This window comes from Solanum lycopersicum, chromosome 2 (genome assembly GCF_036512215.1).
Source record: "Solanum lycopersicum chromosome 2, SLM_r2.1".
In the NCBI taxonomy this organism is placed as follows: domain Eukaryota; kingdom Viridiplantae; phylum Streptophyta; class Magnoliopsida; order Solanales; family Solanaceae; genus Solanum; species Solanum lycopersicum.
The window spans coordinates 43,927,731-43,999,819 of record NC_090801.1 but is presented as its reverse complement, the minus strand read 5'-3'; the positions used below and the strand labels follow the sequence as shown (position 1 = coordinate 43,999,819).

General features: G+C 35.4%; 2 protein-coding genes across 3 annotated transcripts in view; both read right to left on the bottom strand.

The window, feature by feature from the left end:
- Positions 1-24,499: 24,499 nt before the first annotated feature.
- On the bottom strand, positions 24,500-33,604 carry LOC101252937 (ninja-family protein AFP1-like). The gene is made up of 3 exons (XM_026029752.2): positions 33,529-33,604; positions 33,005-33,242; positions 24,500-25,014 (listed from the first exon to the last, which is right to left on the bottom strand). Exons 2-3 carry the CDS (start codon positions 33,234-33,236, stop codon positions 24,650-24,652), a joined length of 597 nt encoding a protein of 198 aa, XP_025885537.2. The 5' UTR covers positions 33,237-33,242; positions 33,529-33,604; the 3' UTR covers positions 24,500-24,649.
- A 29,970-nt stretch (positions 33,605-63,574) lies between these two features.
- LOC101252640 (protein SUPPRESSOR OF FRI 4) overlaps positions 63,575-72,089 on the bottom strand; it is a 12,124-nt gene continuing 3,609 nt past the window's right edge. Inside the window, exons 3-7 of one of the 2 annotated variants that reach the window (XR_003245186.2) lie at positions 71,240-71,366; positions 65,657-66,060; positions 64,647-64,789; positions 63,941-64,565; positions 63,575-63,813 (exon numbers count right to left, since the gene is read on the bottom strand). Coding sequence is in view for 1 of the 2 variants with exons in the window: in XM_004231553.5 (XP_004231601.1) it covers positions 63,742-63,813; positions 64,512-64,565; positions 64,647-64,789; positions 65,657-66,060; positions 71,240-71,366 (800 nt within the window). In the remaining variant the exon portion in view is untranslated. The remainder of the gene's footprint in view (positions 63,814-63,940; positions 64,566-64,646; positions 64,790-65,656; positions 66,061-71,239; positions 71,367-72,089) is intronic. The other variant, XM_004231553.5, reaches the window with a different exon arrangement.

Here is a 72,089-nt window from a genome sequence, read left to right as displayed (position 1 = left end):
GAAGGTTTATATGTCCTCTTTCTAACGACAACATGTTTGCTTCATTTCGAGTTTAGAGTAATAGAATATCACCAGTTTACTAGCTAGACATTACCACAATACAGTTTTGTGAGTCATGAAAAATGAATCCCTTCTACGGGTCATAGATTGAACTACGACCCATAATGTCAACTTGTGGAAAAAATTCAAATAGTGAAATTTCGGGATCCAATTCATACGTGTCGTGGAAACTTTTATGGTCATAGTTTGGACTTGTAGAATGAACTTTTGAACCTTAAAATTCAATATGAATTCTACATATTGGATCTACGATCCATAACAACTTTTATTGGTTATAGTTTGGACATGTAGAATGAAATTTTGAGCATTCAAATTTAATATGAATATGGTACATCTACAATCCATAGATCAAACAAGGAATTTTAGATAGCCCCGTGGAAGGTTTTCAAAAACTTTTAAGAAAGGTAGTTCAGTTTTTTCCCACCCTTTCTAAGCCTAAGCTCCAACATTTTAACATCTTAATAATGTTGTAAATCGTATAAATCGATCCTATGACTCTCATTAATGCTTCCAAGTCTAAGAGAAAGGTGTAGGAAATATGAAACGAAAAATAATATCTTTAGAAAATGCTCAAGTTTATTATAGGCTACTTAAGGCCACTTGAGATGATTACAATCATCAACTACATCACTATTTATACTACTCAAAATAGAAAACAAAAAGTCTTGCACAAATAACTAAATACATGTATCACAATTTACTAGATACATGTACTACGAAATTCTAAAAAGACTTCTTGAAAAACTAAGAGACAATTTTGGAAGACTAAACATTGATGCATTAATTCCAATACTCCCCCTTAATGCATTTGCTTGATAACTCCAATGCGTTCTCCAAGATAGCAAAAATTTTCTCTATGAAGTGCTTTGGTGAAGATGTCAGCAAGTTGTTCTCCTGTCTGACAATAATGCAACTGAATTTCGCCTTTCTCTTGTGCTTCTCGGATTAAATCATATTTGATGGAAATATGCTTTGATCTTTCATTGCTGACTGGATTCTTGGCAATTGCAATTGATGATTTGTTATCACAATACAGAACAATCCTTTTTTTTTGTTTTTCACCAATGTCTTCAAACATTCTCCTAAACCAAATAGCTTGAGAAATAGCCTTGGATGTTGAAACATATTCTGCTTCGGCAGTGGATTGAGCAACAACACTTTGCTTTTTTGATAACCAAGAATAAATGTTTGATCCAAATAAGAAAGCATAACCAGAAGTACTCTTCATGTCATCTATACTTCCAGCCCAATCACTATCAGAATAACCAATTAAGTTCAAATTTCTACATTATCCCATAATCCATTGTTCCTTGCAAGTAGCATAGAACACACTTTGCAACTTCAAAATGCACTTGGCTTAGTTCTTGGATGAATCTGGATAATAAACTAGCAGCAAACATAATATCTAGCCTTGTTGAAGTAAGATATAGCAAACTTTCAATCAAACACCTAAAAAGTGAGCTATTAGTTTTCTTTTGTCCATCATCTTTTCTAAACTTCTTATTTGCTGCTAATGGTATGGCCACAGACCTGAAATCCATCATTTTGAATATTTGAAAAATAATTTTAGTATACTTCTTTTGAGAAATGAAAATTCCTTCTTTCACTTGAGAAACTTCGATGCCCAAGAAATAATTTAGCAATCCAAGATCACTCATTTCATAAGCTTGCATCATATCTTGTTTGTAATTTTGCATCATCTTTACATCATTTCCTGTAAAGAGCAAATCATCCACATCGAGACAAACAATGATAATGCTGTCATGTTCTTTCTTCACATACAAAGTGGCTTCACTTTTACTTCTCTGAAAATTATTTTTCAGAAAGTATGTATAAATTTCATTGTACCAGGCTCTTGGAGCTTGCTTCAGCCCGTAAAGAGCTTTTTTAAGTTTATACACCTTTTCTTCTCCCACTTGAACAAAAAATCCTTGAGGTTGATCAACATAAATCTCTTCATCAAGTTTTTCATACAGAAATGCTGATTTAACATCAAGTTGAAATATCTTCCATTTCTTTTGTGCAGCAACAACAATTACAGTTCTAATTGTCTCAAGACGAGCAACTGGAGAGAAAGTTTCATAAAAATCAGTACCTGGTTTTTGCGTGAAGCCTCTAGCAACCAACCTTGCTTTGTCTTTTTGAATATCTCCTTCCTGATTGAGTTTGATTTTGTAAATTCATTTTAGACTTACAAGTTCTCTTTCTCTAGGAATAGACACAAGCTCCCAAGTATTATTTTTTTCGATCATTAGAATTTCTTCTTTCATGGATTTCTTCCAAACATCATGCTTTATTGCTTCTTCATAATTTTCCGACTCAACACCGGCAAAATTACATCTTTGATACACTCAACATTTTTGTTCCTATTGGAGGCGATTCTTCATTATCTGAATCTCGAATTTCTCCCCCTTGAGAAACATCTTCATCTTTTTCATCCTCTTCTTGATTTGAAGATATCATAGCAGTATTCTCTATCTTTTTATCCTCCCAACTCCATGTTGTTTTTTCATCAAAAATGACATCTCTACTAACAAGTTTGTTAGTTTTGACATCGAGAAGCCTATATCCTTTTGTAACATCACTATAACCAAGAAAGACACATTTTTTACTTTTTTATCAAATTTTGTTCTTTTCTCAGCAGGTACATGAGCATAACAAATACACCCAAAAATTTTAAAATGACTTACAGAAGGTTTAACTCCACTCCAAGCTTCAACTGGTGTCTTTTCCTTTAGTGCCTTTGTTGGACACCTATTAAGGATGTGAACTGCTGTATGCACTTCTTCTGCCCAAAAATATTTTGGCAGCCCTTTCTCATTCATTATAATTCAGGCCATTTCAATAATTGTTCTATTTCTTCTTTCAGATATACCATTTTGCTGAGGAGTATACCCTGCTGTAAGTTGCTTCTGAATGCCTTAATTTTTGCAATAGTCTTCAAATTCTCGACTTGTGTACTCACCTTCTCGATCACTGCGAATGGTTTTGATGCTACAACCTTTTTGTTTCTCAACAAGGGCTTTAAATTTCTTGAATGTAGCAAATGCTTCTGACTTTTCTTTTAAGAAATAAACCCAAGTCATTCTTGAGAAATCATAATAAAGATTAGAAAATACCTTTGACTTCCAAGAGATGGAGTCTTCATTGGTACACAAATGTCGGTATGAATTAGTTCCAAAAATACACTTGATCTCCAAGACACCCCTTTTGGAAAAGACTTACTGTGTTATTTTCCCATTATACAACTTTCACATGTATCCACCTAAGTATGTATCTCAGGAAGGCCTTGCACCATGTCCTTTTGCTTGAGAAGCTTTAAACCATGAAAATTCAAGTGACAAAATCTTTGTGTCAATGTCATGAATCATCTACAATTTCATTTTTTAATGCATTGAATGAAATTGCAAAGAGAAGTTTCTTTTTATCATCTTTACTTCAACAATGACTTGATTTGGCTCAATTTTATCATAAATCTTGTAATAATTATCTCTAAACACAAGAGAATAACCATTTTCCATGAGTTGACCAACACTAAGCAAATTTTCTTCCAAGTCAGGAGCATAAAGAACATCATGAATTTGCTTACCGCATCCTTTCATGTTGATCGAAATAGTACCTTTACCTTTCGCATCAACTAAGGCTCCATTCCACATCTTCACTTTAGTAGTGATGCTATTATTAATTGAGAGGAAAGCCTTTTCATCTCCAGTCATGTGATTACTACAACCACTATCAACATAGCATTCATTGTTTTTTTGGTGAAACATCAGATTTAGAAGCAAATAAAAGATTTTCTTCCCTTTCTTCCTCATGTTTTTCACAAAAATTTGCTTGCTCCCGTTTCCTGTGCCAACAATACTTTTCAACGTGGCCAAACTTTTTACAAAAGTTACATTGGGGCTTGCCTTTGTGCCAACATTTTTCTGCATTGTGATTAATCTGTTTACAAACCTTACAAGAATGACTAGAGTTTCTTGTGCTTCAACCTTCTTGGAAGAACCATCATGATCCTGCTTCTTTTTTGGCTTGTGATTTTTTTCTGATGATTTTTGAGAAATTTTGAGAATTCTCATTTATGAGTATGAGTACATCGTTCGCTTCTCTGTGGCACTAATTAGAATCTTTTCCACAACTTGTTGGTTAGAAATTGTATCACTATGATTTCTCATTTCATTAACAATATTCTTGACTCTTGTGCAATATTCATCAAGTTTTTCAGATTCTATCATCTTTGAATTTTGAAACTCTCTTCTAAGAGTTTGAAGATTTATAGTGCGTACATTTTCATCACCATACACCTCAGTTTCCCGGAAATCCAAGCTTCCTTTCCAGTCTTACAAGTAGCAATTTTTGCAAAATATGCTCTTGAGACTCCCATTTGGATTTTGCTCAAGGCTTTTGCATCTTGACGATACTTAGCCTCAAGATTTTTCATCTCTGCTGTTGTAAGATCACCATCGTTTTCTGGCTCTTCAAAGCCATTTGCAACAATAGTCCACAAACCTTCAGCTTTCAAATGTGTTCTCATTCTTATATTCCATAGTCCACAAACCTTCAGCTTTCAAATGTGTTCTCATTCTTATATTCCAGTATTCAAAATCAGTTCCATCAAAAAATGGAGTAAGAACAACTGAAGAATCAACATCTTCATTTGTTTTGGATGCCATATTTTTTTCTTCACCTAACCCCAGATTAAGAACAAAAACCTACTCTGATACCAATTTGTAGGAAATATGAAAGGAAAAATAATATCTTTAGAAAATGCTCAAGTTTATTATAGGCTTCTTAAGGCCACTTAAGATGATTACAATCATCAACTACATATTTATACCACTCAAAATAGAAAACAAAAAGTCTTGCACAAATAACTAAATACATGTATCACAATTTACTAGATACATGTACTACGAAATTCTAAAAAGACTTCTTGAAAAACTAAGAGACAATTTTGGAAGACTAAACATTGATGCATTAATTCCAACAAAAGGATCCAAGAGGAGAAAACTATGGTTTACAAGAATTCTAGTATTGCCAAGAACTTTGTTCTTCTAGTTATGTAAGACTCATAATATTGTTGGACTAGTTATCTTCATGCTCTACATCTTAATTCAGTCTGTATAAGTTAATCTACAGTTATACCCTTAGTTTCAAGGATTCATGATCTTGAGTTATTATATATTATATATTGATATCCTTAAGGTGTTAATGTTTATATTTTCCACATGAACCCTAATTTTTGAGTTTTGATTGAGAGTCTTTTGAAGAAGCATCTTTTGTCATAAATGAATTTTGAGAAGCTAAAATTATGTTCAAGAGTAAAGTTTAAGCCTAATTTTGAGAAGAGTTGAAGGAAACTTTATGATTCCCAAATTGTATCGTTTTTACATAGAGGAGTGTTGTTTTTAGAAAAATATAAGAGTTTTTAGAAAAACATAAGAGTTTTCAGAAAGATTGAGTATTGAACAACTACCTATTAGAGATGTCCTTTTTGAGAACTTATCTCAACCATAGAGTGTACCAGCATTCCGGTGATTCCACACTACCTCTAAGAAGATCCATGAGTTAAGTATGTTGTATACCGCGACAAGATATATGATAGTTCTGACAGCATACACGAGTCAGTATATCATCGCGATGCTCATCGCAATTATTGTCGGTAAGAGAATATCCTAGATAAAGTCGAGAATATTTCATTATCATATTTATATATGTACAGTTCATTGAGGTATCATATTTATTTTTAAAGCTTTTAAATGTTTTAATCTCTAATTATGTTTTATATTCAGTTGAGTATTCGACTTGTAATTTTTCATGATACAGATACAAGTGTTCAGGATCATCAACAAGATTGAGATCACTTTGCACTTTTTGTTAGATTTCGTGAGCCTTCCTTGCATTCCAAAGGACTTCACTTTTTTCTTTTAGTTTAGTAGTTTTAAGGTGTCATGGGTCTTGTCCCGACATTCATGTTGAACTATAGAGGCTTCATATAGGTAGTTAGTGTTGAGTTTCTTCTGGTATTTCCTTTGAACTATTGACATACTATTATTGTTTACAAAGTATCCTCAGAAAGTTGAGTTTACTATTTTGAGATATTTTGAGTTTATAGAAGTTTGGATACTTCTAAAGTTAAATTCCATTTTAAAGCTTAAATCTGCTTGAGTTAGGCTTTCGCTAAGTAGTCAACCATGCTAAGAGTTCTTTCGGGTATCAACAATGGTTCTCGAGTGTCAGCCACATTCAAGGTGTAGGCTTGGGGCTTGACATAATCCTCATCATACAATGGTCCAATTGTCTTTAATTAGTCATCAACAATGGTTCAGAAGCATTCCGAGTTACTAAATTTAGGATCAACACACAACTGAAAGTTTCCACTATCACCCTTTTCATGTTCTGCGGAATTACTTTGACTAGTAGGGGAACATATATGACAACCAATTGAATTTTTATATGCAATCAGTTTCCAACTTCTAGCTTGCAAATCATTGTATTTATCAGTTTTAGCCAACCTTGTTCAACATTTTCCCATCCATAAAAGTTGGCCTTACACAACTCAAAACTTTTAGCAACTTCTCCATCACCTGTATTATTAGTTTCTGCCAAAATCAGCTATTAATGTCTCTTTCACCGCTAGAATATACCAGCCGCTGATTTTAACATTACATTAGTAGCTAAGTTGGGTTTCACTTGTAACACCTCTGTTTTGAGATAGTTTTTGTCCTAATACGACAATCAACTCATTGATCAAATTAGTAGCATTATTCTTAATTTCAGATGTATGACATTTAAATTAGCTAAACCAATTCCTTTGTGGATGATACTTCAGCCATTTGGTTTCCGTTCCTCTTTGCATTCAAAAAAGCTCTTGCATCCTCTTTTCAGTTGCCAAGTGGCTTGGGTATTAGGGTTTGAATATTATTCAAATTAGGATAACCGTAGGCAAATATGAAAACTATCTCCTGGTGTAATCCTTCTTCCCTTGTGAATTCAGAAATCTCATCCAGAGTAAATTTGATCGTAGGCCCGCCATGGTGCAAGTCAACTGAATTTGAAATTGTTTTGGTTTCAAATTTAGAAGATGAATTAGCATGAAGGAGAAGTCCTATTTTTTTCAGCTTTGTCCTAGTCTTTAGGAGAGTAGTTTACCATGGATTTGGTTCCTATTTTTGGTATTAGTATTAGTTAGTGTTTCCAGATTTATTGCTTTACGTTATTAACTATTTATGCTTGTAAAAATCTGCAAACAGAGTACTAAAAAAGTTAGAAAAGAGTTCTGAAAATTTCAGCATATGGACTCTCTTCAGTTCCTTTTGCTTTCTGAATCTGCTTGTTGTACATCTTTTTACAGTGATATCAGAGCGAGCGTGAGATTCTGCAGTAATATGAAAGAAGCAGCGAAACTAGAGTGAAAAGAAAATAGCAGCAGCTAAACCTTTTTTTCCTCTTCGTTTTAACTCATGGCATCAGATAGTACTTTTGTACAAGCAACAATTTCACGCTTTGCTTGTTATTATGTCCAATGGAGCATGATAATGGAGAATTTCCTACAGTCAAAGGAGTATTGGCAAATTTTCGAGGATGGGATCAACACTCCGGCGGAAGGCGAAACTTTGGCGAATGCTCAAAAGGCGGAATTGGAAGAAAAAAAAATTGAAAGATCTGAAAGGGAAGAACTATCTCTTTTAGGCTATTGAAAACTATTCTTTGGAAAGCAACTTCTAAAGATATTTGAGATTCTATGAAGAAAAAAAATATCAAGGCACTGCCAGAGTGAAGCGTGCACAACTTCAAGCCTTGAGAAGGGATTTTGAGACCTTACAGATGAAGGAAGGACAGTCAGTAATGAGTTATTGGCTAACCAATGGAGATCAGCAACAAAATGTGATTCCATAGCCAGAAGATGAATGATGTCACAATTTTTGAGATGATACTACGCTCTTTTTGGGATGAGTTTTCTCTTGACGAACTGCAAAGTTCCTTACTAGTGCATAAAAAGAAGATGAATTACAATTCAATTTCTAAAGACCAGGCCCTAAAAGCTTTTACTTTTATTTCTTCCAATTATAAAGGAAGAGGTAGAGGGAGAGGAAGAGGAAGAGGGAGAGGAGATCAGGAAAACAGAGATGGTGGCAGAAATTTTAGGGTCAATGATGACTACGGCAATGGCTGAGGAAAGAATTTTGACAAATCAAAGGTAGAATGTTATCAATTTCATAAATGTAATTATTATCAATCCGAATGTTATACTAGGATGTCTAATAAGAAGGGTGAAAAGTCAAATTTTGTTGAAAGCAAGCAAAGAGAGACTTTGTTGATGGCAATACAAGCACAAGAACTCGTGTCAGAAGTTTGGTATCTGGACACCGCCTGCAATAATCACATGAGTTGAAGTACCACTACAAAAAAATATCTAAGCTGTGGGAGTTTCAAAGTGGAGGTTAGTTGCAACCCCCACAAATTACTTTAAGTACCGGAGGTTTTAGAGGTGACAGAAAATAAGAGTAAATAGCAAGGGTTCAGAACCACCGCCATCTGAAAAGAGAAAAAAACAAAATAAATAGGGGGAGTTTAAACCCCGTCTTCTGAAAATAAGAATTTTTATTTCAAAAAATATAAAAGTTTATTAGTATTTACTTGAAAAAGAAAACTATTATAATGAAAATGTGTGCCGGGGTTTAACTTTCCATCATTCTTTTTCCTCCCAAAATTTTAGGGTTGCAGGAAAAATGCTCTGAGAATTTTCTCGCTCCCTGCCACTCCAAAGCATCAATTTGATGAAGAGAGAAGAGAAGTCTGGTGATTTATGTTCGCAGAAGAGAAGAGGAACTCTAGTTAGGTGTTGATTTTCCATTAAAGAATAGAGGATTGATTGGATTCTCTCTAATCTTGCAAATTTGCTCTTCCGTCGATGAATATTCTCAAAATCGTCACATGTGAGAATATTTTCTCCCTCATGTCTAGTATTAGGAGCTATGAATAGTGTATTTGATCCAGATAGAGCTAAAGTTAGTTGTTCGTTCGATTTATTTCTGATTTTTGATTCTAGAATTAATGTGTTTTCTTTGAGTATATTGATGAGGTAAGTTGTACTTTATAAGGAATCAGCCACATTTCTGAATTGTTAACACTGATTCTAACTCCTAAGCCCTTAGATGTTTCAACATATGATGCAATGTGTGAAAAATTATTATTTGGTGCAAATCGCAACTCAATGAGTCAAAGTTTCTATTACCATTTCTAGACTAAATTTTCCAGTCCTAGTATCCATTGTAGTACCATCATATTATCTATACTAGATATTATAGATATACATTTGTTCTATTAGAGTGGTTTTCAATAGATCTTCGACTTGAATTTTTCAATCCTATTCTATATGCTTATTTGAGATTTCTACAATTATTTGGGGTTTATCTAATTGTTTGAGATTTTGTATTGGATTTGAGTTTCAGCTAATTACTCAAGCAGATATTGAATATATGAGCTTTTTCCTAGTATTAGGCACAGGAAGTGGTGATGTTCTAGCTCTAGATGTATCTGCAGGTCATCTGAAATAGAGATTTAGTGATTGCCTGGGTGAGTTGAAGAATGAATGGTATATTTCCTGTAAAACTCTCTTTTATGTGTTCTCTTGCATATTATGTGTTGGACATAAGATTAGTCACTACAAAAAATATATGAAGTCATAAGTTGCTTTGAATTATGCTCAATGTTTTATTTGGTTAACGTTAGTCTTAATTGTTTTGGTAGGTTCAATTTTGGATTCTCACTGAAAGATGTATGACTCATGAAATAAAAGTTGTTCAGAGAGTACGTCTGTAGAGTACTGATAATTTTGGAGCTCGAGTTGTTGATTTTGGTGAGATAAAGACGGTTGATGTCAGTGACAAGGAAAACAAGTCTACGTATATCATTGCAGAGTATTGCTCTAGGTTAGTGTATGTAACGACCTGTTTAGTCGTTTTGAGCAGCAGATTTTATTTCAAGAAAAACTGGCTGAGACGACGGATCCCACGACGGTCCGTCATGGGCAAGACGGACCGTCGAGGGGGTCTCGTTCCAAAACACTTAGATTTCTGAAATTTGGGTACTGAAATCAACTCTCTGAACTTCGTGATGGAATGGCAGGACGGACCGTCACAGGCGTGACGGGCCGTCACGGATCCTTTAGTGAAATTTAGTCTCTGAACTTTGTGACGGAAGCAGCAGGATGGACCGTCGCAGGCACAACGGACCGTCACAGTCCGCGTAACCCTGACTGGGTCGGATTTCTGTTTAATATTTTAAGGGGCGTTTTGGACTATTCCTGCTTATAATTATAAAGTTAGTGGTTGAATATTAATAATCCAATTTCTTGAGAGTTAAAGGAGATAACCTTAACTTAATTAATTGGGTTACTTTTGTCATCTTTTATACTTAATTATATGCTAATTAGGGTAAAATAAAAAGGGTTTGAATAAGAAAGATAGAAAAAATAGATAGAAGAGGGAGAAACGATCGAGAGGGAAAGAGAACGATCGAGAGAAGAGGGAAACGATGAGGAAACAAAGCTTTGGGAAATTGCTTGCTTGATCACGAAACTTCGGTGGAGGTAGGTTATGGTTTTTATGCTATTTCATAGTAAACTCTAAATAGCGATTGATATGTATTGGGTGGTGTTGTAAAGTCTTCTATATGCTTAGTTGTGTTGTTGCATGTTGTGATTATGTAAATGGTGATGGATTATAATGATGATACTATGGAATCTTAAAAACCTTTAATCCACTCTATTAATGATGATGCCTTGATATAAAAGAAAGCTTGATGAACTAAAAGAATGAGGTTAATGGATCGGGTGTCACGAACCGACACATAGTATTAGGGGATCGGGTGTCACGAACTGACACATAGTATTAGGGGATCGGGTGTCACGAACCGACAAATAGTATTAGGGGATCGGGTGTCATGAACCGACACATAATATTAGGGGATCGGTTGTCACGAACCGACACGTAGTATTAGGGGATCGGAGTGTCACGTTCCGACACAAGAGGAATAAAGAGAATGAATCTTGAATTATCTTAATGGACTCAATTTAATGAACCTATTTCCCAAATGAGTATGGTATGGAGGCTTGAGTCCTCATGGGTGTACTTGGCATTATTATCAATGATTCTTGTACTTGTTGCTGCTACCTGTTGAGTATTGTAGTTGATTCTATGATATTATCTGATATATATTGTTTTCTATTTTGAGTTGGCCGATGATATCTACTCAGTACTCGTATTTGTACTGACCCCTACTTGTATTTTCTTCTCTTTGTTAATTGTGGAGTGCAGCAAACGTGCCATCGACTTCGACTCGTCCGCAACTCTAGCCAGTCTCCAGCATATCAGAATTCAGGGTGAGCTACTGTTCCTAGCTCGTGCTGGATTCTCTCCTTCAAGTCTTGATGTCTTGAAGTTCGGACATGGACATCCTTTTACTTATTTTAGTTTCTTAAATACTCTTAGACTTAGAATTTGAGAATAGATGTTCTTGGTGTGATGACTTCCAGATTTTGGGGATAATACGTTGATAAACTTTAGAATGTTTATTTATTAGTTATAGTAATAAGATTTTGAGTCTTCCGCATTATATTCTGTTTATTATGGTTGAAATGTTGGGGTTTAGATTTGTTGGTTCGCTCACATAGTAGGATAAGTGTGGGTGCCACTCGCGACTCGTTTTGGGTCGTGACAAACTTGGTATCAGAGCATTAGGTTCGTTGGTCTCATCACACAAGAACGAGTCTAGTAGAGTCTTGAGGAACGGTAGGGGGACGCCTTTACTTTTCTTTGAGAGGCTACAAGACTTTAGGAAAATTCCATTCTTTCTTTCTTTCGTGCTACTACTTGAATCCAATTTGTATCTAGGTGATACAAATTTGTATCTGAACTTCTTCACTCTATTTCAAATATGGGTACTACTAGAGTATTTGAAGTTAAAATAGCAACAACAGAAAGAAAAAAAAATGTGTCCTTAGAAATAGATATATTTTCTCGATCGCAAAATGTGGTGGTAGTCTCATGTCGAGTGTCGGTTAATAAAGACACTACTATGACTTCATCGAGTGAGGGTATATTAGAGAAAGTCATCGATGCTTACTTGGTTAGAGTTAGGAAGTATGTTATTTTTTTTGTTATTGAATTGATCTAAGAAGTAAAACAAATTGTTTGGTCTAGAGAGAGAACATATTTGATAATGTTTTGCAATTATTCAATGGTTAGAAATATGTGTGCTATTTGGGTACGATAATAGGTACAGGTATCATGTGTTCTAGTGAGGTATTTAACGGACTTTCACGGTGTGGCAGTACTAGGGTTATGTGGAAACAGGTACGTCGATTGTCAAGTATGAATACTAATTACTAAAGGAGTACAAGTTGTACGACATGGTCAGATAATAAGATTTAGTGTTGCATTCACATCTGAGAAACCAACTAGTTTATTACTACAAGAACTTAGATTGAACATTATTTTGAAGGAAAATTTTAGTGGTTGAGCATTATTTTAAAGGAAAATTTTAGTGGTGGATCTTTGGTACAATATTAATACATTTAGGTTGTGAAATGTATCTTGAGGGTTCTGAATGAGTACTGACGGTTTATTCTTAAGCTTCAAAAGGTAGATTGATACTAAAATGACAAACTTGGCATCAGAGCATAAGGTTCGTTGGTCTCATCACACAAGAATGAGTCTAGTAGAGTCTTAAGGAACGGTAGGGGGACGCCTTTACTTTTCTTTGAGAGGCTATAAGACTTTAGGAAAATTCCATTCTTTCTTTCTTTCGTGCTATTACTTGGATCCAATTGGTATCTAGGTGATACAAATTGGTATCTGACCATCTTCACTCTATTTCGCAGATGGTTAGAACTAGAGCAACAACCGCGCCAACACCAGCACCGGCAAGACAAGAGGCGTCTGTGCCAACCACTGAGACTGTAGCTCGAAGAGGAACAGTGGAAAGAGGCCGTGGTAGAGGTCGTAGGAGGACATCCTCTAGAGGAAGAGGACAAACACCTGGCCCATCTAATACTAGGGCGGTGACTCCTCCACCGACTGAGGAAGTAGTAAGAGAGGGTGAGGAAGGGGAAAGTGATCAAGTGCAGAATGAGGAATTACCACCCCAACCTACCCCAGAGATGATTAAGCAGGTTCTTGCTTATCTTAGCGGGTTAACTGATCAAGGCCAGAAACCTCTAGTGTTTTCTGCACCAGCGCCTCAGGTTCCGGGAGTACAACATGTAGCTACTGTGGCTCCCCGCATGGATGCCTTATTGGAAATAGGCACGTTTCCTCGGTTGACTACAGGGCCTATAATGACAAGTGATCAGCATGAACTTTTCAGTAAGTTCTTGAAATTGAAACCCCCAGTCTTCAAGGGTGCTGAATCTGAGGATGCCTATGATTTTCTAGTTGATTGTCATGAGCTACTACACAAGATGGGTATAGTAGAACGATTTGGTGTTGAGTTTGTGACTTATCAGTTTCAAGGGAACGCCAAAATATGGTGGCGGTCACATGTTGAGTGTCAACCAACAGAGACACCACCTATGACTTGGGCATCATTCTCTAGCTTATTTATGGAGAAGTATATCCCCCGGACCTTGAGGGATAGGAGGAGAGATGAGTTCTTGAGCCTAGAGCAAGGCAAGATGTCGGTGACTGCGTATGAGGCTAAGTTCGGTGCATTATCCAGGTATGCCACCCAGCTTTGCTTCAGTCCACAAGAGCGGATTCACCGTTTTGTGAAGGGGTTGAGGTCAGATTTGCAGATTTCAGCCTTACAGGTAGCGACTACAGCGAAATCCTTTCAGGAAGTGGTAGACTTCGTGATAGAGGTGGAGGGAGTGAAGCCAGATGAATTCACCTTGGCATCGACATCTAAAAGGTTTCGTAAGGGAGGTGAGTTTAATGGTTCTTACTCCAGAGGGCAGGGTTCAGGAGGTTACCCAGCCCGACCTATCCAGTCTTCACTACAGAATGTAGTTGGGGGTCCACCGCAGACCGGCCAACATTTCTCTGAGTTTGGTGGTTATCCCCAGACTTCGTCATTCTCATAGGGACCTATGCTTGAATCCAAAGAATGTTATGGATGTGGAGAGACTGGACATATTAGGAGGAATTGTCCAAAACCGAGTTACAGACCCCCAATAATCAGAGGTAGAGGTGGTCATGGAAGAGGCCGTTATTCGGGAGGACGTCGTGGCCGAGGTGATGGTGGTCACCAAAACGGCCGGGGTAACGGGCAAACTGGAACTACGGCAGCGCAACATGGTAGGGGTAACGGGAACACAAGTGATAGGGCCCATTGTTATGCTTTCCCTGGGAGATCCGAAGCGGAGACATCTGATGTTGTCATCACAGGTAATCTTTTGGTTTGTGATTGCATGGCTTCTGTATTGTTTGATCCTGGATCCACATTTTCTTATGTATCTTCCTCATTTGCTAATGGTCTTAATTTACATTGTGAATTGCTTGACATGCCTATTCGTGTTTCTACTCCGGTGGGTGAGTCTGTGATAGTTGAAAAGGTGTATAGGTCTTGTCTTGTGACTTTTGTGGGGAGCAATACTCATGTAGACTTGGTTATCTTAGAAATGGTTGACTTCGATGTAATTTTGGGTATGACTTGGCTTTCTCCAAATTTTGCAATCTTAGATTGTAATGCTAAAATTGTGACGTTAGCCAAGCCTGGGACAGATCCGTTAGTGTGGGAGGGTGACTACACTTCCAATCTGGTTCGTATCATCTCCTTTCTTCGTGCTAAGAGAATGGTTAGTAAGGGTTGTTTAGCTTTCTTGGCACACCTCAGGGATGATACCACCCAAGTACCTTCAATTGAGTCGGTTTTGATAGTCCGCGAGTTTCTAGATATGTTTCCTGCAGACCTTCCTGGTATGCCACCGGATAGAGATATTGACTCCTGCATCGATCTTGAACCGGGTACTCGCCCCATTTCTATACCCCCTTATAGAATGGCTCCTGCTGAGTTAAGGGATTTAAAGGCTCAACTTCAAGAGTTGTTGAGCAAAGGCTTCATTAGACCAAGTGCATCCCCTTGGGGTGCTCCTGTTTTGTTTGTGAAGAAGAAGGATGGAAGCTTTCGGATGTGCATAGACTACAGACAACTGAATAAGGTAACAGTTAAGAACAAGTATCCTCTTCCTCGCATTGATGATTTGTTCGATCAGTTACAAGGCGCTTGTACCTTTTCAAAAATCGACTTGAGATCTGGTTATCATCAATTAAAAATACGGGCAGCAGATGTGCCCAAGACTGCTTTTCGGACAAGGTATGGGCATTATGAGTTCTTAGTAATGTCTTTTGGGCTTACGAATGCCCCTGCAGCTATCATGAGCTTGATGAATGGCATTTTTAAGCCATATCTAGACCTCTTTGTCATTGTATTCATTGATGATATACTGGTATACTCAAAGAGCAAGAAAGAACATGAAGAGCACTTGAGAATTGTGTTGGAAATGTTGAGGGAGAGAAAGCTTTATGCCAAATTCTCTAAGTGTGAGTTTTGGCTAGATTCAGTGTCCTTCTTGGGGCATGTGGTTTCTAAGGATGGGGTGATGGTGGATCCTTCTAAGATTGAGACAGTGAAGAATTGGGTAAGACCTACTAATGTGTCAGAAATAAGGAGCTTTGTTGGTTTAGCTAGCTGTTACCGTCGATTTGTCAAGGGATTCTCTTCCATTGCTTCCCAAGTGACGAACTTGACTAAACACAATGTTCCATTTGTATGGTCGGACGATTGTGAAGAAAGCTTTCACAAGCTCAAGACTTTATTGACTACTGCACCAATCCTCACCTTGCAAATGGAAGGAAAGAACTTCGTTGTTTATTGTGATGCATCCTATTCTGGTTTGGGTGCAGTGCTAATGCAAGAGAAGAGTGTAATTGCTTATGCTTCGAGGCAATTAAAGGTGCATGAACGTAATTATCCTACCCATGATTTGGAGTTGGCTGCGGTAGTGTTTGCATTAAAGCAATGGAGACATTACCCATATGGGGTGAAGTGTGAAGTCTATATAGATCATCGTAGCTTACAGTATGTCTTTACTCAGAAAGATTTGAACTTGAGACAGAGGAGATGGATGGAACTACTGAAGGATTATGATGTTACCATCTTGTATCACCCAGGAAAGGCTAATGTTGTGGCAGACGCCTTAAGTAGAAAAGCAGGGAGCATGGGTAGTTTAGCCCACTTACAAGCTTCTAGACGCCTATTGGCTAGAGAGGTTGAGACTCTGGCTAACGACTTTATGAGGTTGGAAGTAAATGAGAAGGGAGGATTTTTGGTCAGTGTGGAGGCGAGATCTTCTTTTCTTGACAAGATCAAGGGAAAACAGTTTGATGATGAGAAACAAAGCCGAATTCGGGATATGGTGTTGCGAGGAGAGGCTAAAGAAGCAATAATGGATGAGGAAGGTGTTTTGAGGATTAAGGGAAGGGTATGTGTACCCCGCGTCGAAGATTTGATCAACACTATTCTGATAGAGGCTCATAGTTCAAGGTACTCTATACATCCTGGTGCAACCAAGATGTATCGTGACCTAAAGCAACATTTTTGGTGGAGTAGAATGAAGCGTGACATTGTTGATTTTATTGCCAAATGTCCAAATTGTCAGCAAGTAAAATATGAACACTAGAGGCCCGGAGGAACACTTCAGAGAATGCCCATTCCCGAATGGAAGTGGGAAAGGATTGCAATGGACTTCGTGGTTGGTCTTCCAAAGACAATGAGTAAGTATGACTTCATTTGGGTAATCGTTGATAGGTTAACTAAGTCTGCTCACTTCATTCCGGTCAAGGTGACCTACAATGCAGAGAAGTTAGCCAAAATCTACATCTCAGAGATTGTTCGATTGCATGGAGTTCCACTGTCTATCACATCAGATAGAGGTACGCAGTTTACTTCTAAGTTTTGGAAAACATTGAATGCTGAATTGGGTACTAGGTTGGATCTTAGTACCTCATTTCACCCTCAGACCGATGGTCAGTCTCAGCGAACGATCCAAGTGTTGGAGGATATGCTTCGTGCATGTGTGATAGAATTTGGTGGTCATTGGGATAACTTCTTACCCTTAGCAGAGTTCTCATACAACAATAGCTATCACTCAAGTATTGATATGGCCCCATTTGAGGCACTGTATGAGAGAAGATGTAGGTCTCCCATTGGGTGGTTTGATGCATTTAAAGTTAGACCGTGGGGTACTGATCTTCTGAGAGAATCGTTAGATAAAGGGAAATGCATTCAAGAAAAGCTTTTAGCGGCTCAAAGTAGACAAAAAGAATATGCAGATCGAAAGGTTAGGGACTTGGAGTTTATGGGGGGTGAGCAAGTCTTGCTGAAGGTTTCGCCCATGAAAGGGGTGATGCGGTTTGGTAAGCTAGGTAAGCTAAGCCCAAGGTATATTGGTCCATTTGAAGTTCTGAAGCGCTTGGGGGAGGTTGCTTATGAATTAGCCTTGCCCCCAGGACTGTCCGTAGTGCACCCAGTATTTCATGTGTCTATGTTGAAAAGATACCATGGGGATGGAAACTATATCATTCGTTGGGATTCAGTTCTGCTTGATGAGAATTTGTCTTATGAGGAGGAGCCTGTTGATATTCTAGATAGAGAAGTTCGCAAGTTGAGGTCAAGAGAGATTGCATCCATGAAGGTTCAATGGGAGAATCGACCAGTTGAAGAATCCACTTGGGAGAAGGATGCTGATATGCAAGCAAGATACCCACACCTGTTTACAGATTAAGGTACTCCTTTTCGCCCTTGTTTCTTTTCTTGTGATTGTTCGAGGACGAACGATGGGTAAATTGGTATCTATTGTAACGACCTGTTTAGTCGTTTTGAGCAGCAGATTTTATTTCTGGAAAAACTGGCTGAGACGACGGATCCCACGACGGACCGGCATGGGCACGACGGACCGTCGAGGGGGTCTCGTTCCAAAACACTTAGATTTCTGAAATTTGGGTACTGAAATTGACTCTCTGAACTTCATGACGGAATGGCAGGACGGACCGTCACAGGCGTGACGGGCCGTCACAGATCCTTTAGTGAAATTTAGTCGCTGAACTTTGTGACGGAAGCAGCAGGACGGACCGTCGCAGGCACGACGGACCGTCACAGTCTGCGTAACCCTGACTGGGTCGGATTTCTATTTAATATTTTAAGGGGCGTTTTGGACTATTCCTGCTTATAATTATAAAGTTAGTGGTTGAATATTAATAATCCAATTTCTTGAGGGTTAAAGGAGATAACCTTAACTTAATTAGTGGGTTACTTTTGTCATCTTTTATACTTAATTATATGCTAATTAGGGTAAAACAAAAAGGGTTTGAATAAGAAAGATAGAAAGAATAGAGAGAAGAGGGAGAAACGATCGAGAGGGAAAGAGAACGATCGAGAGAAGAGGGAACCGAAGAGGAAACAAAGCTTTGGGAAATTGCTTGCTTGATCACGAATCTTCGATGGAGGTAGGTTATGGTTTTTATGCTATTTCATAGTAAACTCTAAATAGCGATTGATATGCATTGGGTGGTGTTGTAAAGTCTTCTATATGCTTAATTGTGTTGTTGCATGTTGTGATTATGTAAATGGTGATGGATTATAATGATGATACTGTGGAATCTTAAAAACCTTTAATCCACTCTATTAATGATGATGTCTTGATATAAAAGAAGGCTTGATGAACTAAAAGAATGAGGTTAATGGATCGGGTGTCACCAACCAACACATAGTATTAGGGGATCGGGTGTCACGAACCGACACAGAGTATTAGGGGATCGGGTGTCACGAACCGACACATAGTATTAGGGGATCGGGTGTCACAAACCAACACGTAGTATTAGGGGATGGGAGTGTCACGTTCCGACACAAGAGGAATAAAGAGAATGAATCTTGAATTATATTAATGGACTCAATTTAATGAACCTATTTCCCAAATGAGTATGGTATGGAGACTTGAGTCCTCATGGGTGTACTTGGCGTTATTATCAATGATTCTTGTACTTGTTGGATCTACCTGTTGAGTATTGTAGTTGATTCTAGGATATTATCTGATATATATTGTTTTCTATTTTGAGTTGGCCGATGATATCTACTTAGTACTCGTGTTTTGTACTGACCCCTACTTGTATTTTCTTCTCTTTGTTAATTGTGGAGTGCAGCAAACGTGCCATCGACTTCGACTCGTCCGCAACTCTAGCCAGTCTGCAGCATATCAGAATTCAGGGTGAGCTACTGTTCCTATCTCGTGCTGGATTTTCTCCTTCAAGTCTTGATGTCTTGAAGTTCGGACATGGACATCCTTTTACTTATTTTAGTTTCTTAAATACTCTTAGACTTAGAATTTGAGGATAGATGTTCTTGGTGTGATGACTTCCATATTTTGGGGATAATAAGTTGATAAACTTTAGAATGTTTATTTATTAGTTATAGTAATAAGATTTTGAGTCTTCCGCATTATATTCTGTTTATTATGGTTGAAATGTTGGGGTTTAGTTTTGTTGGTTCGCTCACATAGTAGGATAAGTGTGGGTGCCACTCGCGACTCGTTGGATCGTGACAGTGTATTAATTTTTTCACTTTCACTTTTAACTTATCTAAAATCAGTCGTTTTTGATTGTCCACACTTTATTGGAGAACAGTCTACACGCTAAAGGGAATTATCAAGGCTAAGTACATATAAGATGCTTGTGAGGTTGGTGATGAAGGTGGATTCATTCAAAATGTCCACGGTAACAGGGAAGGGCTAGTTACAATGGCAAGGTCGCTTTCTTTTTGGAGTTAATATTCTGTCATATTGTTTTTGAAAGTGATGGCTTTCTCATTGAAAAATTGGTGCAGATTGAAATTGGCATGGTTGTAGTAACATCTAAGTTTTTTATCTCAAGTTCAAGAGAACCAAATAATGGTGCACATATATGCATTGCTTATGTTTTAGATTTTTTTTAATCATTTGTTATTGTTTCACTCTTCTTACGAATTTGGTGTAATTTGCCCTTCTAACTTACATTTTTCTTTTCTTTTGAAGCTTAGATGTTGATTTTGTGCCAAGATAAGTAACAGATAGTGGCAATTGATAAGTAGAGAGTTACGATCTCTTGTTGTTGCCTTTCAGGTAATGATTTTCCTTGTTTATTTGTTGTATTGTTTATGTGAGTTGTGACAAGAATTTTATGAATTCGACACTACTGTGGATTGTGACTTACACTGGATTTGATACTGTTGTATATTTTTTGCTTGGTGGACTGCAAATAGAGATTGTTACGAGTGAATTAGGTATCGTTGTAGATTGCAGAAGTGAAATATGTATCATTGTATATTTTGGTACCACTGTAGATTGCAATTCTTTGTTGTTTTTTCCTTTAATGCCTTGCCACTTTCAAATAACATTAGTTGTATTTGCAACTACCATATTAATGTCAACTTCAGTCATGTTGTATTTGGGTGGACATATAGTAAAAATTATACTTTAGGACAGGTACTCATTCAGGAGCATCCTTGAGAAAGGCTAGTCTTATGTGGGATTGCCATCCTAGAGAAGGAAAAGGAGATGGTCAAACTGTTAGGAAGTGACTATTAAAAATTAAAGCTTTTCCGAACCTCTTGTATCTCTGATGGATACAGAAACTGAAATAGCAATATGAATAGTAATAGATAGTAATGCCACTAATGTCAATTAGAAATAATTTGTTGTATTTGAGCCTCATGCCTTCATGTGTTGTTTTCTTATTCTCCCTTCAGATCTTACTATCTTTCTAGTGACTGTGCTCTTAGAGATGGCACATATAGTTGCATGCATGACTATTATTTGACTTATAACATTCCATTGGATATTCAAGTGAAGGGAATCCTGAAGGACAAGAAATATGAAACATTAGTTGATGAAGATCTTCAAGGTAATTACAATGAAGAAGAGGTGGACTAGCTTATTCTGGTAGCTCTACTTTGCACACGAAGTATGCCTATGGAATGTCCAATGAGATCAGAAGTTGTAAGAATGCTTGAAGGTAATGGCCTTGCTGAGAAATTGGAGGACATCATTGCATATGAATGATAGTGAATCTTTTCATCAATAAAAGCAAGATTAGCAAATGACTGTTCTAATAGAGATTTGAAGTTTCTAGTAATTTTAATGGTTGAAGTGAATGATATTTTTTCAATTTAGTTTGTAAAACTAACAGTACATTTTATAATATATTTTTTTGTGTTAAAATATTATGTTATTTATTAATGCTAATAAGCCTCTTTTAGGTTTTACTATGATGCACATGTTAATTAGTCATTAATATTTAAAATAAAAATTTTGTTACAGACTACATGTTCATAAATTATAGGAGTTAGAACTCCCATTATTCTTAATGTAAAATTCATGATTTGTGGGGGATTTGACTCCCAAAGTTCACAAATTGTTGGAGAGTATTGCTCAAAATTGATAAAAGATTTTTGTGAATCTAATGGAATTCGAAGAGAGCTCATCACTGCTAATTATACACCATAACAAGACGGTGTATCGGAAAGAAGGAATAGAACCATTCTTAATATGGTGTGGAGTTTGCTAGCAAGAGGAAGAATAGAAAAGATTTTCTGGCCGGAAGCGATAAATTGGAGCATTCATGTATTGAATAGAAGTGCAACATATGTTTTTCAAAAAATGACTGCAGAAGAGACTTGGAGTGGAAGAAATTTATCCATGTGTCGATCACTTTCGAATTTTCGGTTGCATTGCCTATGCACATGTTTCAGATGAGAAGGGAAGAAACTTGATAACAGAAGCGAAAAGTGTATCTTTCTCAGTGTTAATGAAGCATCAAAGGCATATAAATTGCTTAATCCACAGAGGAAGAAGATTGTAATCATTAGAGATGTTATTTTTAATGAAGAAAACACTTGGGACTGGAGTGTGCAGCAGTCTAATCCAATTGTATTAACAGTGAAGTCGATGAAGTGGCAGAAATGCCTGAAAGTGCAGAGAATTTAACTCCAATAGTTGATGAAACTCTATAAACTTTTGATGAAATTTCACCAACTTCTGAAACATTACCACCTACTTTAGAAGAAAATGATGCAGCAACTTAGTCTGTTCGTCGTGCTCGCAGAAAGCCCATGTCGATGGGGGACTATAATGTAAAAGGAATTAATGTAAATGATGATGCAATTACTCATTTTGCATTGTTTGCAGATTGTGACCTGATAACTTTTGAGTGCACTGTTAGAGAAGAAAAATAAAGAAATGCTACGGATGCTGAAATTGAATTTATTGAAAGAAATGATACTTGGGAGCTTGTTGATCTTCTTGAGAAAAAAAATCATTGGTGTCAAATGGGTCTATAAGACGAAGCTGAAAGTAAATGGTGAAAATAATAAGTATAAGACGTGATTGGTGGCTAAGGGATACAAGCAGGAGTACGTGTTGATTATACTTAAGTTTTTGCTCCAGTTGCAAGGTATGACACTATCAGAATGCTAATTGCCTTGGAGGCACAAAATGTGTGGTCTATCTTCCAGTTGGATGTCAAATCCGCTTTCCGACATGAATACTCGGTGGAAGAGGTATTTATCGAACCATCCCCTAGTTATGTTAAGATTGATAATGAACAGAAGGTTTATCGATTAAAGAAAACTCGTTATGGACTAAACAAGCCCCGGGGGCTTGGTATAGCCGTATGGAGGCTTATCTTCAGAAAATGGTTTCAAAGGCGTACATACGAGCACACACTTTTTGTGAAAATTGGGGAGAATGGAAAATGCTCATCGTGTGCTTATATGTTGATGATCTTATATTCATGGGGAATAGAAGTGTCATGTTTGCTGAATTTTGAGAAGTGTATGATGAATGAATTCGAGATGTCTGATCTTGGAAAGATGCATTATTTTCTTGGTTTAGAAGTGGTGCAATCTGATGATGAGATATTTGTTTCTTAAAAGAAGTATGTGAAGAAATTTTAAACACTTTAAGATGCAGATTTGCAATTGAACCAACATTCCAGCTGAGTTTGGCTTAAAACTAAACAAAGTTGGGAGCGAAAAGAAGGTAGACAGCACATTTTACAAACAAATTGTGGGTAGTTTAATGCATCCAACTTCTACAAGACCAGACATTATATATGTACGTTGTTAGTCTTGTAAGTAGATATATGGGCTGTCCAACTGAAATGCACCTCTTAGCTGCAAAGAGAATTCTTGTTACTTGCAAGGAACCAAGGATTTTGGAATTTTCTATAGGAAGGGAGAAATTTCAGATTTGACTGGCTTTTACTGACAGCCACTATGCAGGAAATCAAGACGATGGAAAGAGTACTTCAGGTTATGCCTTTCTGCTAGGGAAAGGGTTGTATCGTGGTCCCCAAAAAGCAAAAAATTGTCACATTATCAAGTATAAAAGCAGAATTTATTGATGCTATAGTTTTTGCACGTCAAGCTTTTTAGCTTAGGAGAGTCCTTGAATAGTTGCAGTTCAAGAGGGGAAGAGCCACTACAATATTTTGCGATAATTATTCTACCATCAATCTGTCCAAGAATCATGTGAACCATGGAAGAATCAACCATATTGATGTGAATATTATTTCCTACAAGATCTCAATAACGAAGGGACAATAGAGCTCATGCACTACTGCCGAAGTGAAGATCAGTTGGCGGACATTTTTACCAAACCTCTCAGATTTGTCCCTTTCCAAAAGTTGAGGAGGTTGATGGGTATTGACATAATGGAAGAGTTCAAGTAGCTAACATTAACCTGAAGCCTGTGAGCTTTCAGTTTAAGGAAGAATGTTAGTAAATAAAGTCCTATTTTCCAGCTTTGTCCTAGTCGTTAGGAGAGTACTTTATCATGGATTTGGTTCCTATATTTAGGGTTAATATAAATTACTGCTTCCAGTTTTTTTGCTTAATGTTGTTAACTATTTGTGCTTATAAAAATTTGCAGCCACAGAGTACTAAAATAATCAGAAAAGAGCTCTGAAAATTTGAGCGTATTGACTCTCTTCAGTTCCTTATGCTTTCTGTATATACTTCATTGTTGTGCATCTGTTTCCAGTCTCTCCCACCGCTTGAGGTTGGGGAGAGGAGGGTAACACCAAGGTAGTACTCATGAAATGGAAAATAGTTTCTAGATTTGTTATATTAAAGAAAATCAATCTCCTACCAACTTTTTAATAAACAATCGACTGCGTTGAAAAAAAATACCTCTTTTGCTCAGTATAACTAAATATGTTTTGTTTTTTAAACAATATCGAACTCAGGAGGTCATTATTTCTAAGTTATTATACTTTAAATACATTAACGAAAGTTAGGGGATGCTAAGCTAAACTAATTAATGTATATATTGATGTAAGGTTCTATATTTTCCCATTTTATGTATCAACATTTGCTAAAATCATAAGCGACTAGAAGGATACTTGTGCATCAATGATGATTATATCTATAATAATTCCTTGCAATGTCAAACCTCATTTGCAAGTTCAGTTTGAAAAACCGAAGAATTGTCTACCACATGAAACGGAAAAAAAAACTAAAGTTTGAAGTTGCATTTCAACAATTTATAACATATAAGAAGTCAAGCATTGCCAATTGATGCATCATCAACTATGTTAATAAATTCCATCGGGTTATCAACCTCTTTTCCACTGCCATGCTTCACAAATTCAGCTGGTGAGAAGAACTGCCCATGGCAAATGCAAACTATTGAAGTTTTCTTTCCTTTTCCATTCTTGTAAAGGAACCCTTCTGTCAGTTCTCCATTTATGATTCCACCAGAAGTTGTCACAGAAGGCATAATCCTCAGCAGTTCGCTTGTATCCATTGATGTAACAGCATAATGAGAATTCTTAACTTTCTTCAATGGTTTTTCACCATTACTTTCTGGAAATACAATTGACTTGCCTTTTTCCGTATTGGATTTGGTAGCAGATTCCTTTTTTACTGATAAATTCGAACAAAAGAGAGATTTGTTAATTGAAATAACATTTTAAGGGCATGTAAGCACAATTACCTTACTTTTAGTCATGGTTGAGGGGATAGGAACAAAAGATAGAGTAGTTGGTTTTTTTTCTCTCTATAGTTTTTGAAGGAACAACTATTGAGTTAATACAGCAAGAAAATTGAAAAAGAAATTAAATAAAGTTAGTAACTATTTGAAATTAATTATCATTATTATAAGATGTCATAAATACTTGAAAAATCATTCTAGTTTGATTGTTCATCTTTAGTGGATCGACATATTTCTTTCTTACCTAAGAGAGATCACACATATGAAAAAGTACTATTTTTTTTAGGAAAAAAGTACTATTTTTTTAATCTTTGTGGGGTCAAATCAACTGGAAGAACATTTCATGTTCCAAATTACTTGGCTTAAAATTAAACTTGGAGAACAAGCTGAAATATGTGGACAAATTTTGTATTTCTTTTCTTGCTTGGAGCCAGAGTTTGGCCACCTATAAAACGGTGGTCATTGTCCATTGTTAAAATTCATCAAGAAACTAACATTCAAATGCATTAGGAGAGTAGAGAATAAAGAGAGCAATTCTCTTAGATGTATTTGGCATCTCTCTCCTTTCTTTATTAAAATATAAGCAATTGTTCTCTAGTGGTTGTAGAATCACATTGATTCGAACCACGTCAAATAGTGTTTTTCTTTCTTCATTTTTTATCCTTCACATTTCTATTAACAATTAGCATTAGAACCAAGGTTCTGTCTGTTTATGCTCTACGGTTGCAGCACAATCTCAACTTTCACATTAGAAAAGAATTATTTTGATTTCTATATTTCCAAATAATTTGTGGTACAAAAGGAAGAAAAAGTAAGGATGAGTTCCATGAAATTTTAAATTGGTAAATTTAGTGGGCCCAACAACTTCCATACCTGGATGATGGTGTTACTGTGGAGGGAAGGTTCAACCATACTATTTGCAGAAAGTATTTGAATGACACATTAAATTTCTAAAAGGAAAAGATTGAAGGAGATACAGTGAGTGCAATCCAACCGTTCCTTGCACCTAACGTTCTTTGTGAAGTGAGTACGAGTATCAAGGAGACAATCAAACAATTTTAAGAAAAATTGGAAGGGATTAACCAAGACCATTCGGCGACAACAAGGATGTTATTTTAATGGCATCATACACTTAAGATGGAGCCAGGTACTTTGTTAAAAGACCATGTATATGTGTTTAATAATCTTGTGATGGACTTACTGCTAAAATTAAAAAGAATGAGGAGGCGCTTGTATGTACTTTTCTACTTTCATTGAATTTAAAATATCATGATATTTAAAATTCAATTATGTATAGAAAAGATCCTATTAATCTTGAGCAAGTGTTAGAAGTACTTAACTCTTGTGATTTGCACATGCATTTTGAAGGAGACAAACGTGACGATATTAGTGGACTCTTTGTGTGAGGCCATGCTAGCCAATAGAGAAGGAACAAATCAAAATACATATCAACTTCTTGTGTGAACAAGAAGAATGCAAAGTGTTGGGTGGTCAAAAGAAGGGGTGTTTTTAAAAATATTGCTCTATTTCAAAGTCTAAATAAAAGACATAGATCATGAATATATACTAACATATCATCAGAACTCTGGTTGTACTCTGCGTATGACATTTGGAAGAGATTGGTTCATTAGCTATGGGACTAGTGGAGAAACCGCATTAATGGGCAATAATGCAACTTGTAGAATATTTGGCATTATTTCAGTTCGGGTTCGCTGCGATGATGGAATCATGAGAACTATTACAAAAGTCCATTATGTTCCTAATCTGATGAAGAAATTAATCTCCGTAGGGTATTCTAGATAATCATGGCTACAACTACATGAGTGAAGGGGGAACTCTGAAAGTTACTACGGGTCTTTAGTCATGCTGAAAGCCAAGCTGGAGGATGGCCTCTACACACTAGAAGGAAGTACAATTGTTGGCTATGTAAATGCATATATAGTACAGTTGTATGACCATGACAAGTCAATATTATGGCATGCGAGAGAAATAATTGGCTTGGAGTTTTACAGTGCAGAATTCAATGATTTCTACAAGGTCTGGATCGCAAGACATAAGACGGCAAGGCACACACCATTAAAAATGAAGTTGTCGAGAGTATGAGTAGAGCTCTTCTTAAGAAGGCTCATTGTATGCTTTTACAAGACAAAATATCCAAAGTGTATTGGGCTAAAGTAGTTCACATTGCTTCTTATATTGTCAATAAATCTCCTGTCTCATGATTGACTTTAAGGCTCCTTATAAGGTATGTCCAGAAGAACCCTCGAACTATTTATTCTTATGAATATTTTGGTATCAAGCTTATTGTCATGTTTATGAAGGAAATCTTGAACCAAGGCAAAGAAGGCCATATTGGTAAGGTATATAGATGGAGTAAAAGGGTACAATTTTGGGTGTTTATCTAAACTCAAATTTTTTGTCAGTAGAGATTTACCTTTAATGAATCCTCTAAACTTGATCCTCATAATTTTTTTTATGGATTTATCAAGAAACAAGAACATCGAGGAGGTGAACATATAACTGGAGGTTACCTGTAATGAACCTCCAGGTCATTTATGTGGTACTGACTTATGTTCATCTTTTGAAGTGTTCCTATATCTACTTCAAGTAATTTATGACATATTGGGAATGATAGTTCGTTCACCTAGTCGTTTGTTTGGTTTTTATGTGAATTTCTATGTTTTAGATCTTTTGAACCTTAAACACTCATTTTGGATCAAAGATTCAGGAAGATGATCAGGGAATCTAATTGTAATAATTCCATCATCTTTAAAAGGGTCATTTTAGGCTAGTCACATGGTCGGCATGGCTCTCGAAGCTTTCGACACGAGTTTGTGAAATTTATCAATTTGACTTTCAAGTTATGGCCTAAGTTTGAACTTGATAAAATTCTTGGTAAACATACATAGATGATAATTGTGTTAGCATGATTTATTTTGATCTAAAACGACCCTTCATATGGATCCCAATGCTCTCAGGCAAATTCCAAACCCATTATGGATTTTAATTTATAATAGAGTTTGGTGTGGGATCCACTTTCAATCGAGATAGCCTCGTATGGAAGATTACACTTGTCTATTGAGTCCAGAATGTCAAATTTGATTAGGTTGCATATCTTTTTATCATGCACAGGGTTCCTAACTAATCTTGAGCCCCTGGGAAGAGCCCAAGGGACTTAGCTAAAAATTTCTGAAGTCTGATGTTGGTGTTGTCACTTTAGTAAACCCTGGTCTCACTTAAGCGACCTCCACTAAAGTGAACAGGGTTTATCTTTAGTGAGCTAGTCAATTTAGGCGACAATCCCTTTAGTGGCCATGGATCTGCTTAAGCGATAGGGGCTCACACTAGCAAGCTTAACCAGCCCAGGCCTAGTCGTTTTTGCAACCGTGGTGCTACTTTATCAAGTCTATCTTTACTGAACAAGGTATCATCGAAGAGAGGCATGCCTCTTATTGTTTGGTTGTGTAAATGATGTAAGTACTTGCATAAGCGACCCTCATCCAATCTCTTAAAGACTTAGACAAATTTAAGCTTTTTGTTCAAAGTTTTTTTGGTGATTCCTCTCTTATTTTAGCTTTAAATAGGGTGATTCAAAACATGGGTGATCAAGAAGCGTAGGTCTATGTTTGCGTGCGATCGGGGAAATCTTGTTAAAGGTATTATCATTGGCTTATGTACTATTGGTGTCCCTTGTTGTTCTATAAATGTGAATTGTTTTTTTATGTGGTTTTTATTTATATTTTAAAACCTGAATTATGCATACAGGTCGCATGATCCCATTTTGACTCCAAAATTGGTTCGTCTTCATTGATGTGTGTTTTGTGTTGAAATGACCTTATTAATGTTATTATCCTTTTTACATATCTAAAGTGGTAGCTTTTTGAGATCGTTTGGAAAGGAAACCCTCTAAAAAGTTTTTTGGAGTGCATGTAGTAAGCCTAAAATAGGTTACGACCTTCCATCGTTAGATTGATCTCGAATATGTAAATTCATCTTGAATTGAACTAATTAGACTTGTTTCAATATTATTTTTATATTAGTACCACGCTAGTTGGGGTTGTGTGATCATATTTATGTCATGGTGAGACTTTATGTTGTTGATTGTTCTGTAATTGAGAATCTTTGACCTTAATATAGGATTAGACTAGTGTTAGCCATAGATTTGCGATACTTGTTTCCTTTAGGCCTTATTTCTTCTACGATGTGGTTTCGAACGAACTAGTTCCCTATAGACTGGTGTAAATACTTGTGCCTCATAAAATGAGCATTAGTTTCAACATTTTCTCATCTTTGTCGAGCTTCTATTTACTCTCCCTATTTCTATGGACATTGTGATATCAGAGGTTTTTGTGTTTCACTAGATGAATTGCGATTGAAGTGGTTCCGGCCAGTAGTCTCATATTTATTTTTTGGGAATGGACGTCATTCCACAACAATATTAATAGTTCACAATACCCGGTTCTTTGATTTTCTTTTTTAGACCTCCGAGTTTACTCTTGCTTGTTGGGTTAGTACCCCATATGAGTTTACTGGCTAGCTTGGCAGGTAGTCATATTAATGCCTCTGGGTTACTTTTGTTAGCTGGGCTAATTCCCTTAGGAATTATTGTATGGTTAGGCAGCCTCGAGTTTACTCTTGTTATATAGGGTGGTGGCCCTCGGGAGTCTAATGTCTAGCTAGGTGGACCCTTTATTAAGTGCTTATGGTTTGAGGTTGTTACTTGGGGTTCGAGACTCGGGTTACACTTGTGGTATCTTGATTCACAATTACTTCACTATTGCACTTCAGCTATTTTGTGTACCTGTCAGGCATATAGGGGTCTATTTGGATTTTGCTTAAAGTTATGCACGATTATACCTTTTGGGATTATGAGGTCAGTTAGGATTAGTTTAGTTGAACTTAATTTTTACTTCTGTTACAACCATGTGCTTTCTTTAAATTCCGCTTTGACCTTTGTCCGTGTCTAGATTCTATATTTTCTTATTGTCTTTAGCTTTCTTACTTGGTCACCATATGATGCCTACTGAGTACCCATTGTTTTGGTACTCATGCTGCACTTTACATCTGTTTTGTGATGCAAAACCTTGTAGAGCCTATCACAGGTGATTGTTTGAGCTTGCAGTTTTGTCGATTGGAGGAGAGAGATAGTACTTGGCGTTCTGAATTGCATGTCTCCTTCAATATATTGTATAGCTAGTGTTTTGTATTTTTGTGACAAGATTTGCTCTAGGTAAACTTTTTGAAGTTGTACTTTTTTTAGAGCAACTTTGAACTTGTAACTTTAAGGTTCTCGAAGGGATCTTTTATGTATATAGCTTTGGTTTGCTTCCGCTTATTAGTTTTGTTGCTTAAAGCATTGAATCGTGTTTGTTTCTTCCCTTATACTTATTACTTGTTCTTCTAGGTTATGAGTTTACTTATCTACTAGTGGGTAATAGTAGGTGCTATCATGATTTGAGGAATTGGGTCATGCCATTACAAAGTAAATGCATCGAGAGACTAAAGTTGATGTGTCAAACGATGTAGATCTTGATGAACTTGTTGTCAATGAACCAAAAAAATTGCGTAGAAAAGATTAAGGATCTTGAATTTGAACTGAATTTGATTAAACTGGAACGTATTATAGAGAAACCGAATTTGATTGTACATGTATTCATAGTTGTAGAAGAAGAGATAAAGAATCTTGAGCCCTCCTCATATGTTGAAGAAACTTCTTGCAAGGATGTTGCAAAATCAGGACTCGACATGATGGAAGATATGGGTCTTAGTTGAAAGGCCAAAGAGGAATAGGACAATTTGATGCAAATAGGTCTATATAAAAAAAAGGGTATTCCAGAAGTGGAAGATTCTAACTTCAAGGCGAGATTTGTTGCACAATATTTCATTCAAAAGGAGGAAATTGTCTATAATGAGATCTTTTCTCCAGTCATGAAACATAGTCCAATCCACGTGCTACTAGAATGGGTTGCACGATTTAATTTGGAATTTGAAAACATTGGTGTCAAAACATCTTTTTTACATGGTGATCTAGAAGAGACAATTTGTCTGGACCAGCCTAAAGGTTTCCTAGCTGATGGAAATAAAGATCATATATGTCAACTGATGAATTTCTTGTATGGTTTGAGAAATCCCATAGATAGTGGTACACGAAGTTTGATGTATCCATGAATACACATACATTTTTTAGGTGTGCAGTCTGGTAACTATATGATTTATCATTGTTGTAGGTTGATGATATTCTTATTACTGCTAACAACATCATAGAGATAAATATTTTTAAGAAACTGTTAAGCAAGGAATTTGACATGAAGGATTTGGGAGCTGCAAAGAATTTTTTTGGAATGGATATTTCAAGAGAAGATGGTATTGTACATTTTTTTAGAAGAGGTACATCAGAAGGGTTCTTGAGAGATTCAATATGCAAATGAGCAAGCCTGTAAGTACATTGTTAGTTTCTAATTTCAAGCTTTCACAGTTACAAATTCCTTAGTCTATGGATGGGGTGGAGCATATATCAAATGTTCCTTATGCTAGCGCAGATAGTAGCATTATGTATGAAACGGTATGCACACATCCTATTAGTGCTCAATGTGTAAGTGTGGTAAGACGATACATGGAAAATCTAAGGAAAAGGCATTGGGAAGTTGCCAATGGGATATTGAGATATCTCAAAGGAGCTTCTTATCTTGGACCAACCTTTTGGAAAAGTGAACGTATGTTAGTTCTCGATTTGGTAGATTATGTCTATGCAAGTGATCGAAGAAGGTACACTACTTGATATATCCTAACTCTCACTGACAGTATCATTAGTTGGAAATCAAACATACAGTCGATTGTCGCTTTGTCTACAACATAGGTAGAATATATGGCAACAACTGAGGTAATGAAAGAAGCTATTTGGTTAAAAGTTTTGGTGGCAGAATTGAGTTTGGTTCAACTGGAATCAGCTCTATGATGTGATAGTCAAAGTTATATTGATTTTTTTAAAAAATCAAAGATTTAATGAACACACCAAACACATTGATGTCAAACTTCATTTCATTCGATATTCTCATTGAAGTGGGAACTATCAAGGCTGAAAAGGTCATCATAGACGATAACTCTGTAGACATGTTAACCAAGATAGTCTGGCTTGACAAGTTTGCACACTGCAAGGACTTGGCGGGAGTATGCATCAACTGATGTAACTCTGGGAAAACAACTGCAAGGTGGAGCTAATTTGTTCAACAAAGGTTAAATTCTTCTTGTTTCATACAATGGGATTTCCAAGTAATCTTAGAAGTTTTGGCAAGAGTTGTTCATACAAAATATCTAAATGCACCAAGGTGGAGATTAGAAGAGTTGTTTGGTCTTTGTGGGGTCAAACTCAATGGAATAAAATTTCATGTACCAATTTACTTGGCTAGGAATTGAACTTGGAGAGCAATCCAAAAATTGTGGAGGAAAAATTTAGTACTTCTTTTCTTGCTTAGAGCTCAAGCTTGGCCTCTTATAAAAGGATGGTCATTATCCGTTGTAAAAATCCATCCAGAAACTCCTAGAGAAATACATCATAAGAGTAAAAAATTAACAAAGCAATTCTCTTAGATGTATTTGGGATCTCGTCCCTTTGTTTGTTAATATACAAGCAGTTGTCCTCTGGTGGAAGTAGGATCATTCTGATCTTAATCACATTAAATTTTGTTGTTCTTCCTTGTTCTTTGTTTTTTATGAATCCTCTAACAAACTAAATTACATTCACTATGTTCAAGATAAAAGCATTGAAAAAATAAGATTAAAGGGATTAAGACAAGAAGAGTAACTATAGGGAAAGTTTTTTTAAAAATGGAAAGAACATAAGAAGGCGTAAACAAGATGAAAGCAATGTGGCAACCTAAATCATCTAACATCAACAAAACAGAGAAAATGGGATATACAACATACCACGAATTTTAGACGTCTCTTCTAACTTGTTGTGCAGATCAGATCTTATAACCTCAATAGCCCGCTGAAAAGCAGGATTGCTGGCAGCTGATGCCATAATCTGTGAAAACGGTTGGGGCATTGAAATTTCTTTAGGCTTTTCACAATTATAAGAGCCACCAGGTGATAGATTTAGATCCATTTCTTGTTTAGCACTTCTATAGGTAGAAAGTTTACCCTTTGGTTCAGCCATAGATCACTGCAAGATAGAAATAGATATATAAGATGCGATTACATCAAATCTGTAAGTTTAATCTTAGGCAAACAAAAAATAGAATCCATATATATGCACCATATCAACTAGAAAATAATTACACATAAATACATTGTAATTTTATTGATTGAAGAACTCAAGCCATGAAATTAGTATACCAATCAAACTCATCGTATGTCTAAATCCCTAGTTACAAGAGGAAAATAATTGAACATCATACTTACACATCAAAGTAAGTTTTAATTTAAAGAAGAAACTGAAAAATACTTACTAATTAGAATTGCTCGAATGTGAAAATGAAGAAGCACCTAGGCGGAAGAAACTAAGAAAAATATAGACCTCTTGCGGAGTTTCCGAGGAAGAAAGAAGGATTATATACTTGAAGTAAAGAAAACAATTTGAAATAATTTACCATTTACAATCTTTATTATTTTATCACATATACAAGTACATCCTTGTAATTAACAAATAACAAAGGGGTAAAATGGGCATCTGATGTTAAATGCTCGTTGATATGTTACGGTGAAAGTTTCGACTATCTATCATTAAATTTAATGCACAATTTGACCATGAAATTTTGTAAATATAAGCTAAATTTGAAAAATCTATACATTTAAGGACTAATGGCGTTGTTGGTTCTATTCTGTAGGTTTTCGGGATGAGTTTGAACTTGCTGCATCCTGCTTTACCCCTAGATGTACTGGTGTCGTCGTCCTCTTTGAGGACTAAGACTAGCCTCTTAGCTTACATCATCACATTCATAAGTCAAATTTAGGTAAATTTTAAAACTTTTTATTTCTTCTACTTGGAGGTTTACATAGACCTCTACATACACATAGTATATATATCGTGTACACATAGACCTTTTGTATAGGAAGATTACATAGCCTTCTACTTTTATTGCACATTCACACACAAACACACACACACACACACACACATATATATATATGTATATATATATATGTGTGTGTGTGTGTGTGTGTGTGTGTATACATATATATATGTGTGTGTGTGTGTATGTATGTATATATAAGATAGAACATAGTCTTAAAGATTGTCTCATCTCATAAAATCTAAACGATCATAGCAATTTGGGCATAGCCCTATATCAACGTAAAGAAGCCACATATAGGCTCATATAAATCATACTCAAATGAAAACAGAGTGAACATAAGAGTCTTAGAAAACAAAGTAACTCCATAAGCTAGATATTGGCATCGCCCTCGGAAAGTGAGGACCTACCCACTTGGATGGTAGAGAATATCCAAGTCTTCTTCAAGTCATCTCGAATGAGCCTTCAACAACCGGATCCTAAAATGTTTGGGCAAAAAGAAGAAATGGGTTTAGTACGCCACTTGTACTCAGTATGAGACCATATGCACATATACTTGTAAAACATGCTAAGAAAAGGACATTTCAATAAGTATGCATTTTTCATTTAAACCCTTCATTCATATACAACAACACCATATCAATCAATATTTCACATTTATTAACTCATAGGCATGTTCATCATAATACTACAACATCAATGTCTAGTCAAATCAACCATTCATATCATGTAAGTAGATTCATACCCAAATAACTCTACATTCAAGTCATGTTAACAATAAGCATGAATAAGAGTACATTTTATTATAACAAAGCAAAAAAATTACCCATGAACCCTATCAAGTCAACAAGTGCAATGACCAAGCAAAGCCCCATAACCTTACTCAATCAAGTAACCCAACAAGAATCATGACTAACACCCTACTTCACATAACATGACATTTAGATATACATTTCAGCTTACTTTTACAATATAGACCAACACATATTTATAAGTGAGATAATCAACATATAGTATCAACAATATGCAAGTTCATCATATACATATCATATATCATTAAAAGCATAAACATACATAAGAACATCATCCTAAGACTCCCCTCAAGGCTAAGCTAGACCCTTAGGTTATCCTAATTAGAATTCAATCCTTTAATTCATTTTACCTTTTTAGGATTATCTTATTCTAACTGACATAGACCACATGAGCTAGTGTGGAATTCGGTGTTATAAAATCCTACATCGAAGGATTGCGGACTACTTGCCAAGGTAGTACAAAAACATAAAACATAGCAACTACGTGGATCCACTAGCTAGTATTCCTATTGGGGCAACACAGTTCAAGAAATAGGAGATATAGTTGGGACCCTCTTTATGTTACATGCATTTTAGTCTCCAATCTCAAGAGTACTTTAGTGCTCCTACCTTCCCTATGTGGGAAGGGACACTCTTCAATCTAGTTCACTCGGTGCTAAGCTAGATTCCCTTTTTGAAATGTCTTTAAGCCTTTAATTATCAATCATAGCTTAGTTTAGGTCATAGGGTCTAACCCTTGTATAATAATCATCATCAATATCTCAATAATAATTGCATGAGTATAAGTCCTTTCACTACAATTCATATAAGTGAGGTTAGCACATTAGCATTTCATATCATAATAAGGCACATTGTTAGTAATCATCATCCTTATAACACATACACCTTAATCAACCTCACAACATAGTCAAGACATTTTAATTCAAAATCATACCACCCTATCAATCCTAATACAAGTCTTACTCCAATATAACATCATTAATTAATCACAACTAACCACAATGAAAGTAAAGGATAGAGATCATAAGACTTACCAAGTCTTCTTCATAGTTCATCATCAAGGCCTTACCATAAACCCTCAATTCAATCCAATATAGGGTATACAACATCATAATTCCATAATCAACATGATAACAAGGCTAGGTAAATCACTACATTACAATTCAATACTAGATCATAGCTTAAGACAAGATACTTAGGTCAATCTACTTCCTAACCTAGATCTCATCTCAAGAATTAGCATGAAAGACCACAATTCACTCAAGTTTGTTCATCATCAATGTAAAAACATCAATTAATATCAATTCAACTAATAACCAAGTCAATTGAACCAATTTCAACCTAATTCATGTCAATATCCAACCTAAGGTTAAGGGTTAAGGATCATCATCTACAAACTATACCAAATTATCAATATATACCACAATTAAGATAGAATACATTTTAATATATTTATATTATCCAATATAAAACATAAACAATTCAATTCATAACCTAATTTTTGAGATGGAGAAGAACGCACATGAAAACCCAACTTTTGAAAATATTTTGAAGGAACCCTTTGAGAAAATAGGTCTCAAAGGTGAATTAGGTCTCATAAATCAACATTTGATGAAGATTTAATGGTGAATTTTTCCCTTTAAAGACCCCAAATCCTTCCCCTAGCTAGTCTTCAATAGTGTCTTCCAATATAGAGAGAAAGAAGAGAGAAGGAAGAGAATTTGTTTCGAGAGTTGTGTTTAATATAATGAGGGTTGGGGTCTTTACATGGGGGGTTAATTAACTTAATTAGAATACCTTAAACCCCTAATTTACCACCTAACCCCTTAAATAATTAAATGAGTCTAACTTAAATGTGCATGAAAACTGCAAGCCCATCGACGAGACCACGATTGACGAATCGTTGGTCCATCGACGGCCAGGTCTCTCTCCGTGCTACACAACCGTAGTTTCGGTCAGAGACTTGTGTAGGCGAGAGATTCAGTATTTTTGCTAATTGTTGGATGACAGTTGGCATCGATGCTTCGTCAATCCATACACGAGCCGTCCTTTGAATCTCGTGGTGCACACTGCCCAGGCAGTGTTGCCTCCTACGTGCTAGGGTTCTCCTCAAGGGACCTTGGTTGGTCATTGGGGAGTCTTACCCAGACGTTTTGACCACGAATTATTTTAAACACCTATTAACTACCCTTCCACCAATTTTCATGGATTTTTGACTTCTAAACGCTCGTGAAATAGGCTTAGGCACACTAGTACCTCCTACAACTAGTTTCCGAACGTCATGGACGTTCTTGGACGTTTTGATTTCTTAACTTCCTAAATGACCTATATTTATTAAATTAGGTCTTAAAACAGTGTTTAGACCTCATAGAACCTATGTTAAGCTTTAAGACTGGTCTTGAATTTTTGAAGTGTTACCGAACCGCTAGGCGATATGTTTCCAAAAGTTTATAAAATGATTGGCTTTGGTTAACATTCTAGGTAAGTATGATCAAATGAAAATTCCGTCATAATGCTTAGATCTAAATGTCGAGTTTGTGAGAGAAAGACCTTTGGTTTAGACCCCAAGGTGATTGGAATGTTTTTGTGTTGTTTTGTGTTATGCTTATTTGATTGCATTTGTAAGTGTTGATTTTGGTAAACATTCTATTGAGGAAACATTGTTGGTTGTTTATTTGTACCAATTTAGTTTGCAATGTCGTTTCTAGTGGGGTAGCATAGTACATTTACGTTCTAGGGGTTCCAAACGATTCATGAGCTATTGAGATGGGACACATGAATGTGAAGACCACATTTATTAGTCAACATAGTTGTGCTCATTGACCATCTAATTGCAATGTGAGGGCAATGGACCCACTCAAAAATTTAATAAGTCGCAATCGCGATGAAGAACTTTGTTACAATTATATCAGTTCCTCGCGTTTTTAACATGGATATTCCCCAAGTGAATTTTCATTGTTGTGGATATTTGGAGAGAAACTGAAGGAGAAATCTGCTGGGAGTTTCTGGATTTTGATTATGGATGACGTGGGAACATACTGTGGCTCATTATTATTGGGCTTAATCAGTGCTCGAAATGTGCCCATTTTTAGGGAACAAGTTTCTTGAGCTAGTTGAGATCCTGCGAAAAAATAAATTTTTGAATTTCATATGCAAGTCTCGTGGTCATATTTTGATCTGAAATCTATTATTGCAAATTTTGTATTATAACACCTCGAACTTCAAACAGCTAAATGGAGTTTGTGCAAGTCACCCATCGGTTCTTAGTTTTGGATAAACACCAAAAAACATATCTTTTAGAACATAAATTTAGGTGTCTCATGATCCATAAATTGAAGGTCTTTGAGTCTTCTTTCCAACGCCCACCAAGTTTGCCCAATTTTGAGCTCGCAGTAAAAAGTTATACCCATTTGAGTGAAGCCTCTAAGGCATTTCATCTGTTTTAAGAAACAGTACTTTGGCCTTTGACTTTTCCCACTAGGACTAAAATGGATTTTCACCCCCAAATAAGGGTTTAAGATAAGTTAGACCACTTTTTCACGTTCCTAAATACTTAGGGATTTAGAGTGAGGTTTCGAGAGGAGAAAAAGGGCTAAGTTCAAGCTTTCTTCAAGAATTGTGGAAATTCACCAAGATAATTGTTCTTTACATGCATGTAAGGCTTTCCATAGTTTTGTACTTGTTTTTCCTCACCTCATAAATCTATATTTGTCCATGAAAATTGTTATATTAAGAGATTACTGAGTAGTTCTTGATTGTTGTTTCATTCTTTAACAGTGGAGGTTTTGAGATTCTTGGATGGAGGATACAGAGTTGTGATTTTTTGTCGAGATTGTATGAGATTTCGATAAATTTGTTTTGGGTTTATAAAATATTTTAGAAGAAATCACTCTATTCTATAAGAGTTATGACCTAAAATTGAGTAGACAAATTCGTGGGAATTTTGGATATAGGGGTGAGGCGGATCGCCACCGTAGTCGTGGAAATATTGGTAAGTATTTTGGTGCTTGGTGTACCACACTAGTAGTGCGCCTGAAACTTCTGTCTATAATTTGGGGTGTGGCGCCCTATGTACACCAAGGTTTCTTGGTCCTTTTCTTTCTGTGTTTCATTTTCATCGTGACTATCTTATCTACTTTGTATTAACTCTTAAAGGTTCTATTAATACTTAAGAGATCCTACATGTCCTAATCATGTGTCTTAATTTTCGTTTCACTTAAAGTCAAAGTAAATTAAAAAGGGAAGTTTTAAAGCTCTATTTTTTATTAAAACTAATTAAGGGTGACGCGTCTAAATTTTCATTTCACTTAGAGTCTTTTATAACTCGGAAGTCCCATAGAACTACATATCTAGTGTAGGATAGTATAGCATTGATTCTTCATGTGACTCCTCATTGCGTCTGAGAAGGCTTATTAGATGGGTCCACAGTCACAATATCATCCTATGCCCTGACAAGGTATAAGATTGCCCTTGCAACATGCGTGAAACATTATATCGTTGTTAGGCTGGTTGTCGATTAGAGAAACTCCCCACAAGTATGGTAATTTCATATTGTTTTTATTGCATATATTATTGTAAATCTTAAAGGGGTTTGCTTGTATTATTCCTGTATTGATTTAGTTGAGTTTCAGTTCAGCTTCTACTTTACTCAGCTATATTACATATTCATACATTCAAATATACTGACTTCATGCAACCTGCATATTCTATGATGCAACTACAGTATAGGAGTTCAGGATCATCAATAGGTGCTTCATTGAGATCATATCACATTTGTAGTCAATATTAATGAGGTATCCTTGCTTTCGTGAGACTCCATTCCCATTATGCTTTAGTGTCGTGGGTCTTGGGGCGGGGGACATAAAAATGACACTTCAGAAAAACCATTGGGGTTCCCACATCTATCATAAAATGTTTTCCAAATCAATCATTTTCCTAAAAAATTAAGGAAAATGAATTCCCTTCAAAAATTAAGGAACACATTTGTCAAAACTCTTTTCCAATTTCAAATTATATTTTTTTTTTTTTGGGGGGGGGGGGGGGGGGGGGGGGACATCAATTTTTAAAAAATATGTTCAATTTCAAAATTTTATTTTTTCACTCGATCCCTGACATCCCAGCCACCCACCACCGGCCAGCCCCCCCCCCCCAACCCCAGCCCCTCCCCATAATATTAATTTTGCTTTATTAAAATATTTTCAACTTAAAATTTTTTATTTTTAAACTCCTACCCCCCACCCCAGCTAGCCCCCCTCCCTCCCCCAACCCCCCAAAAAATTAATTTTGTTTTTTTAGAAATACTATCAACTTCAAATTTTTATTTTTTCACTCCTACCCCCTCCCCCCACCACCACCTCAAAAAAATAATATTTTGTTTTTAAAAAATATTTTTAATTTCATAAATTATTTTTTACTCTAGTAAAAATAAATGATGTCTCTCAAAAACATTTTTCATTCATAAATCAAACACTAAAAATTATTTCTGGAAAATATTTTCAACTCACCAACCAAACATGAGAAATAAGTCCAAAATTTACTTGTTTTTCAGGAAAACATTTTCCTCCATACCAAACACACCCTAGATATCCCATTGTTTTCTCAAGATGTTTATTTAAATTATGACTTTTGTTTCGTTTTCAAGACAATATTTAAAGGCCTTCTTGAGTGTCTTAATGTTAATCCATTTTAAGCTTCTTCATATTATTTAGATTTATGTAAGTCATGCAGCCAGACCAAGGGTTCGCTTGGGTATCATAAATGGTTCTCGGGTGTCGGTCACGCCCAAGGCGTAGGATCGGATCGTGTATAACACCTCAAAAATCTAGTAGTCTAAGTTAGATCTAAATGAGGGCACGAGTTAAGGAAGGGAAGTGTCAATAAGCTTTCACCAAGCACTGTCCAACCTTCCAAGGCCACTATGATGCATCATGGTTGGGACCATGGGTCGTAATGAAGCTCGTGGTAGTCTAGGCAGTATCTAGGCTACACTACCCAAAACAGCATCGTCCATACGAGCCACTTCACGGCTTTTAAAAGCCTTGATGGGATGTGGGAGGGGTTGTGAAGGTGACTTGGTTTTCAGGGGTTAAGGGAGTGTTTCCAAGCCACTAGTATGTGACCAAGAGAGGGACCACGGCTCGTGGAGCCAATTATTAAGATTGGGCAAGTCCTCGAAGTTAAGGGCTTAAGGGTCTTTTTTGTTTTAATTAGATTAATATTATATCATTTTATCCATGCCTAGGACACTCATATATGTCATTTTAACCCTACAATTCACCCACTTGAATCATTGTTTCCGAAATCCAAAAGAAATCTCAAAGTCTTCCTCTCAAATATTTCTCTCTCTAGAAGAAGAAGAAGAAGAAGAAGAAGAAGAAGAAGAAGAAGAAGAAGAAGAAGAAGAAGAAGAAGAAGAAGAAGAAGAAGAAGAAGAAGAAGAAGAAGAATAAAAAGAAGAAGAACAAGAAAAAGTTGGAGTTAGGAATAAAGTTAAGACTCTGATACTCAAGCATTTGTGGGTTTTGTAATCAAGGTATGATAGACTTTTCATCCATGGAGCCCCCAAATTAAATTCCTCAATCTAAGTTAGGGTTTTCTTATAATGTTATGGGTCTTGATGAATGATATTCCAAATGATTGATTTATTATTGTTTATGCTTGAATTGATAGGAGTGCATGTTTTTAGTATGAACATACATGTACCCATGTTTAACTCATGTTTCTAGGTTGAATTGATATAAATGGGTTTTATATCATGAAAAGAAAATTTGTGGGTTTAGATGTATTCAATATAGGATTGATGAGATACATTAGAATTGAAGCTTATATAATGAATTACAATTAGGATTACTTTGATATTGAAGTTTATGATATGATTATGATATTGAATTGCTTTCGATTTAGCATAGAGAATGACTATGAGGATTAGTGCTTCGAGAGTAAAGCCTATGTTGTCAATTGTTGATTATTGATGTGATTGTTATGGAAAAGATAGTTCCCACGTGAATTGCTTATGTTATGGATGTGAAAGTCTTTCTCAGATTCAATGATTATAGGTTGAAAGGATTGATCACCTAAAATGAATCTAACGTTGAAGAATAAGAAAGTGATGAGGCTAGAGGCGATTACCTATGACCTCTAAATGAGATGGATATGAGGTGATTACCTGTATTCCGTAGAATAGAATAAAGAGGCAATTACCCTTATTCCTCAAAGTTGAACATAAGGTGACTCCCCTTGTTCTTAAGATATGATTTGGACAAGATGTAAGTACCCATGATACCTATAGAATGACAAGAGGCAAATACCCATGTCACATGATGTTGGACTAGGCGAGTACCTATGATCCATATGTTAAAAATGACTAGAGGCGACTACCCATGTTCTTTTATAGTAAGAAAAGAGGTGATTCCCCATGTCTATAAAATTTGAGCTAGACTATGTTATGATGAATTATGAACTTTGATTGTTGATTGATTTTCTATAAAATCTCGTATTATAGAAATACAAAAATTTAGCTAAGAAAAACAAGGGAAAAAATGGGGGAAAAATGGGGAAAATCTGGAAATTTTACAAATTTCAAAAGTGATTTTTGGCCATTTTCAAACAGCCATAACTTCCAGCTCATGAGTATTTTGGGTGATTTCTTTATATGGATGGAAAGCTCGTTGGAATATCTTTCTAACGACTTCAAGTTTGTGAATTTCCGAGGACGTATGAGTTAGATATCACCTTCGAAAGATGGATTGTTGAGCAGGGAAAGTTCAAAAAGCGGATTTAGTAAGGGTGTTTTGGTCTTTTCTTTAAGTGAATTAATTATTTCATTTTGGAGTAATATATTGGGGTCTAAACTGATCCCATTTTGTTTACGCACTTAGAAAATAGACTAGGATTTTGAAAGCAAGAAGAAAAGAGGAGAAGAAAGAAGAAGTCGCAAGAACACCTAGTTTAGCTTCGTGGATTTTCATCGGGGGTGATCTCTAACAAAGTATGTGGGCTCTTTTGTATTGGGTTACTTTAACCACACAACTATTTCATTCAAATCAGTCAAGTTCATGAATTAACTCATGTTAGAAGTTAGAATCTTGAAAGACAGTTTGACGTTCTTGTTGATTGGATTGTTGTTGATCGATGTTAGCTGTAATCCATGTTTTAGGACTGTTTTCTGGTATAAATCATTTGGGAATATGTTAATTAGGGATCCTAAGTGTTTGGGGTGGGATCCATTGGAGTTTGGAAAAGTTTAGAGATGAAAAACTAAGAAGAAAGTTGGAAAACCCGTTGGGACGATGTTGGGGCACCGCGCCTCCAAAGCCCCTCAGAACAGAGTCCGTACGTCAGGATCTGGTACAGCGCGCCTCACAGCAAGCCTGAGGACATCCTTTGTCCATCAGGCTATGGTGCTCTGCGCCTCTCAGAGTGCCAGGACCCCCTGGAGACCCCGTTCTTCCCCTATCTTTTCGTACTAGTTCCTAAGTGATGTCCCCCTCATTCCTAGTTGTTTCAAACACTCTAAGGTACATCTAAACATAATAAAATCATCTATAAACATGAGATTATGTTCCTTCAATCCATAATTCAATTCAAGGGAAGTACAGTCAAAGTCAACGAAGTTAAGAGCCAAGTCTAGAAGTTAAGAAGCAAGGCAAGGTAAAGTTTTCTAAAGTCTTTCACAAATGTTTTCACTTTGTTTTAAAGAATTAAAGTTCAAGTCAATTAAAGAGTTGAGTTTATTTCTCAAAATATATAAGGAAACTAAGTATTATTTAAAAGCCAAAGTTCAAGTCAAGTAAAGAGTTGAGTTCATTTCTCAAAATCTATAAGGGAACTAAGTATTCCTTAGAGTTAAAGTTTCAAGTAAAGTAAAGAGCAAGAGTTGAGTTCAATTCTCAAAAATATATAAGCGAACTAAGTAATCCCTAGAGTTTTACAAATGTTTCACATTTGATTAAAGAGGGGAACTATAAGTTCCAAAAGAGATTCGAACTAAAAGGGAAACATTGATTTCCAAAAGGAGCTTTTTAAAGATAATGGGTTCAGTAAATTATCTCAACCCAAAGGAATGAAGTTTTATTATACGTATGAGCTAAAGTACATTTTTAGGAGTAGTATTGAGCATCAATGTGGAGATAAGAGTTCATATTAACTCTAGTCTCCATGTAAACCATGTAGCTAACATGGGGATTGACATGTCATACTTTTTAGATGATCACGTAAGTAGAGCTAGTGGATCCACTAAGTTGAGTTGTAGGATGGTCCTCTTTCAACGTGAGGTAAGACTTTGTATCATAACTTATCTCATAGTGATGGTTGTCGGTTAAAGAAACTCTCATACTAAGTTGTTTCACTTATACATCTTTCATGTGATTTTTAATTTCTTTATATGTATATCATTTGAGTTAAATATACACAGGAGTTGAGAAGCCAAGGTAAGTTCATCTAATCCCCTCAAGCTTAAGTCATTTTTTAGCTCATCAACTCGCATACTTGTATATTCAATGTACTGATGTCTGCATCATTTCAGGATGCAGATGCAGTTACCCAGGATTAGCATGCAGCGCTTCGTTGATCCAGATTGAGCTTCAGAGTTTGTGGTGAGCTTCCTTGCATTACCGAGGACATCCTTTTCATTTCTATATTAGCTTAGCTTTAAGGAGTTGTGGGGTATCCCAATATCCCTCTCTAGACAGTTTAGAGGCTTCTAGACTATAGTTTTCAGTTTGGAGTTATTTTCAGTTATTAAGACTCAAGTGTCATTTTGACCAATGTTATGATATGAAGTACTTACTTTAAAAATATTTTATTTCGTGTTTAAGTTATGTTTTGTCTTCCAATGAATGAACTGGTCAGGCCAAGGGGGTTCGCTTGAGGTATAGCAATGGTCTTCAATTGTCGGTCCTGCCCAGGGTGTAGGCTTGGGGAGTGACACTTTCCTCCATAATGAGTAAGTTTGATTTGAGGTTACTGACAAAGTATTTATCTTTTGTTGATATGTCAATTAGGTGCATTGATTATGCCTTATGACTTATATTGTCTAAATCTTATATTTATGTTGATGTTTATGCTAGTTATCATATTTAGTACATATTTGTACTGGCGCATACTCTTGCCTACATTTCTTATCCAAAAGTATGGTCCTGCGATCTTGACTCACATCCATGTGGCTAGGATCTTAGTAGATCAAGCCTTGAAGATTGGTAAGTTTTTATAGCATTCGAGGATTTGGCCACCATTTCTCATATGTTCTTTCATTTCATGTTTTTGAACAATATCGTATGGGTTGTGTCCTAAAATATTCATAATTTAGATGTTTTGAGACAAAATGCAATAGACTTCTTCTTTTGATATAAAATTATGATGTTGATTAAAAATGTTTTAAGTTTTTGCTCATTTCTATTATCTTATGTTATGAAATCTAAGTAGATTATATGATGCCTCTCGGGGTCTTATATGTCATGTTACGTCTAGGGTGTATCATTTCACTCATATATATGTTCTCTTCACTAATTTGATAGTGTGACATCGATCGGAGGCTCTTAGAAAGGATAAGCTCTAGAATAGAGGTTCAAATGTGGGTCCAACCTTTAGGTAGGTTAACACTTCTTATTTATAGACTTGGATTTGCTAGATTATATATGTTGAAAGTTATTCTCCTAGATAAGATGAAGCAGATACATTTGTGATGAAGGAGAATGGATAGAATAGTAGAGAATAAATAGAACAGTGAAATTGAAAATGACCGACTTAACATCTCGTTAGTCTTTTTGGTCCTATTTATACACTGAACATCATTAATAACCTAACTAACTAATTTGTAAAGTAATACATCAATTAGCTAACTAACTCATCAAATAAGCTAACTAACTCAACTAATCACGTGCAATGCACATTTCAACACTCCCCTTCAAGTTGGGTGTTGGAATATGTCTAACATTCCCGACTTGAATAGCATATCAATGTGTAGTTGATTTCCCAGTTCCATAGTGAAAACATCTGCCATCTGCTTTTTGCTGGATATGTGTGCAATCTGAATCAAACCTTCTTGCAATCTTTCTCTAATAAAGTGACAGTCTATCTTTATGTGTTTAGTTCATTCATGATACATAGGATTAGACGCAATCTGTATTGCTGCTTTGTTGTCACAATATAGCTCCATAGGTAGTTCAACTTGTTTTCAAAGTTACTTCAATAAACCTTGAAACCATATCAATTCTACGATAGTAGTAGCCATGCTTCTATACTCAGCTTCAGCTAAGATTCTTGATATTGTGTTTTGTTTCTCTAACTTTCGTGAAATAAGTGAATCACCAAACTTTATACCAAAACCTGTTACAGACTTCCTCGATAATACACATGAAGCCTAGTCAGCATCACAAAAGGCAATAATTCTTCCTGACTTCTTGCTACTCATCAACAGTCCTAAACCAGGTTGTCCCTTAATGTACCTCACGACATGAACTGTTGTATTTTAATGTGATTTCTTAAGAGCATTCATGAATTGGCTCAATTGTTGCACAGCAAACTAAATATCTGGTCTTGTCATGGCTAAATATAACAATCTTCCAATCAAACTTTGATAAATTCTCCTATACTCCAATTCATCCTCATCAATAATATTGAATTGTCTGTCATATTTCACATTTGTGAGTTTTTTATTTTGTTCAAGTGGTGTACTGAGGGCGGTTCACAATTTCTTTGCTGAAGGCGCTGTTAAGCCCTAAGTTTGAATTCCAATTTCATTGCCCGAAGAGTGGGGAACCTCTCGCAGGTTTTTGGAATTCGACATCAGGGTCTTTTTCATTCCGTCGAAAAGAGATTTTACGGTATAGACGCTTATGACCTCCCCCTCTATGCCTTGCGGTAATGATTCCTCTGGCATTACGACCTTTACCACAACGATGCTGTCCATAGATCAAATTATTTCGTGGAAAGAAGCTTGCTTACACCTTGCTTTATATTGAAAGAAGTCTTCCTCCTTGAGAAGGTCATTTAAGACATGAAATTGGAATCTTTTTCATTTTATTTCGTCAATTTTGAGAAAAGCGCCTTTCGTGATTCAAGTAGTAAGCTCGGATTCATGATTGAGAAAGAAATCTTCCAAGCGCCGATTCGATCAATAATGGGATTCTTGGCTAGAGAAAGGTTCTGTGACATGGACGCCCAGCCCAACTCGGTCGGTCGGTTGGCCCACTATTCTAGTTGATATTTATGGAGTATGAGTAAAGGCGGATTAAGCCAAAAAATCTTTTTTTTTCGAACAGTCTCAACGTCCTCGTTGAGAGTCGCTCTGCGAGACGTCTAGTAGTCTCTGACTTGGTCTTCGAATCCTAAGTCTCAGCCCCTTCCCGGCTTGCCTCGCTCTCAGGTTGGCCTTTCTACTTGACTAAGTAGGGTTTGACAAAAAAAGACTGGGGCTTCGTTTAGCCGCCTATGTAGTAAGAAAAACTCTGAGTTTGACGTTGAATAGCCATAGTGAGTTCATCACCAGTGGCATAAGCAGAGGAGGCATATCCTTATTAGCTTGATTTCATAAGTGAGCATTTTGAGGCAAGGAATTGTTTCAAATGTTCGTTGTTCAATATCTCGGCTGCTCAAGAGGAGAGGAGCAAGAAAGCAATATCTTGGGGAAAGGCCTCTACTCTACAAACCAAGTCTTTCTGACGAGGCACCCGCTTTCTTTTTTGATCCCTGAGTAGCATTTCCTTTCACTGAGGAATGGGCGGATGCTTTAACATAGGCGGATGTGGGACACAGAAAGAATAGATTCAGACTAAACCGCTCTCTTCCACCCGATTTGAACTGAACCTCGTTCTAGTGATATTTTCTCCCTTTTGAAACTGAAACTCAGTTGCCTATCTGATCCTTGGTCTAATTGGGCCAGTTTCAGTTTCGTGGGAAGAAGAAGAAGGGGGATTCGAATCGCCTATTTTTCCCCCTAGCCAAGGTTCCGATTCTAATAGAGTAGCCGAAAAGGAACCAGCCCTGCCTCTTCAAGAAAGCTGCCCCCTAACTATAGATCAGATCCACCAGACAAGAAACTCAATTTCGCACTGCTGCTGAGTCGTCGGACTTATCCACCAAGGGATTCGTGTCGGTTTTAATCCAGCTAAACCACATTCTAAAACCAACTCCAAATCATACCTCCTTTGATCCATTGATATACCATCTTTTGATCTTGAAAATTCAATGCTAGGAAAATACCTCAATTCCCCTAAATCCTTCATCTTGAAATTGTGATGTAAAGTATTCTTTGCTTCTTGAATTAGTCTGTTACAACTGCCAGTGATTAAGAGGTCATCCACATATATCAAAATTATTACAATATCACCAGTACCGTTTGTCTTGGTAAACAGTGAGTAGTCTAGCTTGCTTTGTGTAAAACCAGATTGTATGAGTGCATTAGTAAGATTCTGATTCCACTGTCTGCTGGTCTGCTTCAAACCATATAAAGATTTGAGCAGTCTACACACTTTGTTCTCCCCCTGGCTGCCAAATCCTGGAGGTAAGGACATGTATAATTTCTCAAATAAGTCACCCTGAAGAAAGGCATTGTAAACATCCATTTGGAAAAGACACCAGCCTGATTGAGCAGCCAAAGCCACAACACACCTCACAATGACTATTTTGACCACAAGGGAAAAAATGTCATGGTAGTCAATACCTTCTTGTTGTGTAAACATCTTAGCAACAAGTCTGGCTTAATATCTTTCAACACTGCCATTAGCGTTGAACTTAATTTTGTAGACCACATACAACCGATTGGAGATATTCCAGGAGGTTAGTCAACAATATCCCATGTCTTGTTGATACTAAGATCCCGAATCTCTTGTTCCGTGGCCAAAATCAAACTACTATTCTTGGAAGCTTGTTCAAAAGAAGTAGGTTCGGAAATGGTAGAGGAAACGGTGGAAAGATAAGACTTGTATGTTGGCTGAAGGTTGGAATAATGAATTGAATTAGTAATAGGATGTGCAACAGTGGAAGAGGTAATATAGTCAGTATGACAAATGGGAGGCTTGGTAACTCTTGAATATTTTCGCAAGGAAGCTATATTTGGTGGATTAAAAGAAGAGAGAGAGGATGCAGGAGCAGAAGAAGAGAGATTAGGGTTGAGTGGAATAGGAGAAGGAGAAGTAGAAGGAAACATGTCACCAGATGGAAAGGGAAAAGCAGGTGGAGACTTGGGAAAAGTGGAAGGATGAGAGGGTGGTAGAGAGGATAAGAAAGTGTGTTTAGGATGTTTAAAAGGAAAAATGTTTTCCTTAAAGGTGACATCTATACTAACAAAGAAAGTGCCAATAGTAATGTTATAAAGCCGATAACCTTGTTGTGTATCTGAGTAACCCATGAAAATATAGCGAATAGCCTTAGGAGATAATTTGTAAATGAGAAGGGGTGTGGTAACATAACATAAGCATCCAAATATCTTGAGATGATGCAGGTTAGGAGTATGTTTGTGAAAAATCATAAGGATACTTGCTTGCTAGAACAGTAGAAGGAAGTTATTTATCAAAAAAGTGGCAGTAAGTATACAATCACCCCAGAATTTCAAGGGCACATGAGCTTGAAATCGAAGTGCCCTGGCTATATCAAGAAGATGTTTGTGCTTCCTTTCAGCAACACCATTTTGTTGTGGAGTGTGCACACAAGTACTTTGGTGCACAATACCAAGAGAAGAAAAAATTGTGTGGCATTGATTGTTAAAAGTTCAAGACTATTATATTATCGAATAGTTTTGATAGTAGATGAGAATTGAGTTTTGACAATATTAATAAAGGCTGAAATAAAATTGACAACTTCACTTTTATATCTCAAGGGAGAAACCTATGTCATCCTAGAATAGATATCAATAATAGTAAGAAAAAATCTATGGTCATTATAAGGGCATTGATTATAAGGTCCCCAAACATCCATGTGAAGAAGTTCAAAAGTAAATGTAGTCGTCTTAGTGCTAGTAGAGAAAGGAAATCTAGATTGCATAGCAAGAGGGCATACATGAAATGAATGATTAGCTTGATGTTGAAGAGATGACTTGATGGAGTCAATCTTGTGAAGAACATAAAGTTGGGCATGACTAAGCCTCAAATTCCAAGTAGTGAGGTCGGAATTATGGTGATGGGAATAGGTTAAATTCAATGAAACAGCAGGACAGGAATTGAGATGATGTGCATTGGCAAGAGGTGGATGCTTGGTAGTGGAAGGAAGTATGTATGAGCCTTCTTCTTCCTTACCAATCGCCTTCACCTTTCCATTGCAAAGGTCCTGAAAAAGACAAAAGTTAGAATAAAAAGAAACGCAACAGTTGAGCTCTTTAGTAAGTTTAGAAACAGATAAAAGGTTGTATGTAAATTAAGGAACATAAAGCGCATTGTGGATGCCTTCATTATCTAGAAAAGAAGATGATTCAGTGTGAGTGACTGAGGTAGTTTGTCCATTAGGTAAAGAAACACTATTATACGAGGAGTGAGTAGGAATAGGATTAAGTAGAGTGTCCAAGCTAGAAACCATATGATGTGTTGCACCAGTATCAACAATCTAGGGAACTGTTTCATTACCTACAACAGAACAAGCGTGAGATGTACTGAAAGTGGAAGGAACAGGACAAACAATACCTTCCATGTTAGCAAGAGGCTCTTTATGTACAGAATCCTTATCAATCAATTTCAACACGTGGTTGTACTGATCAGGAGTAAAATAAGGCACAGTCTGACCCGAAGCAAGGGGTGGTCGTTCAATGTTATCCTGACAATCATGATTCACATTGTTGGCTTAAGGCCTTCTATTACCAAAAAACTATGATCTATTAGTTCCACCTGTCTGACCCTTACCATTCTTATCATCAACACCTTTCTTTCTCGTGAACTTAAAATTTGGTGGGTAGCCAATCAATCTATAAAAATTGGCCCTGGTGTGATTGCATAAGCGACAATGATCACAATATAATCCAGAAGTCTGATTAAACCTATTTGTGTGTGAGGAGGAAAATGTTGTTGGATCAGTAACATCCATTTTCAGTAGGGGCAACACACAGTTAGAAATCAAATTGTCTGAACTCTTTGACTCTCATCTTGCTTAATCATGTCGTATGCCTGATTAAGACTGGGACTAGGGACAGTTAAGAGTATCTGACTTCGCGATTGAGCAAAGTTATCATTTAAACCCATTAAAAACTGCATAAGTTTCTGTTGCTCCATATGTTCTGCATATACCTTGTATTTGTCACAATCACAGACCTGTCAAGGCACCAAAGACACATACTCATCGCAAAGATTTCTCAACTTGGAATAGTACTCAAAAACAGTGGAAATTCCCTGACTCATTGTGCTAATTTCACGATGAATTTGATAGATTCGTGTCAAATATCGTTTATCAAATCTCTCCCTTAAATCCTTTCAAACACTATGTGAATCATATGAAAATATGAGTCCATTAGCAAGTTCCTTTGAAACTGAATTAGAATTCCATGATAATACAAAAGCATTGCATCTCTCCCATTTATGAGCTAAATCACCTCTATAATGAGCTTTACGACAAGTCCCATCACTAAAACCAATTTTGTTTTTCGCTAATGGTGCAACTTTCATTGAATTGCTCCAGCCAGTATAATTTTCTATCCAAGAAGTTCTTGAAGGATTAAAATGCGATGGTTTAAAATGAGAATTCATATGTGAGAAGTACCTTTCAAAAATAATGATCATATTTGTAGATAAGAGAAACCTTTCACATGTAATAACAGTGATACTTTCATCTTAAATTAGTATTGTTGATGAGTGATGAGATGAGAAAAATTAGTAATGCAAGAATCATATTTATAGCTCCCACCTGCAATCTAAGGTATTATTTATATCTAGTAACTATAAAGTTGACTCTCTTTCCAAATATTAATAAGACTTATTTGCCATTAATTTGATTTTATATATACATTTATTAAAATTTATAATTTTCCAATTTCACTTCTCCTATTTGTGATATGTATGGAGTACTTCTCAAGGCTGATGATTTGGATATCTACACAAGATGGTTTCTAGTTCTATTCAAAATGCAAAAATGTGGGATTAAATCATCTATGCTTTGCAGATGACATGTTGTTATTCTGTAAAGGGGATTCTGATTCAACTGGTGAACGCAACTGGTGAACTCAGTGCTAATGCATATACATGTCTACTGGTCAATAATTTTCCTAATACCTAAGAAGGTCATGAAGAGTATAATGGCAGTTTGTAGGAATTTCCTTTGGAGTGGTCAAGTACATACATCTAAAGTACCAGTTGTAGCATGGGAGATAGTTTGCCAGAGTAAAAAGGAGGGAGGCTTGGGAATTACAGAATGTATGAGATGGAACGAGGCTGCTATAGCTAAATATGTGTGGAATGTAACAAGCAAAGCTGATAATCTTTGGGTCAAATGGGTGCACGAAATATATATAAAAGGGGTAGATTGGTGGCAATACAAACCGAGTGTCGATAGTTGCTGGTACTGGAGGAAAATTTGTAGCATCAAAGATAAATTTGCAGCAGGCTATGCAAGAAACAAATGGATACAAACAAATGGGGAATATACAATTCAAAGTGGCTATCAATGGCTGTCAGGAAATGGAAACCAATGGCCATGGTGGAAGATACATGGAATACAATGAACGTGCCAAAACGTAGTATTATATGCTGCTTGACTATGCATATGAGGCTACTAACAAGAGATAGACTTGCAAGGATGGGAATATGTGGGGAAACAGAATGTTATTTGAATGTGAGTATTCAATGAAATGCTTAATGGTGGTACTCGAATGGATGGGATTGAACATACAAAGAACTAACCTGGAGGGATTATGGAGAAGACTAGCGAGGAAAGCCACAGGGAAGATCAGCAGACCACTTATCCAAGCAATAATAGCAGCCCTAATATATCATATTTGGCAAGCACGAAATGGAGCATTGTGGAACAAAGCAGTAGTCAGACCAACGGAAATTATAAAGAAGATCATGGAGGAGAGTAAAGGCAGATTTATGAGCAAAATACATAGAGGTATAAAATGTAAGGATAGAAAATGGATACATCACTTGTTTGTATAGATAGGAAATACCATGGAATATGGTAAAGTAGATTGTAATAGCGGGATGAGTTGATTTTTTTTTAAATAAAGTTGTTAGTTCGACCAAAAAAAATTATAATTTGTTAAAATTTATTTCCCAAAGCAATTAATTAAGTATTATCACATTAACGAATTCATGAATTATATGCAAACTACAAGAATATTTTAATAGAAAAATTATGGGTGAAAATCTTTTCCACCCTTCAACTTTTGCTTTTAAAATCAACCCCCTCCTCCACTCAACTTTGAATGATGATTAAACTTTCCCCTTTATCCTGTAACTATATTTTTTAAAGAAAAACTTTCATATATAGCCACTTAAAACTAATTAATTACTCTCCATAGCTATAGTTTGAGAATTACAATTTGTAACTACATGTAATATGGAGGAGAGACGCGAACGAGATTTGGAGAGAGAGGAGAGAGGCGAGAGAGAGGGGGAAAAGAGTGGGAGAAAGGTGAATTGTATATGTATATTGGTTAGATAATTGTATATTATACATATGTATTTGTATATATAGCAAGAGAGATTGGGAGAGGGAGGAGAGAGGCGACCGAAACTGGGAAAGAGAGGAGAGAGGGGAGAGAGATTGAGAGAGGGTGGAGAGAGGCGAGCGAGAGAGGGCAGAGAGTGAGAGAGAGGTGAATTGTATATATATAATTGTATATAAATGTATATATATATATATATATATATATATATATATATATATATATATATATACACACACATTTGTATAAATGGCAAGCGAGGTTGGAAGAGGGAGGAGAGTAGCGAGCCAGACTGAGAGAGGGAGGAGAGAGGTGAATGAGAGAGGGCAAAGAGTGGAACAGAGGTGAATTGTATATGTATATAGGTTAAAAAATTGTATATTATATATATTTATTTGTATATCCTGGCGAATTATACACATACAAACATGAGTAATTATATAAACTAGAAGTCAGCTCACGTAATTAATGTATAATGTTAGTCGCGAGTGGTAGTTATAGCAAACTATAGATATGATGAGTAATTAAATAACATAAGTTTGCTTAGCCGCGTAATTTTCCCTTTTTAAAAGGTCTATTACATCTTTTCACCATCAACTTTTTTTCTTTTTTTAAAAATGGTGATATTTTTATTTCGTTAATTCACATAATAAATTTTCATAAGAGCATAAAAATTATTTTTCAACGAAAAAAGTGAGAAATATTAATTAAATATATAAGCTAATGATTTTTCAAATGATATTTAAGGGAAATTGACCAATAGTCTTGTTATTCTTAACATGTACTTATAAGGTTAGCAAATCAAAAAGAGAAATAAGATGAAGTAGAAAGAAAACAAAAATAATCCGAATTCACACAAACTACTGTGTCTCCTTAAGAAATTTAATTCCCTCACTGTACCTGAGGTTATGGATTAATTTCTCCCAAGATAAAACAGATTAATCCTGCTAAAGAAATACTGGTACCTCGAATTTCTTTAACTTCAGCGAACTTAAGAACAACAACAAGTCACACAGACTCAGCTGATCGAGACTTTGCTTTTGAGAGAAATTATATACAGAGAAGGAAAAATTTCCAATGTTTGAAAAAATAAAAAAATGACTTCCTTTTATAGCCATTTTCAGCAAGAAATGTTTTTGTTCAGACCCTTCTATCCAGAAAATTGTGTCTTTTGAAAAAAAAATAACTTTTCAGAAAATGGGTCTGTTGAGAAAGTAACGGCTTTTCGAAAAGCAACGACTTTTCGAAAAGAATAACAACTTTTTTGACACATTACTATCACACGCGAATTAATTCTGTTAATTAACTAACGTCCTGAATTGATTTATAAGAGATAAAATTAACATGAATTATTTTATTAACAAAAATCAATTAAATAAATTTTGTCCAAAAAAATTATCAATCAATCACATCATTTGCCAAATCCAAATCTGAAGCCAGGGCCGAGCGAACGACGGCGCGAGGGGTCACCTTCTTCTTAGCTCTTTAAGAAGTAAAGGAAGTTTTCCCAATATAAGGATAACAATTTCCCTATCTTTTGCGGATATGGGAGAAATGACTTTTCATTTACACTTTGCAAATGACTTTTCATTTTTCCTCCAAATTGGTTCCCTCACATTTCATGTTCTCTCTTTTCTTTTTCCATTCACACTTTGCTAAACCCCAAAATCCCCCACATAAATGGGGAATAGCTATTGTTAAAACATATGCATGAAAAAATTGTGTGTCTTGTAAGTAAGGCTTAATCGCATCTGGATAAGTAGGTTTCCCTTTAAACATTTTGTAGTGAACATATATCGGATATCTTTAATGTAAACACATTTATCGCATTCATTGATCTTAAATTCATTTGACAACATGGTTTGATCAAACTTTGCATGTCATTGCTTCAGTGTTTGTTTTAGTCCATAAAGTGATTTAATAAGTTTGCACACTTTCTTTTCTTTACCAGCAACTACAAAACCCTCAGGATGTTCCATCTAAATTTCTTCTTCCAACTCTCCATTTAAGAAGGCAGTTTTCACATTCATTTGATGGATTTCAAGACCGTATACTGCATCTAGGGCAATTAACATTCGAATTAATTTAATCTTAGTCATTGCCGAGTATGTGTCAAAATAATCAAGACCTTTTTTTGTCTAAAACCTTTGACAACAATTATTGCTTTATATTTGTCAATAGTTCCATCATCTGTCATCTTCCTTTTAAAATTCATTTTGAACCCAAGGATTTGTTTTCTGGACGAAGATCAACCAACTCCCAAGTATGATTGCTTATGATTGATTCAATTTCACTATTGACAGCCTCCTTCCAATAAGTTGAGTCACTAAACAATATTTGCTTCCTTGAATGTTTGAGGCAACTTTCAAGAAGGAATGTTATAAAATCAAATCCAAATGAAGTAGTTGTCCTTTGACGTTTACTACGCCTTGGACTCTCTTCATTGATTTCATTCTCTTTTGGTTCTTCTCGATGTTGTTTAGTCCCTCCACTAGATGAATCAAGTCTAGTTTTATACAAATAGATATGTTCAAAAAATTCAGCATTATCTGATTCCATTTTTGTATTGTCATGAATATCCGGATGTTCGGACTAATGAACCAAAAATCGACATGCCTTACTGTTTGTGGCATATCCAATGAATACACAATCCACTGTCTTGGTCCTATTTTACCACTTAGGTATAGGAACTTGGACTTTGGCTAGACATCCCCACACTTTGAAATATTTCAAGTTGGATTTTCTACCTTTTCATTTCTCATATGGAATAACGTTTGTCTTTAAGTGAGGCACTCTATTGAGTATTCGATTTGCTGTAAGGATAGCTTCCCCCCACAAGTTCTATGGTAAACCTTAACTTATAAGTAATGCATTCATCATTTCTTTTTAAGTTTGGTTTTTCCTTTCTGCAATCCCATTAGATTGAGGAGTGCACGGAGCAGTAGTTTGATGGATTATTCCATTTTCTAAACATATTTCTGCAAATGGAGATTCATATTCTCCGCCTCTATCACTTCTGATCTTTTTGATCTTTTTATCCAATTGATTTTCTACTTCAGTTTCATATTGCCTAAATGCATCTATTGTTTCATCCTTACCATTTAGCAAATAGACAAAACAATATCTAGTGCAATCATCAATAAAAATTATGAAATATTTTTTTTCACCACGTGATGATGTTGACTTCATGTCACAAATATCAGTGTGAATCAGTTCTAAAGGATTTGAATTCCTTTCAACAGATTTATAAGGATGCTTAGGATACTTAGATTCAATGCAAATTTGACATTTTATTTATTGCACTCAAATTTTGGTAACACATTTATTTTAATCAGTTTTCGCAATGTTTTGTTATTAACGTGTCCCAAACGTTCATGCCATAAATATTTAAACTCAAGCAAGTAAGAAGAAACAGAATCTTTATTCATATCAACTGCAATTACATTGAGTTTGAAAAGGCCATCACTAAAATAGTCTTTTCCTACATACTTATCATTCTTACTTACTACTACTTTATCAGAAACAAATACACATTTATATTCATTCTTAGTCAGAATTGGTATTGAAACTAAATTATTTCTCAATTCTGAAACATTTGAGACCTTGTTCAAAGTCATCATGTTGATTGATGTCATCTCTAATAGGACCTTGCCAGTTCCTTCTACCTTTGCAACAACGGAGTTTGTCATAAACAACTTCTCATCTGTAGGTTCTGGAGTATGATGAAAATAATTTTTGTTTGCACAAATATGGCATGAGGCAGTAGAATATATCCACCATTCTCTTGGATTTCCAACCAAGTTACATTCTGAAAGCATTGCACAGAGATCGTCTATTTCTCCTTTGGATTCAGCCAAGTTTGCTTGATCCTTTTTCTTGTTGTCCTTCTTAGGACCCCGGCATTCAGTAGCCCTATGAACCACTTTAATCACAATTGAAGCAGCTTCCATTGAATTACTTCTTAGGAGGATTGCTTTTTGGACCAGATGTTTTCTTTCTTTTCTTTAATTTTGTGGATCTTCTTCAACAATATTTACTCCAGATATTGCTGAATTACCCCGTGACCTCTTTTCGGAAGCCTTATTATCCTCTTTGATTGTCAACCTTGCTATGAGATCTTCAACAATCATTTCCTTGCGTTTATGTTTCAAATAGTTTTTTAAGTCCTTCTACAACGAAGGTAACTTCTCAATAATAGCAGTCACTTGAAAGACATCATTCACAATCAATCCTACATTAAAGATTATGTGAATATTAAGGAAACGCTTAATATTTCTAACATACGCATTCAATAATTTTTCCACCATCAACTTCTTCTTGTATTTTTTTACAAATGATGAATATTTTTGTTTTTTTAATTCACATAATAAATTTTCATAAAAGCATAAACACTATTTTACAACGAAAAAAAGTGAGAATATTAATAAAAAATATAAGTATAAGCTAATGATATCATAAAATCAAGTAAATTAGCATAATCAGAAAATCAATTATACTAAACTCTATTATTCATTTATAAAAGTTAAAATAACATAGAATAATTAATATACAAATATATTTTGATGTAGAAGATACAAAATAATTAATTAAATTAAAGTCAAATTTTCAAAGATTGTATTTGTTTAGATTTTAAAATATAATTTATGCAATATTCCATTATTATCAATCAAAATTTATTTATTTATTTAGACACACAGTTGTTTATATTATTTGATGACTCTCATTTCAAAAATATTTTTTTTTATTTTCTTGTCCAATATATTTTATTTCTACCCTTTGAATTAAATAAATGTATAAAATAGTAACAGCAGTAGTAGTCAAACTTAAAGTTTCAAAGTATTATTAATAATGTGAGTTTAGTAAAATACACCTATGATTATTTTTTTTAAAAAAAAAGGTGTCATATCTAAAAGAGTCTTAAGTAATATGAAATAAGAGGAGTAAACGAGTGGAGAAAGATATGCATGCATACATGTACACACGATTAATGCATATTATATTAAAATAACAATTATAAAAATAATATTAAATTTTGTCACAAATTAATAAAAATATTATTCTACTCATGGTATTAATGAACTTAAGGAAAAAGATATAAATAGCTAGATTACTAAAATAAATTATATGTAATATAAAGAGGTATTTTATATATATATATATATATATATATATATATATATATATATATATAAACAAGGGTAAAATGGGTAATTTATAAAATAAAAGTAGAACTTCGGTTATTGTTCAAAATTGAGGAGGGAATTGATTTTAAAAGCAAAGTTGGAGGATGAAAATGATTTATATCAGTGCATCAGCATCTTTTATTTTCCTAAAAAGACCGTAACTTCCCATACGACAGAGAAATGACCTCTTTTTCTTGAATGTTTTAAATAATGATGTGAATTTGCTCGTCCAGTCGAAATTCAATTTCATTCTTGCTTGTCTAATTAAATATCATTTCTATTCGATAAATAATTATTCATAATTGTGATAAAAGTTCAATATCGACTTAGCAAAAAAGCACCAAACTTTACAAATCATTCCTATAAAATTTCAATCATTAAAACTAATAACAAACCTTTTAGTTGACATAAATTGCTGAAATAAAGTCAAAGCATCCAAATAGCGTAAAATTCACTCACACTTCATTGAAACCTCTCGAACACAAACCAAATATGCTACTAGCTTAAAGATGATTTGTCAGAGTCAATAGAATCATCAGGAAATTCAAACAAGGTCACCTTAACCTGATATTAACCAAAGTCACCTTTTAACTTAAGAATTTCCAAATTTTCAAATAAGGACGTGAAACTCATTCAAAAGCTTCAGGAACTAAATCAAACCTTCAAATAAACCAAATATCACCACTTGGACCTAATGAAATCATCAAAACTCGAAAATGGCCTTTCTAACTCAAGCGTTGACTAAAGTCAAATTTTAGCGTTAACTTTCTCCATATCTTGTCTAATGAATCAAAATTAAACCAAAAGTCTTTGGACCCAAGCCAATAGTCTAGCAAACCCGAAAGTCATGTTTCAAAACTGATAGAATTGACAAAATTTCATTTCGAGACTCGTAGATCCGATTATTACCAAAAACTATTTTTAACAACTTTAACTCTCCAAAACTCTGAACTTTCCAAAATCACATTTTACAATCAAATTTCAAAATCAACTTTGTAAACTGATCAAACAAGATTTGGGGTAACTACCGGGAGGAGTAAAACATTATAAATAGAAATTTCTAAAAAAATTACCTTCAGGATCATTATAATACTTAGATTGAAAAATAAATTATATGTAATATGAAGGAGTATTACATATATGTGAAATAACAAGGAAAAAATGGTCAATGCATAAAATAAAGGAAGAAGTTTGATATTGTTTCAAATTGAGAAGGGAATTTGATTTTAGGCATAATTCATATATTGGACTTTAAATTTGATTTTAAATTTTAACTTTGACCTCCAATTTTCATAATGCACAAATAAACACTTTAACTATTCAATTTTTAAATAAATAAACACATGAGTCCTACATGAAAAAATAACACGTAGGACACTACTTAGGACAAAAAATGACATGTAGGATATGTGTGTTTATTTGTTCAAGTTTATACAAGTGTCTACTTGTGCACACCCAAAGTTGAAGGATATAAATGTGATTCGAAACCAAGTTAAAGGGCATATTTATGTATTATACCTTGATTTTAAATGTAAAAGTTGGGGGATGAAATTGATTTTCACCCCAAAATTATTATAATATATACTTATTATGATGGCTTAAGTCATCTCCAGCCACTTGAAGGTCTTCGCATATTTCATTTGACACCTTATCTTAGACTTGTTTCAATTGAACACCTTTTTTAGTTTAAAAAAAATTCAATTGAACATATTTTGACAATTAACTAAAAGCAAAGATAGTGTGTTATACACTCGCGACTGACGTAACATAATAGCTAACCGAAAAGAAAAATATGGCATTGGGCCCATAAAAAATAGTTAAACATTAATTAAAAAATAAAATAAACAAAAACTATTTTTTCAATAAAAATAATTTTTTTAAGAAAAAAAAAACAAAATCTTTCTTTCCCTTTTTCTTCTTCTTCCCAGAAAACAACCCACCAACCCCATGCCCGTTCCCCATTTTCTTTATTAGAAGAGGCAAAATCGAAGCACATTCTGATAGTCATTTTCACTTCATTTTTTTCCTTTCAATTTTAAATTGTATGAATTTTTTCCCATCCATTCACCTGCTCATCTCCTTGGATCTTATTCAACATTGTAATTGATATTTTTTCCAATTTCACTACTTTCTTAAACATCAATTTAAATTTGTTGATACTTTTTTTCTTTTATGTTGTGAGTTCTGAAGAATTTAAATTTTTTAACGATTTTGAAAAGATAATTTCAGATCAGTTGGAAAAAATGGATCATCAAAATTATTTTTGATGCAATTTGATTCAATTTTTTACGACAATAAATTTAGATATTGATATTGTCAGTGGTGGATGGTGAAAGAAGGAGAAGAAAACAATGACTTGAAAAATTAAAGGGGAAGAAGATAATCGGAGAAAGAATGGTGATGGCGAAAAGTTAGTGGCAATGGTGGTTGATTTGAGTCAAAGAAGAAGAAGAGATGTTACTTTAATTATTTTTAAAAAAAATCTTTATTTTTTATAAGTAAATGATATCTTTCACTCTCTTTTGGGTGTATGTATTACGCACATGCTGTCATGTCAGCAAAAAATGTTTAATAGGTACAAATATATTCTAGTATAGGTATTCAATAGGTAAAAGATCGAAGTAAGGTGGCTAAATGAAATATGAGGACAACTTTAAGGGGTCGTGTATGACTTAGGCCTATTATGATATATAGGGCCACATCAATGGTAATATGTATATGTTTTGGTTCACTTATATGGTCAAGGAAAAAATTTGAAGAACACCGTGAGTTGAGAATGGTTGTTTTTTTAACATAATAACAAATAGTATATCAGAATCAAAAGTATAATTAGTTGAGGTTTATTATATGAAACTTTTGTATTATCTTTGAACCATATTAGAGCTAGTTTCATTCTCTAGTAATTAAAATTAAATAAACAGGTTAAGAAGATGGAATCTAAATTTATCGTGACTTTCTATATAGGAAAAGTGAAAACTGCAATTTTTGTAGTAGTGTCTCACTATTCAAAAATCACGTTTGTTAAACTCAACATGGTCATAAATAAGACTGGCAACGACTCGGAATGGTATCATCAGACTGAAACAAATCGGTATCGGGATGAACCGAATCGGAATCATCAGGACGGATATTCGGTTCCATCCCATCCCACTATATACCGGGATGGAATTGAGACGGTCCGAAATAGACCGGAATGGAACGGAATGAGATAAACGGGATGATACATCTAGTTATTTTCAAAAATGATTTTTCTTCAATTACGAAAATATGAATATTTTTTTATTTTTCTAAGTGTAAATTAATAGTTTTTAAATTTATAGTGTAATTTTTACTTAAGTTTATTTTAAAGATATTTTTTAAAAAAATTTACTTATTAAGTTTGCAAGTTAAGTCTAATTAAGTTTTCAAGATTTAAATCTTTTGAAGTTTATAAGCTATTACTTATTATTTATTAATATGTTATAATTTATAAGTTATATTTTTAATTTGTAGTTTAAATAACTTAAATTTGTAATTTTACAAAATTAAATAAAAATAAAGATAAAACAATTACACAAATTATAAAATATAAATTATAATTTATAATTATATAATATATATTAATTAATAAATATTAATTAATCAGAACCGAACTGAACCAGATCGGATCAAAACCGAAATAAATCTGGATAAATCGGTACTAGTGCTCCATTCCGTGTACCGATTCAGAATGTTCCATTAAGTCTCGTAGGCAACCAAATCAGGACGAACCAAAATGATACCAGACCGATACCGATACATCATGTTCTATTGTCCAGTCTTAGTCATAAATGAGGGTTGTCACATAAAAGACAAAAGAACGAAATTAAAAAATGATAGAAACATTGAATGGTGGAAACTGGGAGGATGCGAAAGATTTTGAGAGGCAATATGTCATTTATCATGTTAATGGCATTAAAATCTTTTATATTATATCATGAATTTTCTTATATTAGAAATACCTTTAATATCGAATAGAATGTAATAACTAAACATATGTTAAATAATATACCAAACAAAATAGTAGCAATGCACAAAGCCAATGGACAAATTATTTTTTTCTAGGATTGGGAGAAATGATAATCAGAATGCAATACTAATGGTAAAAATGCTAAATAAGGAAAGATGTCACATACAAATAAGGTCTAATACATAAATGTGTCAGTTGACTTAGCTTCAACCTGCATTTATATCCTCCAACTTTTGACATACATAAACAAATGCTTAAGTTGGAAGAAAATTGAACAAACGGACATGCATTTTCTGACACCCTACATGACTAATTTGCATCGTAACTCCTATGTGTGTTGTGTCTCCTTGGATGTGTGGATCTAGTCATTCAATTTCATACAAAATTGAATATCCATTTAGGCACATCCAAAATTCAAGATTATAAATGTCAATTTAAACTAAGTTAAAAGAGCATGTTAAACTTTTTTTCAATATATTTCCATCACTTAATCATATCAGATGTTAAGTTCTTTGAAAGGCGAGTATAACCGCAAACAGAACACCTTAAATAATAAAATCAGCAACAACTGAATGTATGAAGCCAATCCACTTTAGGACGGGATGGGATTGATTCAGTGGTAAAGATTAAAGGTGCTCGATAGAGAGAAAAATGGATTTTAGGAAGAATATTTTATTTTGGAAAATACTATAGGTTTTGGTATACAAATAAAAAATATTATGCTAAAAACATTTGAAGATATCTAAAACAAAACTATAAGATGGAGTTGGGATAACAATGCTTGTTTACCCTACCTTCATTAAGAAAAGTCATTTTACTTTAAGAAATTCTTTAAAGAGCGTCTTCCTAAAGAAAATATTTTTCAAAAGTTTTAACCAATCGAGCACAAGAAGAGGGAGTATCTGTACCCAACACACCCTAAAGAAAAATAAGGTTCCCATTCTATCTTCCTTTCTCCAATACAGGGTAAAAATAATGGCTCTTAAAAGATTTTTACATCAAAAACTGATATGCAAAGAGTTGTATTCCTGGAGTTGCAAGCACCCTGCATCAAAGGAAAACTATAGCACTAGATGTTGCTAATGTTTAGAAAGCCATACTCCCAGCTAGCCTGCTTTCTGAGATTCTTCTGTCTATTGCTGCATCTATTGAGGTCATCTGAAAGAAGAAACCACAAACAGTCCTTAAGACAGAAATACCGATAGTACTCAGAATTACAAACAAGTGGAAAATCATAGGATGCTTCTGATACAATGAGATTCCTAACCCGGCAAAAGAATCTGACCTGAGCCAACATTGAAACTCTGTTTGACCATATGTCAATAGTATAATCAATATAATTTACAGCGCATCTGGAGGTGTACGCTTGCTCACCCAAACCCAAATCTTTTCAAGGCCAAGCACAGGCGAAGATTTAAACACAGAAAATGAAATTTCCAAGAACAAATACATACACTCGATTCATAATCCTGTTCCTCAGAGTAGATGCTCACCATCTTGACAGAAATATCATTACTTAATTACGAGCAAAAGATAATAAAAATACATACTTGAATCTTTCGATGAACACACTTATTGGGATTCCTTGCCAACCAGTGAGTGGCCAAAGATAAAACAGTCCATGAACTAATGGGGTCGAAACATCAAGTATGATTGATTGGATTATCAGATATTCTTCAAAGAGTTTATCAGATAGTTTCAGCAAGAGGAAGGAGAATGGGGACAACTTGCTTAAGGACAAGGAAAGAATAGTTAAACAACTGAATCTGAGAAATGGAATGCAACACCTCTCGACAGGCGCAGCTCAAGTCCATATCCAGAAGAAAGAATACCAGTTCTAGGTAATGATAACTTACCTGGCTAGTCTCATCATGCACCTGGTACTTTGGCAAGGACATTCGTCTTTCCTCCTGTAAAATTGCAGACCACCATTCAGTATCACAGTCACCGAAAATAAATGAATTCCACCAGAAAAAGCAGAGAGTACAAACCATGGACATAGCGTCATCATCCCAAACCAAGTAGACCTCAACAAATGCTGGAGCTTTGTTTGTAATTACAGGAGGTGGTCCAATTGAGGGTCCACCAGTATTAGGGCCAGAGGCATAAGAATGTAAATTTACTAATGCTGGGGCTGCAAAGGAAAAATGAAATGTGAAAAAAAGAATTATCAATTTTTTTGAAAGATTTAAGTGGGCAATGAAATCATACAAAGAGTTACCCACATCATCAACAGTTGGCCTATAAAAAGCAAGACTCACATTCTCCCACATTAACTAATAAAGAAGATGCATAGAATGATAACACAGAATCAATCAAGAATTTCAAAACAGCTGAAGTGAATCATAGAAGGGAAAAGATGTGTCCTTTTTTCTTTTCCACAACGATTGACATCACGAGACACATCATATACTTTAACATCCGTGTAAACTACTCGTGAACAGATTGACTATTAAATCCCATCAACATACACGAGTAGCTATTACATCACTACTAAGGATTTTGTTTGGGAATAACTGAAAAATCTGTCATTTATTACTTCAAAACTCATGATAATGAGCCCGCACATCTACCCTTCTCTACTTGAATATTAAGCGAAGATTTGAACTCGTGACTTACATATACTACACATTCCGCGGCGTACTACCTTTGCCATTGAATAAAAGCTATGCAGGCTGCTAGTAGAGATCTTATAATGCCTAAGTCAATAAATAATCCATGAAACAAAAGATGCAGAAAAATTTAGAGTATATAGTTCTAGGATACATGTATGTGCCACCAAATAGGACATCACACTATCAGCATAACTATGACAATAACAAAGTTTATCCCTGCAAGATGCTGAAACCACTAGCATCTAAGGCCACATCGTTCTGTGGCCAGAGATAGGATTGAAACAAATAGGATACCTGGTTGCACATAATGTGGCCTTAGTTCCACCAAAAGACGCGCATTACAAATTTTAACAATACAGGTCAACGAGAGAATAAGCATAGGTTACCTGGAACCTGATAGCCAATGCTTGAAGGAGAACAGTTTCCCATTTTAGGGGCAATTGAGTTGTTCACTTCAGCAGGTGCGCTTAATGGCACACTTGCAGTCAGCATTGGCAAACTTTGAATAAAATTGTTGTTAGGAACCACAGGAAATAATGGTTGAGACACAGGAACAGGTGGGGTAGATACTGGCAGTCCTGGAGGAGCAACAGGTAGTGATGGTTGAAGTATAGGTGGTGCAGTTGCTTGCACTGGAGGCCTGACATTCTGCACAGGAAACAGTGGTTGTTGCGGCAAACCCATAGGTGCAGTAGGTGGAAACATGACAGCAGGATACTGTGGATACCAAGGAAGGGGCCGAGGAGGAACTGGCCAACCGGCAGGACGCATTGGAACAGCAGGATTGTAGCTGCAATAAACAGGAAACATCCATGCAAGAATGATATACTTATAGACTTACTCGTCAGAGCTTTTGAGCAAGCAACTTTCTTATAAATAGCATTTAAAGCAAGCAAAAAAAGATATTAATAAAATAATAGAAGTGGCATATTTAATAACCTATTCGCCAGAAATCAAACTATTATTTTTTGAGAAAAAAAACTCGATCAACTTCAAAAATAAAAAGAGTGAAGTGGTGAAAACACCCCCAAGCTTGGGTCTCACACCCTTGAAGGAGTGTGACACTCTTAATAAATATGGCACCTAAGCAGTAAACCATTTGAAAAACGGTAGAAAAACTCATTTTTCTTTTCCCATTAATTTTAAAAGACCCCAATGACTATAACAATCCTTCTTCTTCCTATTGAAGTTTCCTCCATTGAAACATACCTCAAAAACACCTCAAATTTAAGTTTCCTCCACTAAACATACCACAAACACACCTCAAATTACCCTTTGAGGTGGCACAATGGTTTGGGCTTGGAACTTATACGTTGAGGTCTCAAGTTCGAAACCCCTTGCTTTTGCTCTCAACTTCGAAACCCCTTACTAGCGAAAGCAAGGGATTTGCCTACTGGGCCAAGCCTAGTGCACGTTACCTCTCTTATGTGGTTTGCGAACTATTACATGGGAGCGAGGTTTTTAACCTGTGCGCACCCAAAGGGTAGGGGCAGTAGGTTTCCCTTGTCATCAGAAAAAAAAAACACCTCAAATTTAAGTTTCCTTCATTAAAACATATCTCAAATTAGAACTCAAATTTGAGAGCCTATTTGGATTGGCTTTTCATTTTTGACTTATTTTATCATTTTAGCTTAAAACCAAGTGCTTATAAGCCTTCTTTTTTTAATTGCCCAAACACTAAAAAAATGCTTAAAAGTTATTTAAGCTTAGAAGCACTTAAATAAGCCAATCAAAATAGGCTCTAAGTTTCCTCCATTTACTCATGCTCTTCAAATGCTAACTCAATTTTCAGACTCCCTAATTAAAAATAGAAATTGTTTTAAAGCACTAACTTATGAAGAAGATGACTAAAATACTTAACAAAAGAAGCAAAAGAACAACGGAGTAAAAGTGTCGGCGATCGAAACTAACAACCCAACAAAACCCTAACCAAAATCACGACCCCCAAACTATATAAATCACAAATCAGTATAATACAGATGTTAGAATATGAATAGGAAAAAGAATAGTATATACGATCCTACTTAGAATATAAATACTATATAGAAGCCTACTTGGAAAAGGATTATAAAGTAGTGTCATAATTGGAAAAGAAGTCTAATGTAGTATTCATACATAAGGTCTCAATGTGATAATGTAGAGACACAATTCAATAATATTTTTCTCCTATATTTCTCACATGAGCTAAAACCCTAGCCTAAATCTTCGAATCGAAGATTTCTAGGCCAAAACCCTTTGATTTTCAATGAAAATCAAAGGGTTATTTGCAATTTTGAGAGAGATGGGTCCTTTTGAGAGAAAATTTGGATAGAGATAGATGAGTTCTTTTCAGAACATGATCGGGTGAGTTTATTTTAGTTGGGTAGGTAATATTAGAGTGAAGTGGTTTTACACTATCTATGTGGAGGGCACATCTACAATACATCAGCACAATACTCCAGCTGGACCGCAAGTGATGACACATTATGTTCTTGTGGCAGATCGAGGTGTATTTACGCTCAATTAGATAAGTGTAAAGGTGTTTTATTATTTGGCATAGTTCTGGGATTGGAGTAATCATTTGTGTCAAGTTTGGAGGTATTTTCACCACTTCACTCAATAAAAAAAGCTCAATAAACCAAGGCCCTAGTGCTTAAGGTATCAGAGAATCTTCAGTAGATATTGACTGTCGGGGTAAAAAGTCAGAGCACTTTTGAAAAAATGCCTCTTTTAGGTCTGACTTAGGAACTTGTCGTTACCCCTTTTTTCCCTACATTCTCGGGTGAGGTCTTCTTTGTTGAAAGTTTCTATAACACTATGGGTGGCAACCTAATCTTTGTTTCAGATGATAAATCATTTAAGTTAGCAAATATTGGTGATGATCGCATCAGTTGGTTCTCAACCATGGAATGAGGCAAACGCTTTACAGTATCAAGATAAACGAAAATAACCTCGGTTGGATGTGCACAATACTTCGTATAGCATCTAAAGGGGCAGGAGATTTATACAGAAGATGGAGAAGGAAACAACAATCTAATCTATCGAGGGTCTATCAAGACTACAACATATATGGTCGGTTCTTGAGTGTGGAAATGTGAGTAGGAGATCAGAAAAAGAACCAAAGAATGATTTATAGTTAGACAGAAATTGCAGTGACAATCCTCTGTAATCTGAAGAATCAACGTTCATTTGCACCGTCAACGCCATTAACAAAATCCTTTTTTGCAGCTACAACTATTCTGAATTAGCCAGCAGAGGCAGCAACAACTCTGCTTGGTATGATAGCAACCATCCTATTGCTAGGTGTCTAATTGGAAGATCCAGTGATCCTTTCAACCACATCCGAAAGGCAGAAATTATCCAAATATGGTTTGTCTCGAGATGAAAAATCACTACATACCAGAAAATTAGTCAAATTGATCACAATCTTTTCCTTTTTGAATTCCCATTGAGATAGGAGGTAGTTAAAGCTTGCTTGAAACGGAATGTTTTGGAGGGGTCACCATACTCTGGCAGAAAGAAAGGGTAGGCACCTTCACAAAAGTATCTCAATTAAAGCTTTTGGATCTCATTGAATGCTTGATCATTCGATACCTTCGAATTCATTGGAAAAAATGAAGGGTTCATCGGAGTCAACGATGACACAAAAGGTTCCATTTTGTGTTGTCCATTTGTTCATAATAGAACATCCTAACTTCATCCATTAATACTTAATGTTCCTCAACTTCTTCACCACATTTTTAAATGAGAAACTCTTAGCTTCGTGATTGCTACGAGGCTTCATCCCTAGGTTATGTTATCCTACGAACTCATGAATTTATCAAAGTTCAGTAATTGAAACAATTAAAAGGGATCCCCTACGTCATAGAACGGTGATGCAAAAGCAGTTACAGCACGCTCCCATAAGATCATCTTGGTTTCAAGAATTTTTTGCTTTTCTAAGCTTCTCTTTTTTATTCCTTTTTTATGACCGTGGTGTGCGAGCCAGCTTTTGCCCATCTCCAATAATTCTAAGGGAGACATGTCACTTCCCACCATCAGCAGGTGTAACTTTGTCCATCCAAGATAGGAAAAGTGGAAATAATCACCTAGTATTTTTTGTCTCAACTGAGTTTTCAACCTGAGACCTTAGAGTTCACAACCACTTCATTGATCACTAAGCCACACCCTTGAGTGCTTTTCTAAGCCTCCATTTTGCTATGATTTTTTTAGAAAAGGGTAACCTTGTATTCACACCAAAAGATTCATCATCCAAAAAATGATGAATTGGAAACTTACATCCTACACGGGGTATTCTTTACAAGTTCACTATAAAAACAACTAATTCTATTATCTCCCCTATCAGATTTTGTTTACACCAATAAAACAAAAGGCTTATACAATTCATCCTAATTTACTGTAAGTTGGTGTTGTGTCCATCAAAGCACCTTGAGTTCCTTTCTTTCCAAAGAGTCCACCATATGCATGCTAGGATAGTTCTCCACCAGAGTTGCTCTTTTCCTAGTGTGTTAAGATTCCGGTAACATGATTTCACAATGAACACCCCCTTGTTGTGTAGTTTCCATCTAGGTTTGTCATGTCTCACAGATAAAGCTGGATGTGAGTTTAGAACTTCCAATAAATTGACAACTTCTCCAATTTCCCAGTCATTAAATGCTCTTCTAAATAAGAGATCCAACCCTATTGGCTCCTAACTTGGGCTACCTTTGAATTCCTCTGAAGACTTAGGTATATAGGTATGGAAAAGGAATTTCTAAGACTATCTTCTCCAATCCACACTTCATTCCAGAAGTCAGTTTTTAAACTGTCACCCACATTGACTGAGATGTTATTGTTGAACTGGGGCCACAGTCTTCTTATGGTTTTCCGAACACTACACCCAATGGTGCCCACAACTTCCTCAGTTGTCCATTGAGTAAGCAAAGCAAACCATATTTCCCTACTATAAATCTTCTCCAGATGGCTCATGAAAGAAGAGAACAAGGAAAAGATGGAGAACTCTGTCAACTGAAAAGAGGTAAGTTGGAAAAAACCTAAAATTACGTTTCAAGTTTTCAAGGCCGAGGTTTTTTCTTCTTTTTTTTTTTGAAAAGGAGAACTCCTCACCTCGGCTCGTTGCCTTCTTATCACCTTTTATTGTCACTGCTCTCCTTGCAGGACAGAGGCAAGGTGCCTCGCCTATCATAACACTAAGTCAGCCACTACTTTTGCTTTTGTATCTTTGTTGCATCCTCTTAATGTCTTTCAATGATATTACTGTTCATCAAAAGAAGGATATTGACATATTGTACTAATATTATAACAACATAGTACGAGTTAAGACATTGTACCAAACAATGGCGGAGCCGGGATTTTTGTGGAGGGGGGTGAACTCTAAAGAAGTAAGCCTAAAATGGAGCAAAACAGACCGGGGAAGAAAATAATTAACCTTAATATGCTAAATTTAAACTTGCCTTGTCATGCCACATTTAGTGTTTCTTCCTAATTTTACCCTGCTTCATGGAGTCTTCTTTAAAAAAAATGTGATTTTTATCTTTTATGTTGTAGTGTTCTAAAAGAAAATGTTTTCATTCAATCATATGTTACTTTGAAAATTATTTAATATTCTTTAAAATGTGTGGGGATTGAGTGACAAGTATTATAATGCATATTAAAAAGATAAACAAATGGCATAGCCAACTTTTAGTCATGCATTCAATTTATAAGCTTTTCCATCCATATAAAAAAGATAAATAAATCAAATAAATTTAGTTTAGAATAGAACTGGAAAAAATAAGAAAGAAATATCAAGGAATATTCATGCCTTCCAAACTTCTTCGTTCAATTAAATTTAATTTACCTTATCTTTAAAATATATTTTTTCTACCTCAATTTTAAGTTCAAGAACAATGGATATCCTTGACGAACAGCATATGAATGAAAAAGAACTCCACATTTCTTCAAACATCAGGAAATTTCAAAAGATGGGAAGTATATCCATGCAAACATACAGTGGTGGTACTGTGCCGAAAGTTGCCCGGGGAGGATAACCGGCAGCTAATGATCCTGGAAGCACACCACCAACATACTGGGATGATAGGATGTCTACTTTGGCAGTCTTTGCCACGGCCTCATCCTCTACAAGAAAATGCAATCCATTAGAGGAAAAGTTTAGAGTTTGCAGTCGCGAGATAAGAGTGGAAAAAACATTTTTAAAATTAAAGTGTAATGCAATATGCAGCACTGGAGAGATAGAATTAAACCTGTATCGACTCGAGTATGGAGATAAGAAAGGCATAAAAATCTCAAGAATCCTAAAATCAGAAACTGAGAAGTCGACAACTCAGCTAACTGCCTTTAGTTTATCGAGATGGTAACAATTAAACCGCCAACTTCTGAAAATTAGAGGCTTCAACAGATTACAAAACCTGAGGAGCCCATGTTGAAAAAAATATAATTCTAAGACTGATAATAATAGGATATTTAATATGATAAATGTGCTAGAAAGCCCCCCTAACAATTCAAACTAACACTTAAACTTTATTTATTTCAAATCTTGACTTTATCTGTATATAAACAAATTTAGTGCAACCATCTTTCTGTAAGAAGAGTACAAATTGGATAGTCCCATGTAATGGCGGACCTAGGTGGACCCCCTCGTCAAAAAATTATATATCATGAAATTCTGATTTTATGGGTATATATATTAAAATGAACCCCTGAAAATAAAGTATAGACTTGGCGTGGATAAGTGGTTCAAGAAATGCCCCTAGGTCACGGGTTCAAATCTCATTGTAGCATTTTTCCCCTCTTTTTAATGCTTTGGAAAATGTAACTTTTGGGCTTAGACCTTCTTCTTTT

Excerpts from the sequence above, each read along its gene's own strand:
- LOC101252937 (XM_026029752.2), bottom strand. The coding sequence starts at position 33,236 with ATGGCTGAACCAAAGGGTAAACTTTCTACCTATAGAAGTGCTAAACAA. Across the intron at positions 25,015-33,004 it reads AGAGACGTCTAAAATTCGTG|TAAAAAAGGAATCTGCTACC; the intron begins GTATGTTGTATA and ends CGAATTTATCAG.